We start from the raw sequence: 60,948 nt of genomic DNA, 5'->3' as shown, positions 1-60,948 counted from the left end.
CTGCTTCATCAGTCCAGCTATTGCTACTTCTGTATGCTTCACGAAGTTCCGGTGCTGGGTTTTTTAGCTCCATCAGGTCATTAATGTTCTTCTCTAAACTGGTTATTCTAGTTAGCAGTTCCTGTAACCTTTTATCAAGGTTCTTAGCTTCTTTGCACTGGGTTAGAACATGAGTTCCCCTCTAGCTCAGAGGAGTTTGCTAATATCCACCTTCTGAAGCCTACTTCTGTTAACTCAGCAAACTCCTTCTCCATCCAGTTTTGTGCCCTTGCTGGAAAGGAGTTGCAATTATTTTGAGGAGAAGAGGCATTCTGGTTTTTGGAATTTTTTTTTTTTTTTGTATTTTTATGCTAGTTTTTCCTCATATTCCTAGATTTATCTACTTTTGATCTTTGAGGCTGACCATTGGATGGGGTTGTAGGGTGGGGGACTTTTATGTTGATGTTGATGTTATTACTTTCTGTTTCTTAGTTTTTCTTCTAACAGTCAGACCCCTCTTCTGTAGGTCTCCTGCAGTTTGCTGGAGGTCCACTCCAGACCCTGTTTGCCTGGGTATCACCAGTAGAGGCTGTGGAACAGCAAAGATTGCTGTCTGCTCCTTCCTCTGGAAGACTTGTGCTGTGGGGGGTGGGGAGAGGGCCTGATGCCAGCTGGAGCTCTCCTGTATGAGGTGTCTGTCAATGCTTGCTGGAAGTTCTCTCCCAGTCAGGAGGCATGGGGTTCAGGGACCCACTTGAGGAGACAATCTGTCCCTTAGCAGAGCTCAAGCACTCTGCTGGGAGAATCCTCCTTGTCAGGATCCACTGTTCTCTTCAAAGCCGGCAGACAGGAAGGCTTAAATCTGCTGAAGCTTTGCCCACAGCTGCTCCTTCCCCCAGGTGCTCTGTCCCAGGGAGATGGGAGTTTTATCTATAAGTTCCTGACTGGTGCTGCTGTCTTTCTTTCAGAGATGCCCTGCCCAATGGGGAGGAATTTAGAGAGGTAGTCTGGCCACAGACGCTTTGCCATGCTGTGGTGAATTCTGCCCAGTATGAATTTCCTGGCCTCCTTAGCACTGTGAGGGGAAAATCGCTTACTTAGGTCTCAGTAATGACCCCTCCCCCTACCAAGCTTGACTATCCCAGGTTGACTTCAGATTGCTGTCCTGGCAGTGAGAATTTCAAGCTAGTGGTTCCTAGTGTGCTGGGCTCCATGGGAGTGGGACCTACTAAGAGACACCACTTGGCTCCCTGGCTTCAGCCCCCTTTCCAGGGCAGTGAATGGTTCTGTCTCACTTGGGTTCCAGGCACCAGTGGGGTACAAAACAAACAAACAAAACAACAACAACAACAAATCCCCTGTAGCTAGCTTGGTGTCTGCTCAAACAGCTGCCCAGTTTGGTGCTTGCAACCCAGGGCCCTGGTGGTGTTGGCAGAGAAGGGAATATCCTGCTCTGCGGATTACAAAAACCATGGCGAAAGCATAATATCTGGGCTGGATAATACAGTCCCTCACGGCTTCCCTCGGCTGTGGGAGGAAGATCCCTGGCAATGCAGAAACACCCTGCCTTCTGCATTGGTCCCACTGAGTGCTGCAGACAGGAGCTGTTCCTATTCAACCATCTTGCCAGATCTCCATCTTCTGGAAGTTTTACTGTTTCCAGTCTTATGTTGCCATCTTTCTTCCATTTTGAGTTGATTTTTGTGTATGATAAAAAATAAGGGTTCCATTTTTTTCTTTTGCTTGTGGACGTCCAGTTTTCTCAGCACCAGTTTTGGAAGAAACTCATCTTTCTTCATTGAGTATATTTGAGACTCTTGTTGAAGATCAATTAGCTGTTTGAGACTCTTGTTGAAGATCAGTTAGCTGTATATATTCATGGATTTATTTCTAGGTTTTCTAGTTTGTTATGTAAATCTGTATCTATTCATGTGGCATAACATATGTGTTAATTTTTGTATGTTAAACTATCTTTCATTCTAGGAATAAACTTGCTATGTCTTTTAGGAAAGAAGTGATGCTAAGTCTGAATACACAGTAAAAGCCAAGCAGCACTACTGGTATTGCAATCTCAAAAGAATGAGTGAGACTTTTTACATAATTTTATTCTTGAAAATTTCATTGGCAAAAGTAAAAACAAAAACTTCTGCTCAAAATGAAGCCAAAATATTCTGAGTATTTGCAAAACAATGTTGATACTATGAGTGGAGTTCTTAATGTTGTTGTGTTCAAATACAATGTGTGAAACATAATGAAGCTCAGTGACTTTTGTGTGTAACTTTTGGATTAGAATAACAAATTTCATTATAAGTCCATAAGGTTTTATATTATTGTTATTTTTCATAGTTTAAAAATCATTGACAGAGAATAATTCCAACTAAAGTACATATTAAATCCCTGGAAAATAAATTTTGACTTAACGGAATAAGTTGTGAAAAGATGTTTTGTCACAAGAAAAAGGAAATCCTCCATTTAAAACCCTCCATGCCGGAATAAAGGAGGAGTCCCATCTTTCGGTCATTCCACTTCAGGCTTTTGATATAACTAATCCCATTTCTTCTTCTTTCCTGTTTTGGCAAGCTTTCGGAAGCAAAACAGGCAACATTTTGTGATGATAAATATCACAGTTGCCACGCAGGCCAGAAGGAATGCTATCACATCCAAAGAGTGGTACTGGATCCAGGTGAGGTCGTGGGCTGCGACCCGAAGGTGCTTGGCTCCTTTGTGGCGCATAACAAACTCAATCCAGAAGACTGCTCGATCCAGGGGCTTCATTGGTTGATCATGATGAATTCTTGATAATTTCATGGCATTCTCTTTATAGCTGAAGGAGGAACATAAAGATATCAACATTAAAAGTAAATTTATTGCTTAAGCATATCAAATCTATGGATGGTCTTTGAAAAGTGTCACACAAATAATTCAAAGTAAGTGTCATTGAATTGACATAAAATTTGAATGTTTTCATATATGTCGTTACAGAAAGTTTGGTTTTTAAATTGGAGTTTTATAATTGACAAATACCTTTAAAAATGAAAAATGAAATTTTAGGTGGGAAAGTTAACGTCTTTCTAGGACAGAAAATATTGTGAGCCACACTCTAAGTGCTATAAGTAAGATAGTGAACATAGAATCTAGGAACGATCATTTTGGTATTTTCAATTTTTTAAAAAATTTTTTTGAGACAGGATTTTACTCTATTACACAGGCTGAGTGCAGTCACATGATCATGGCTCAGTGTCGCCTTTCCCTTTTGGTCTCAAGTAATTCTCCACCTCAGCCTCATGAGAAGCTGGGACTACAGCTGCGCACCACCATCCCTGGCTATTTTTTTTATTTTTTACTTTTTTAGATATGAGGTCTTGCTGTAGTACCCCTACTGGTCTGGAACTCCTGTGGTCAAGTCATTCTCCTGCCTCTACCTCCCAAAGTGTTGGCCCTACAGACATGAACCACTGTGCTCAGTCCATTTTGATATATTTAAAGAGGAATTGTGTCACAACTGGTGAAATGTCTCCTAACTAGTTTCTCAGCTTCTACTGTAATCTTCTGTCTTCTACCGTATTTTCTTTCTACTAGCCAGAGTATTTTCTAAATTAATATCCAATTATGACACTCACCTGTTAAGAATTCCATCTAGTTTCTTGTTACATTAAGAATAAAATCCAAATCTGACTTTGGTCTATAGAACTTACAAAGGCACCTACTTGTTCTAACACTTACCCCTATACACTGTCTTCTAGAGACAATGGCCTTCTGTTCTTTAAACTCCTGAAGGTGTTCTCATGTTAGCCCCTTTACACTTTTTGTCCCATGTTTCTCTCATTGAGCATTCTTTCTTGCAACTACTTGAGGTTTGCTTCTATTTCTTTTTGAGGTTTCTCTTTAAATGATACCTCTTAGAGAGGCTTTTCCTGGTCACACTATAGGCACCCATAGGATTTCTTCAGTGCTTCATGCTTATTTTGCTATTTGATTTCTGGAACTTTAAAATATGCTATATATCTTCCACAATAAAACTTTGAGTAGGAAATACATAGGATAAATGTATATACACTATGTGACTATCTCAAAATTTTAAGATTATCTTAAACATTATCCCAAAGTGAAGACACCAATTTATCACAAACTGCATAGAAGAACTCTCTTCTCCTGGGCCATTTTAGTCACTACCTTTATCCTCAAATTAAGTATCAACCTGAATTCTAATATCATAGATTAATATTGATTGTTTATATAATTGAATTAAATAATACATATTCATTTCTGTCTTTGTTTAGCAGTTGTTTAATTGCACTGGTAAAAAGTATTCAGTTGATTGACAAAGACCACAGATGATCTCTTCATTTTATGATTAATGGATATTTGTGTGGTTAACATTTTTGATCCTACTAATAATTATGGTATTAAGATATATGTATATTTTACTAGGTGTACATATTTATTCATTTTTGTTGGATGTATACTTGGAAGAATAGTTGATGAGAGAATGGTACATTTATAAGTAGAATTTTTTGTTGACTGAATTTAAAAAATATATTTTTTTATTTTAAAGAATTAGAGATTGTTTTTAGTTTTCAGTTTTTGGATTTATAATTTATTTCTAGTATGACTAGAACATATAATTTTTATGAATTGGAATCTAATACAACTTACTTAGCATTTATTTATGGCCCAGCATATGCTCAATTCAGGTAACCGTCTGCTTCATATAATCTTTTTTTTTTTTTTTTTTTTTTTTTTTGAGGCAGAGTCTCTCTCTGTCACCCAGGCTTGAGTGCAATGGAGCAATCTTGGCTGACTGCAATTTTCGTCTCCTGGGTTCAAGTGATTCTCATGCCTCAACCTCCTAAGTACCTGGGACTACAGGTGCTCATCCCCCACACCTGGCTAAGTTTTGTATTATTAGTGGACACAGGATTTCACCCTGTTGGCCAGACTGGTCTCGAACTCCTGACCTCACATGATCCTCCCACCTTGGTCTCCCAAAGTGTTGGGATTACAGGTGTGAGCCACTACACCCGATCTCCATATACTCTTTTAAAAATATTTATTTTCAGTACGCACACACACAACCAGAGAGATACATGGATACATATATACACATATATGTGCAATATATAAACACACACACACACATATAAAACATAGGTTACATTTAATTGTATACTTCAAATGTTTTATTTCCTTAAATAAAAGATTTCAAAGATCGTTATTTTGTCTTTTTTTTTGGTCTGTTTAAATTTAATGTGAGTACTGGTAGGTTCACTTTTTTGGTTTTTTTTGAGATGGAGTCTCGCTCTGTCACCAGGCTGGAGTGCAGTGGCACTATCTCGGCTCACTGCAACCTCTGTCTCCTGGGTTCAAGTGATTCTCCTGTCTCAGTCTCCCGAGCATCTGGGACTACAGGTGCACATCACCATGTCCAGCTAATTTTTGTATTTTCAGTAGAGATGGAGTTTCACTATGTTGGCCAGGAGTATGGTCTCGATCTCTTGACCTCGTGATCTGCCCTCCTCGGCCTCCCAAAGTGCTGGGATTACAGGCGTGAGCCACTGTACTCGGTCAGTTTGCATTTTTTTTAAACAGTTTTATTTTATTTTAAGTTCCAGGATACATGTGCCGAATGTGCGGGTTTCTTACATAGGTATACACCTGCCATGGTAGTTTGCAGCACTTATCAACCTGTCATCTAGATTTTAAACCCCTCATGCACTAGCTATTTGTACTGATACTCTCACTCCTCTTCCATGCCCCAAATGGCCCCAGTGTGTGTTGTTCTCCTCTCCGAGTCCATGTATTCTCATTGTTCAACTCCCTCTTATGAGTGAGAACATGTGGTGTTTGGTTTTCTGTTCTGTGTTAGTTTGCTGAGGATAATGGTTTTGAGTTGCATCCATGTCCCTGCAACAGACATGATCTCATTCCTTTTTATGGCACATAGTATTCCATAGTGTAAATGTATCACATTTAATTTTTTAAAACGTTTTTATTATACTTTAAGTTCTAGAGTGTATGTGCAAAATGTGCAGGTTTGTTACATATGTATCCATGTGCCATGTTGGTGTGCTGCACCCATTAACTCATCATTTACATTAGGTATATCTCCTAATGCTCTCCCTATTCCCTCCCCGCCACCCCACAAAAGGCCCCAGTGTGTGATATTTCCCTTCCTGTATCCAAGTGATCTCATTGTTCAGTTCTCACCTATGAGTGAGAACATACAGTGTTTGGTTTTCTGTTCTTGCAATAGTTTGCTGAGAATGATGGTTTCCAGCTGCATCCATGTCCCTACAAAGGACATGAACTCATCCTTTTTTATGGCTGCATAGGATTCCATGGTGCATATGTGCCACATTTTCTTAATCCAGTCTGTCGTTGATGGACATTTGGGTTGGTTCCAAGTCTCTGCTATTGTGAATAGTGCCACAATAAACATACACGTGCTTGTGTTTTTAAAGCAGCATGATTTATAACCCTTTGGATATATACCCAGTAATGGGACTGCTGGGTCAAATGGTATTTCTAGTTCTAGATCCTTGAGGAATTGCCACATTGTCTTTCACAATGGTTGAACTAATTTACAATCCCACCAACAGTGTAAAAGTGTTCCTATTTCTCCACATCCTCTCCAGTACCTGTTGTTTCCTGACTTTTTAATGATCGTTATTCTAACTGGTGTGAGATGGTATCTCATTGTGATTTTGATTTGCATTTCTCTGATGGTGAGTGATGATGAGCATTTTTTCATGTGTCTGTTGGCTGCATAAATGTCTTATTTTGAGAAGTGTCTGTTCATATCCTTCAACTACTTTTTGATGGGGTTGTTTTTTTCTTGTAAATTTGTTTGAGATCTTTGTAGTTTCTGGACATTAGCCCTTTGTCAGATGAGTAGATTGCAAACATTTTCTCCCATTCTGTAGGTTGTGTGTTCACTCTGATGATAGTTTCTTTTGCTGTGCAGAAGCTCTTTAGTTTAATTAGATCCCATTTGTCAATTTTGGCTTTTGTTGCCATTGCTTTTGGTGTTTTAGACATGAAGTCCTTGCCTGTGCCTATGTCCTGAAAGGGTTTGCCTAGCTTTTCTTCTAGGGTTTTTATGACTTTAGGTCTAACATTTAAGTCTCTAATCCATCTTGAATTGATTTTCATATAAGGTGTAAGGAAGGGATCCAGTTTCAGCTTTCTACATATGACTAGCCAGTTTTCCCAGCACCATTTATAAAATAAGGAATCCTTTCCCCATTGCTTGTTTTTGTTAGGTTTGTCAAACATCAGATGGTTGTAGATGTGTGGTATTATTTCTGAGGGCTCTGTTCTGTTCCATTGATCTATATTTCTGTTTTGGTACCAGTACGATGCTGTTTTGGTTACTGTAGCCTTGTAGTATAGTTTGAAGTCATGTAGTGTGAGACCTCCAGCTTTGCTCCTTTGGCTTAGGATTGTCTTGGCAATGTGGGCTCCTTTTTGTTTCCATATGAACTTTAAAACAGTTTTTTCTAATTCTGTGAAGAAAGTCATTGGTAGCTTAATGGGGATGGCATTGAATCTATGAATTACCTTGAGCAGTATGGCCATTTTCACAATATTGATTCTTCCTATCCATGAGCATGGAATGTCCTTCCATTTGTTTGTGTCCTCCTTTATTTCACTGAGCAGTGGATAATAGTTCTCGTTGAAGAGGTCAGTCACATTCCTTGTAACTTGGATTCCTAGGTATTTTGTTTTGTTTTTGAAGAAATTGATGTATCACATTTTCTTTTTCTGGTTTATCATTGATGAGCATTTGGGTTGGTTCTATATCTTTGATATTGTAAATAGTGCTGCAATAGATATACATGTGCATGTGTCTTTATAGTGGAATGATTTATATTCCTTTGGATATATACCAAGTAATGGGATTGCTAGGTCAAATGGTGTTTCTGGTTGAAGATCTTTGAACAATTACCACACTGTTTTCTATGATGATTGAACTAACTTACATTTCCACCAACCATGTAAAAGCTTTCGTATTTCTCCCCAGCTTCTCCAGCATCTATTGTTTTTTGACTTTTTAATAATTGCTATTCTGACTGGCATGAGATTGTATATCATAGTGGTTTTGATTTGTGTTTCTCTAATGATCAGTGATATTGAGCTTTTTTCATAAGTGTGTTGGCTGCATAAATGTCTTTTTTACGAGAAGTGTCTGCTTAGGTCTTTTGTGCACTTTTTGATGGTGTTGTTTGATTTTTTTCTTGTACATTTGTTTAAGTTTCTTGTAGATTCTGGATATTAGACCTTTGTCAGAGGGATAGATTGCAAAAATGTTCCCCCATTCAGTAGTTCACCTGTTCCCTTTGACGATAGTTTATTTTGCTGTGTAGAAGCTCTTTAGTTTAATGTGATCTCATTTGTCAATTTTGGCTTTTGTTCCAATTGTTTTTGGGTTTTTATCATGAAATTTTTGCCCATACCTATGTCCTGAATGATATTGCCTAGGTTTTCTTCTAGGGTTTTTATGGTTTTGGGTTTTACATTTAAGTCTTTAATCCATCTTGAGTCAATTTTTGCATAATGTGTAAGGCAGGGGTCTAGTTTCTGTTTTCTGCATATGGCTAGCTGGTTTCCCTAGCACCATTTATTAAATAGGGAATCATTTCCCCATTTCTTGTTTTGTCAAGTTTGTCAAGGATCAGATGGTTGTAGATGTGTGGCATTATTTCTGAGGGTTCTGTTCTATTCCATTGGCCAATATCTCTGTTTTTGTTCCAGTACTATGCTGGTTTGGTTACTGTAAGGTGTAAGGAAGGGATCCAGTTGCAGTTTTCTTCATATGGCTAGCCAGTTTTCCCAACACCATTTATTAAATAGGGAATCCTTTCCCTAATTACTTGTTTTTGTCAGGTTTGTTAAAGATCAGATGGTTGTAGATGTGTAGTGCTATTTCTGCGGCCTCTGCTCTGTTCCATTGGTCTATATATCTGTTTGGTACCAGTACCATACTGTTTTGGTTATGTTCTTGTAGTATAGTTTGAAGTCAGGTAGCACGATGCCTCCAGTTTTGTTCTTTTTGCTTAGAATTGTTTTGGATATACTGGCTCTTTTTTGGATCCACAACAAATTTAAAGTAGTTTTTTTTTTTTTTTTTTCTAATTCTGTGAGAAATGTCAATGGTAATTTGATGGGAATAGCTTTGAATGTATAAATTACCTTGGGCAGCATGACCATTTTTACAATATTGATTGTTTTTAACCATGAGGATGGAAAGTTTTTCCATTTGTTTGTGTCCTCTCTTAATTCCTTCAACAGTGGTTTCTATTTTTCCTTGAAGAGGTCCTTCACGTCCTTTGTTAGGCATATTCCCAGGTATTTTATTCTCTTTGTTGCAATTGTGAATGGGAATTTATTCATGAGTTGGCTCTCTGCTTGTGTATTATTGGTGCACAGGAATTCCTGTGATTTTTGCATATTGATTTTTGCATCCTGAGGGTTTGCTGAAGTTGCTTATCAGCTTAAGGAATTTTGGAACTGAGATGAAGGGGTTTTCTAAATATAGAATTATGTCATCTGCAAACAGAGGCAATTTAACTTCCTCTATTCCTATTTGAATACCCTTTATTTCTTTCTCTTGCCCGATTGCCCTAGTTCACATTTAAATCCACCATCTTATTCTACATATATATGTATATTATTTTCTAACTTAAAAAATATATATACTTTAAGTTATAGGGTACATGTGCACAACGGGCAGGTTTGTTACATATGTATTCATGTGCCATGTTGCTGTGCTGCACCCGTTAACTCGTCATTTACATTAGGTATATCTCCCAATGCTATCCCTCGCCCCTCCCCCACCCACAATAAGCCTCAGTGTGTGATGTTCCCCTTCCTGTGTCCAAGTGTTCTCACTGTTCAATTTCCACCTATGAATGAGAACATATGATGTTTGGTTTTCTGTCCTTAACCTGTTTTATGTTTCTTTGCTTTTTAACTGTTTTTGAAGTATTTTAAATCATTTCTCGTCTTACTAATTTTTTGGTAAAGTGTTTTTAATGTATTTCCTTAGCTGGTACCACCTTACATCATCATAATATTTGTGGGACTAGTAGACTCTGAACTGATGGTAGCTGGTCTAGGCATAGCATTTTCCAAATTATATCCTTCGGATAATGGATAAATTAAGTATTATATATTTATTTTATCAATATTAAAACCTTTGTGTTTCAAAAGGCACCTTCTAAAAAGTAAAAAAATCTATCTGTCCATAGTGGAAGAAAATATTTGAAAATCATATATTTGATAAGGGATTGTATCTATAAAATATAAATAATTCTTACGAATCCGTAATAAGATAAATAGAAAAATGATGAAATGTTCACAAGATTAAAATAGAAATTTATCTAAGGAATATGTGTGAATGGCCAGTAACACATGAAAAGATGGTTAACATCTTCAGCCATAAGGAAATGCAAGTGAATACCATAATGAGAGACCACTTTACACACCCTAGAATGGCTGTAATAGAAAGACAGGTGATAACAAGTGTGGGGAGAGTGTGAAGAAATTAGAGCCCTCATATCCAGCTGGTGGTAATGAAAAATGATGCAAATACTTTGAAAAACAGTTTAGCAGTTCTTCATGAACAACAATTTCCCATACGCCTCAGCAATTCCACTCCTAGTGTCTCCTCAAAAGAAGTAAAAATATATTTTTACACAGAAAATATGTATAACAATGTTTGTAAGTGCCAAAATTGGAAAGACCTAAAATGTCCATGACTTGACAAATGGGTAATTTTGGTATAAACATATCAAAGAATATTATATAGAAATAAAAATGAATGAGTTCTGATATATCCAACAACATAAATAAAACTAAAAATGATTATGCTAAGTGAAATAAGTCATTTACAAAGCACCATAAATTGTATGATTTCATTTATATAAAATATGTGAAGAGAATAATCTATTGAGAAACAAAGTAAGTTGGTAGTTTTCTAGGACTAGAGGTTTATTGGGAGCAACTTCATGCATTATGAGATCATTTATGAGTTCATAAAAATGTTCTTTAGGGTTGTGGCTTTGTAACTATGTAAACACACTAAATATATTTAGATTTTAAATTTTAGTGAATGTTATGCTATGCACATTATAATTCACTATCAAATTTCTTAAAAGAATGATAATAATAAAAAGAAATTTTTGAGAAAGAATATATTCATACTTTCAGAAATTTTAGGTATTGAATTGAAATATTTTATCATATTTCTCTAGTTACATTATTTCTTTTTATTGTGTATTCTATCATTAAAACTATTTAAAATAATTATCTACATATCTTTAATTTTTTAAAATTTTATAATTCATTGCAGTCATTGGTGACCCATTAAATCTATGGGGTTGAAATGTAACTTTGAAATAACTGTCTGGTGGAAAATAAGAGCAGATTTTACATTGGTTAAATCACTTCAATCCCTTCAAAATTAGTCTCTTAAAAAAAGGTTAAAACTCATATTCACTGTTGACAAAATAATTTATAAATACCACCTGGTCACAAAACTGTAATACTCACATAGGCTCATTAATGACTGACTTCAATGCATTGAGCAAATCTCTACTTGACATGGTCCTGATATCCACACTGAGGGCTGCTCCCTTGACTTTCATGTGAACAATGTTATCATGTTGATCTGCAAACAAGGGAATGCCCACCATAGGGATCCCATGGTAGATCGCCTCATAGATGCCATTGGTTCCACCATGAGTTATAAAAGCTTTGGTTTTGGGATGACCTAAAAGTGGATGAATTTTAACAAAAATATTAATTGTAAGGCACAGGAATTCAATAAGAAATGCACAATATAAGGAACTTTAAGCAACAGTGTTCCCTAGGTAACATTCTACCCACAAAACTGCATTGAAATTGTTTTCAAATTTTGGAGGAAGAAGCACCTATTTCTGCTGGAAAGGTAAGTGAATGCTACATGAAAAGGTCATGGTGTGTGTATCTTCACAGTGGAAATATAAATTTAAAAGATTGCCAGGTGAACAAAATGAAAAAGCATATTCTTAACTAAAAAATTTAAATGTACAAAAGAGAAAAGTATAAGTTTGGGCATAAAAGAACATGGTCTCTTAAGTGTTATAAAAATGTAGTCACATTTATGTATTTAAAAATATTTAAATACTTAAAATATTTAAAATATTTAATTTTTTTTTAAAGGCAGCAGGGTAGGAGGCAGTAGGCTGGAGGTAGTGCTGAGGAAGGACCGGTTACACATCATCACGAAATGTGTTATCACTTTATGATAAAGATTGGTGATTTATTCCCATAGAAAATAGAGACACTGGTAATAGAATAGTGTCTGTTATTTTTCAGTGCCTGTTGAAATAACCCTGCAGTAGGGGAAAGAACAGATGTAAAGCTGTAGAAATAGGAGACAGACAGAAAATCCAGGATGTTATTTAAACCTGTAAGAGGTAATTACACCTGAATAAAGAGATTTTTATTCTGACCGTAAAGAATGTGACTGTATGTAATAAAATGCCAACTACTATAGTGTATTCTTTTTATACTAAGACTGGAAAATAAATATAAAGTAGTTAAATTTGATTTTTTTTTTTAGTTTTCTGATAATAAATGTTAAATCTGTTTGTTTTATGTTGAACTATTATCACTCTAATTGACTGTTACTAATATATTCAGTATTTGTTCTCCAGAGTCTTACCAAGAAGGTCATTCTGGGGTAACCACTTGTACAGTCGAGTATTGGAGCCTAAAGTATTTGGCTTCTTGCCATTAAATTTCCATAGAACCTGTTGGGATAAGGAGAATACCTTGTTAAATGAATAGAACTCTAAAAATATAACATGTGTCAAAATTCTGAAAAGATTAATAATCAGTTAATCCATATAAAAGATGAAAAAATAAGAATTGATGTCAAGTAATGAGAACTATTAAAATTCTGAGGTAAGTTGAATAACCACATTTAATGTCTTTACTTTTATAATCAAATTGGTATATAAAGAAATAATGGCGTTTCCAACATAATAGCTAGACACATGAGATTGTGAAAGGAAAATAAAATAAATCTTGGCGTTCCCAAATCTATGCTAAAGGATAAAGTCAAGCTGCTCAGGGCAAACCTACCTCCCATTCTATTTAAAGTCACCGCTCAGCTCACTGAGATAAATGCATATCTAATTGCCTCATTGAAGAGGCTAATCAGAAACTCAGAGGAAGTCAACCATTTGTCTCTTATCTACCTATGACCTGGAAACCCCTTCCTTGCTTCAAGTTGCTCCGCCTTTGCTTCTAGTTGTCCCCCATTTCTGGACCAAACAACTGTTCATCTTATATGTTGATTGATGTCTTATATATCCCTAAAATGCATAAAACCAAACTGTCACTGCACCACCTTGGTTGGACACATGTCATCAGGACCTCATAAGGCTGTGTCATGGGTGCACATTTTCAACCTTGGCAAAATAAACTTTCTAAATTAACTGAGACCTGTCTCAGATATTCAGGGTTCACATTTTGGTAACCATGAAGAGATTATGAGTGGAGGTTCCCTGACCTTTGACAAGTGTCCTATCAGTGCTTGGTACTAGCCTGAGCTAACTTTATGGCTCAAAAAAATAAGACAATTGACTGAGGTCTGGAAGCAATCCCTCCAGAGAATCCCTGATACCTCAAAATTCAATCAAGTTCTAAAATTTATTTTGCTGCACAACTCCTTTTTTTTTTTTTTTTTTTTGGAGTTTTACTTGCTTCCCACAAGAAAGGAAAGATTTCCTGTTTCCATGACAATGGAAGGCAGGTAATTCTATGGAGTTTGAGCTGGCTCCCAGGAGGGAGGATCAGTTTGAGGTTTCTTTCCTGCTTCTAGGATGGCAGAGGGCAGTTTTAGCCTGAAACCCATCCTTAGGTAAATAGCTGAATTGGGGTTTGTCTGGGTTAATGTTTAACAACAAGCCGGTCTTAATTTCTCCTTAACATTACAGTGCTTAGTGATCACATTTTTGAGAGTTTTTTTTTTTTTTTTTGTACATTCCAGTATTTCTCCCATCAGATTTGATGAACTTTACCGACTTGATCAAATCTGAGTGAGAATTCCAAATTGTGGGTAACAAAGCCTGTCTAATTTGGCTAAAATTCTATGCAGATGCAAAAGAGAAAACAAAACAAAACAAAACTTAAAAACCATGTGTTTGGTTTCTGTGTTTGCTTCCTGTCTTAAAAAAAAAAAAAAAAAAATGTTCTTTTGTTTACTTTTGTTCCACCCTATACTTCCTTTCGCCTTTTGCCATTTGCAGTACCAAAAATCTAGAGAAGGCTTCTAATGACTTGAACTCTTTTAAAGAATTCAGAACAAAAGCACCCCTCACCCCTTTGGGGGTGTTCTGTTTTCTTTGTGGAGTTTCAAGAGTTGTAGGCAGATTTTTGCTGAGGTCCAAAGCTCTGTTTTCCTATGTTGAATGACCTGATCTCTTTGGCTTTGAGATTACCACAGATTACCTGGTACTGTGAGAGGATTTTGCCTTGGCATGTGTAATGGTAGATGAGAGGTACAAAGTAGGGAGTGGTTGAGTACAGTTTACAGGAAGTGGTATTGACCGTTGTTATTTTTTTCCTCCTAGGAAGTTGTTGTTTAAGAATCCTAATTCTAGTTAGGAGATGAATTGTAAAGGGTCTCCTCTATTGTTTTTATTCCCAAAATTAATCTCAATTTGGCTTGTCTGTGTGGATTTGCGTGAGAAACTGAACTGTGGTTTACATAGGTAAATGAGAGACTGAGTTTTCTCAGCTCCAAAGAGAAAGGGCATTTGCTCCTCCCAGTCATATGTCACCCCTAAGTGAAGGAGGGCCTTGTGGGAGTGTCTGGGGGTTGACCCCCTGTGACATGGAGTGACCCTGCAGAGAAATCCCCAACAAAAATTAACTTTTTTTAAAAAAAAAGGCTAATCCAGGAAACACATATTAGGGTGGATCACCCCACATTTTGAGCCCTTTCAGAGGTCATAGACCTCTGGAGAGAGAAAATGAGACATGTAAGAGGGTGGAAACAACTCAGTGGTGACACACTGTGGAGTACTGCCCACCAGCAGCACACATTGATTCACTACATGTAAACCCTGGGCCACAGCTCAGTTCCTCCTTTTAAGAAAAAAAGTGGGAAACAATCTAAGAATGAGGAGAAAACAAGAAGAATGACCCTCTGATATCTCTTGGTAGGTTTTATGACACCTGTACTTGGCAGAGTTTATGAAAAATCAAGGTAATATGGTCTTTGTGCACATATACATTAAGAACCCTAAAGTTGTCCTGCAAACTATAGAGTTCCTAAATTCTCTCTTTTTAAAAAATTTTCTTTTCTTCTTGCTTTAAATTTGCTTTTATTTTTCTATTAAGATAAAAACCACTGTTTGGATTCAACAGGCTTTTGTCTGCAAGCTGGTGAATTTTTTTTTATCTCATGGCTAAAGTTCTGAAGTAAAAGCCATAAAATATTTTGTGTATGTGTGTGTATATGTGTTTGCATATATTTAAAAGGCCATTATAATTTCTATAATTTTATGTTTAATTGGCAATTAAATCCATTTTACTTTCCTTCTAGCACACCAATTTTTTTCTCTCTGTACCTTATGATGTAAATTTTGTTTTTTGATTTTCACTTGAAGGGTTTCTTTTAATATTCAAATGTAAGACTATTTAGCTTACAACTGCCTATGGTGATCAAGTATTCATACAGATTACCTATTGAAACAGGTTATCAAGAATTTGAAAGTTTAATATGGCAAAAAGTAGTTTTCATATATCTATAAGATGTACTTCTGTTGGCATACTTAATACATCTACATATTTATGTGTTTTGTACACAATGTTTTACTACTGAAAATATATAAAAGAGCTCTAATTGGCTTAAGAAAATAAAAGTGCTTGAATTAAATACTTTGCCAGAAAAAAAGACTACTCAAATGCTCTTTCAGGTTTGTGTAACTTAAGTAAAATCTTTTATAAATAAGATAACTTTACAATTATTGCCAAAGTATAATACTAGAAATATATTAAGAACTGCCAGCATACATTTTTGTTTGTATTTATTAATCAAGCAATTTCATACCTATTCTTGCCAAATACTTTAAGTTGCCAAAATTTGACATAAGAGTTACAAAACTGTAACCAATCCCAAAGCAGAATGATCTTTGTCTAATTTTTAATAAATGAGACATTAATAATTGGTTTAATGAAAATAGCTACATATTGAATTAAGTTAGATTATCATAACTTCTAATCTTGCAGCCTTAAGCAATCTAGTCCACAGGCAGTAAGGTTTGTTTTGGGAAAAGACTGTTATCATTTTTTATTTCAAAGTTAAACTATAAACTAAGTTCCTCCCTAAGTTAGTTTGGCCTACACCCAGAAATGAACATGGACAGCTGGGAGGTCAAAAGCAAGATGGATTTAGTTAGGTCAGATATTTTTCATTGTCTCAGTTATAATTTTGCAATGGCAATTCCATAAATTTAAATGATAACTATCACAGTTTTCATAAATAATCTAGGTAAATGACTAAATAAAGTAATTAGGTAAATGTGATGGGAAAAATACTTGCAGACAAACTCATAATTTAGAATCTAAAGTTATATTAAATTAAATAATAGATATTTCATTGTTTGGGTAATTTCCAAAAAAAAAAAAAATGGTAGGAAAACATTCTTTCTAAAAAATAGTGTGTATTTTTTTAAAAAGGTGAAGAAGTGTTGTCTAAATCAAAGCTTATTTAAAAGTTATGTATAAAACAAGGTAAAAAAGGAAGCAGGAAATAAGAGACATGTAAAGAAAATTATAAAAATAAAAAGCTGGCCGGGCGCGGTGGCTCAAGCCTGTAATCCCAGCACTTTGGGAGGCCGAGACGGGCGGATCACGAGGTCAGGAGATCGAGACCATACTGGCTAACACGGTGAAACCCCGTCTCTACTAAAAATACAAAAACTAGCCGGGTGAGGTGGCGGGCGCCTGTAGTCCCAGCTACTCGGGAGGCTGAGGCAGGAGAATGGCGTAAACCCGGGAGGCGGAGCTTGCAGTGAGCTGAGATCCGGCCACTGCACTCCAGCCCGGGCGACAGAGCGAGACTCCGCCTCAAAAAAAAATAAAAAATAAAAAAAAATAAAAAGCTTTTTGTCTTTGTAAAATGCTTGAAGAGAAATAATTTTATATGAGCAAGAATCTTGTATGGTAAATTTAGTTCTAGAATAAAATTACCAGTTGTGTAAGAAAGAAGGATGTTCAGAACAAACCAGAAAGTCCAAGCATATCATGAATGATCTGTGTAAGTCACAATAAGAAGATTTAAATAACTTTTATATGATCAAGTTGTCTATAATTAATGGTCTTTCTACAGATTGGGCTTGATATAAATAAAAGCACTATGACTAAATAATTGGTTAGAATAATAAAATTTTCTTAAGAGATTGATTTACTCTTAAAATATTATAAGAGATTTTATTTTTTTTAAGCCAAAGTTTAACTTTTATTGCATCTCACTGTTTTTGGTTTTCTCTCCCCTTTTGAAGGATGTGAAATAGTAACACTCTCCTTCAACTCATTTTCAACTGATATAAGCCTTTTTCCTCAAGTTCTGTTTGTTGTGGCATAATGCTAACAGTGTTTTCTAAAAGCTATTCAACTCCTCAAGGTCCAGGGTCTATCACAGAAGAGGTGGGTGTATGAGATTGCAATAACTGATACTGAGTGATAAAATAAGTTCAGTTTATCTATAAATTAATCATTAGCATCAAAGGCACACTAATGCATGACCAACATATGGGCCCCTGTGTCAGATTAACAAGGTTTTCTTGAAGAATAAACTGACTTCTTAATAAAGATTATAAAGGTTATGAAAAGCTCAGGAAAGTTATATCTTATGGTCAATATTATAATTTTATAGATTGTTCATAAAATTTTGAAAAACAAACTTATTTGACTTTATGCTGTTTCATTAGGGCTTATGTTTGGAAAATTGAGTCTCCTCTCTCAAAAGATGAAGATTTTTGCCTTTTTTTGAAATCCTTGAGTTACCACTTTCGTCAAATTAACGATTTATTTTACCTGTGATATCAAGTGTTTTAAACTTTTGATATTTGACAAATTTTCCAAAATCAAATTATAAATTATGTTTTTTTTCTGACCTAAGTAATCCTTTAAGTTATTAGTTTCCCTAAAGTCCAAAAATGACATACTTTGGCTTATTTGGTATAAAAATCATACAGGAAACATTATCAAATATGAAATGATGTTTGGTCTTTTTGAGCTATATTTATATAAATATGTTGTTGGTATGTCTTCCAAAATTATGGGAAACTTCTATAATTCTGATATGACTTAGTGTGTACATTATCAGTAATAATTATATTTGTTATGCTAAATTATTGTGTGCCACAGAGATAACAAATTTCCTTGTCCATTGTGTCTTTGACTGAGGCTGCCCTAAAACTTTTGTCATCCACAGACAATTGTTGTCTCACTTTGGTCCTCTTTAGAAGGTGGCTTTATAATCAGCTATAAATTTCTAACAGGTGCTCTTGAATAAAAGTTTTTATAATTTTGGAGGTGTGACATTAGAATAGAAGAAAAACTTTCAGGATTCATGGAGAACTAAAATATTCATGAATATCAAGCAGAACAGGAATTAACTACATGGACTGAACTAATAGAAAATTAAGTAATCTTTCTGACTTTGCTTAAAACATTGCTGATCTTTTTTTTTTTTTTTTTTTTAGAGTCAGCAAGGAATCTTTTTTGAGCTATTAACAGCTTTTAGCAATTTAATATACTCCTATGAACAAAATTTAGAACATATTTGTTTCCCTCTACTGATTTCTTCAGAATTTGGAAACTATTTGTGAGTATTTTTTACTTTTGTCAATACAGTTATTTGCATAAGTGCAATAATTATCTATTTTCATCTATAACAAAACACACTTGGAGAAACTGGTTATTTTACCAAGGCTTTAACTGGAATGGTGTGCTTTCCTTTAGGGAATCAAACTTGACTTATGCAGCCAACAAAAGCCTCTTGGGAAAACTGGCCTCATATCTTCATCTATAAGGATTCCTTACCTGTGGTAAGCAAAGAATGTAACTTTCTGACAGGTCCAGGAGCTCCAACTTTATTTTGGAATCCCAAGAGTACAGGAATTCACCCAACCCATAGGTATTTGATGGTACAAATCTATGGCTTGCCTCAGCTTTAAAAAAGTCCTATCTGGGATTCTTTCTATAAGACAAAGTTCCATCAAAGCCATGTTAAAAGCCTATGTAAATAAAAAATTATTCTTCCTCCTCTGTATACAAATAATCAGGCCAAGTATAATAAAGCAAATCAGTTCTACCATGGTTTGTCTTTAGTCTTTAGTCAAATTGGGAAACTGAAGAAAGAAAAATTATGTTTCAAAAATTACAGTACACCTGTTGTTAGATTCTAGTCTTGCCTAATGTTTTTTTTCAATTTTTAATACAGAATTGTCTACAGTTTGGACTGAATTCTGATTTTTCATGGCTACAAGTCTTCAAAATAGTGTCTTCAGATTTTTTCCTCCCCCTCTCACCATCTTTCCTAATTTGGAGTCACTGTAAACTAAGCCATGCTTTCATAAAGTCCTACAAATTAAGCTAGACAACTTAAACTTCAGAAGAAAATAACAGCAACCAATTTACATACATAATCCACTTTCATACCTGCCTACTGATTTATGGGCTTCAGAGTAATGTGGCCTATATTAATTTTACAGAATTGTTCTTCTGTTTGTTTTTGTTTTTCTCCCTTCCTTCCTTTATTTTGTCTTCATAGGACAGGAGACTTCACAACCTACTAAAGATGAACTTTCCTAATAACTCAGAACCTGCTTGTCTAGGAGTAAATCATCCTTGCCATTAGACATCAGATGAAAACCTGACTTCAGAGACTTATTTTCTTCTAAAATGCTTTCTCTAAAAGATTTTTTTTTTAAAAAAGGGGGGGAAATATAAAAGGAAAATAAGCCTTGGGGCCCCAAAGTCACTAAGCTAATCACTGCCTCCTATTCTACCCAAAGTCATCCCTCTGCTCACTAAGATAAATGCGTATCTGATTGCCTCCTTTGGAAAAGTTAATCAGAAACTCAAAGGAATGTCTCCTCCCTGCTTTAAGTTGGCAAAATAAACTTTCTAAATTTACTGAGACCTGTCTCAGATATTTGGGGTTCACAAGATTATCAATGAAGTATTCAAATATTTAAGAATTTTTAGGCAGTCTTAATTCTAGTAAAAAAAAAGTAGCAAATTAGTAATAACCTATACCTTTATTTTACATCCTTTATACTAGCTGTAATCTTCCAAATTTAATATAAATTTATTAATTTTTGAATGATATTGGAAGAATCTACTTATATCCACTTTTCTACTACTCATAAGTTATTTTATGAATTTGATATCATTGATTACAAAAGACTAAATCTTTAAACTGAGCCTATGGTAACAATGTAGGAAAAAGGAGCCCATTGACAATTTGTGATTAACAATACAGATGCTGAAAATGTATAAAATTATATTTTGCTACATTTTGCTTAACTGATCATTCACACTTAGATGATGTCCTACATAACATCGATGGCACTGCTATATTGTCAGCTATAGCCAATCATTACCATGTCTAGTACCAAACTAAGGTACTGATTTTAGAATTCCCAAGTAGTCTTTACATACTGGAGTAGAATTTACAAATGTTGATCTTGTATTTGATATTTATTTATTGTATTTGATATGAGAGTGTTAAAGTAACTGTGTTTTCAGCAAAAACTTTCATTGGTCATTCAGAGAGGGCTATGTGAGATAAGAAACTAAAGCGCAAACTGAAAATACACAAAGATTGTAGGTATATCCTGTAGATTAGAAAATAAATTCCTATCCTGTTTATTTATATTTCCTGCTCCTTCTTCAATCTGGAGAAGGCACTAATCTGATTCTTAGAGCATAGTCTTTGTTGGGCCCATTTAATAATGCACACAGTCTCTCCTAAAAGCAGGATTCTATCTCCATTCTTTTCATTACATTTTTCTGCTTAAGACATTAGCAGCACCCAAGCCAACAGATCGGACAAGTTTTTCTTTTTCTCTAAATCTACTTGGCTAGGTGGGTACCTCCAGAGTAGTAATTTGTCTGACTAGGACATTCTTTCACTGAGTGGCACCCTGAACAGAACACTAAATAGACCTATTCCAATGCATGGGAAGTAAAAGCAGCCAGATTGCTTGGTAAGCTGAAGATGTATGATGCATTTCAAACTTTTTTCAATACCTGCTTATTGTTATTGTGATAGTAGAGTAGCTTATTAAAATGTAACTGCTTTTTGATAATATCTACAGTGTATACAGTACTTTCTAAAATCCTGTAAACCAGAGGGAGCAAATAACAGGGCAGAATTTAGTGATTTCTATGTACATGCCTACAATACCATGATAATACCAAACTTCACTAGCACCTCTTAAATGTATTTCCTTCTGATCACAATATTCATGCCAACATTATCAACCAAAATCCTTCTCTTTATGATTTTAAGATCTTCCATATATGTTTTTGTTTTGAACAGATGTCTGAGATAATTAGAACTATCATAGCAGTTAAATTTTCAGGCAGAACATTTCTGTAATAGACTCTTGAAGAGTTAACAGATTCATTTAGGAGCCACCCACAATTAAGGCACTTTATCTAACCTTTTGTGGGATCTGGGCAAGGGCTGATGCAATCATGTTGGCACTTTCTTCTGAGATGTTACTGATCATCGACCCCAGAGAAAACACCACAATACCATTTTCTCCAGAGCTCTGGACAAACTCTTCCATTTCCTGTGAAGAAAGAATTTGTTCTATCAGAAAAGAGCAACAGCACAGAAAACACTATTGACAGGATTGTTACAAACATCTAAGAAGAGAAAGTCAGAAGCTATTGGAGTAATTTTTTTAAACTGACCCAATCATCCAGTTTCTTTGAAAGATGTCTAATATAACATATATGGAATCTTTTATGCAAATTTGTGTAAATATGTTTGCATATGCATGTATGTATGTGTGTGTAGGGAAGAAATGAAACAAAGCTATGACACTGCGGTAGGAGGAGATAATGCTAGAAAATATTACACCCAGACTCTTTCTTTATAATATTACAATTACTAACATAGGTTATTGGAAGGTGGCTTTACTTGGTTTTAATTCTATTTCTTTTTTTGGAGTTCTACTAAATCTCGTGTGTTTATTTGGGACAGTTTTATTTTATTTTTTTCTGTTCAGTTCTTTTAGTTAGGAGTCATCGGAGCCATTGCATGACTATGAGCAATGAGGAAAAGTTAGTTACAATAAGAATGATTTTATATCTACGTTTCTTTAGCTTCTTTAGCTCTCTAATCCTTAATATTTCACTTAAAGTTAGAGTTTCCTAGACTTACCCTACTACCGCTCACTACCCCCGACCCCTCCCCCCAACAAAAAAACCTTAGAAGCTGAAGTATAAGAATCACTGACATTCAGCAGTCTGGTATTGTGGTTTGGAATTTCTGGGAAATAGTTCTGAGAATTCCATTTATAAGACAGTATTATATACTATATAGTTACATAATTGAGTGATCTTATTTCTCAGGTCATTGTTTAGGTATGACTCGGACATCTTTGTCCTGATATCACACTGTGAAATTGATGTGCTGATTGGTAACTGAATGTGAGGGACCCTCATCATCACTTTGCTGTGTCTCACAGGGAGCAGTTGCATCACAGTGGGAGAGGTCACCAGGCCTTTCTCCAGTGGAGACCTGCTCACCCTGTAGAGTAGCTCCCTCACACTATATGAAGCTCCTGGTGAATAAGTGTTTGCTTAGAAATGATTGAGAATTATTCTGACTTATGTTTCCGGATGTGTTCCTGTTTTTAAACTTAAATCCATTCTAATTCCACATCGCTCAATGTATTCTCTCTCACGCGCGCGCGCGCACACACACACACACACACACACACAGAGAGAGAGAGAGAGAGAGAGAGAGAGAGAGAGAGAGAGAGAGAGAGAAATGTAGACCCATACATTTCCTGGATATCATATCAAAATTGTATACCCATCTTTTTGTTGCTGTTATCCCTTTTGTTCTAAATTCTTTTTTTCTCAGTAAAATAATGACCAACCCCTTCTATCATAACAAATATACTTTCTGGTCCTAATCATTGGGGTAAATTTCTTTATAAAACTGTTTACAAATAAAAAAATTCTAAAGTATGTCAGTGCACACCAAATATTGGTATTTTTGAAAAATGTAATTTAACTTTATGACATCTTTTTTTTTTTTTTTTTTTTTTAGATGAAGTCTTGCTCTGTCATCCAAGCTGGAGTGCAATGATGCAATCTTGGCTTACTGTAACCTCTGCCTTCTGGGTTCAAGCAATTATCCTGCTTCATCCTCCTGAGTAGCTGGGATTAAAGACATCTACCACCACAACTGGCTAATTTTTCTGTCTTTAGTAGAGACCTGTTTCACCATCTTGGCCAGGCTGGTTTTGAACTCCTGACCTTGTGATTCACCCACCTTGGCCTCCCAAAGTGCTGGGATTATAGGCATAAACCACTGCACCTGGCCTGACATCAGTTTTAATTGGAGAGTCAGTGTATAGCTATTAGAGAGAATTCACTAGGCATCCAGGAACTCAGTGTAATTGCAGTTGCCTGTAGCCACATTTAATGTAACTTGAGTTCAATGTTTTATCTCATTCACTGCAAAAGCCTTCTTCATCCACCCAGTATTGAAGTAATAAAATATTTGTTTATAGACAGATCAGCACTGATCTCATTCTGTGATGTCTTTAGGAAAGTAATGTTAAGAGAAGATCAATGTAAGTAGTCTTGTAAAAGTGTGAAAATTTAGAAAAAGAAAATAATTTTACCCATATCTCTGTCTAGAGATATCACCAACTTAAAATGAGTACCATTTCATTATAGTTGTAATTCTATTTATATAACCCAATGTACATACATGATGCTTATTTCAAAAATTTTAATCTCATTGTATATGCCTTTTCATCTTACAAAAAGTTGTGATCTTGTTCTACTCATCATTTTGTTCCTTAGATTCCAACTATACCTGTACTATGGTTGACAGAGTAATTAAACATTTTTTTGAAAAAAGGATTGTAATGGCATGGCATGCACATTGTATAAGTTTTTAACCATTTCTTAATGTAAGATATTTGAATTATTTCCAGAGATTTTTAGGTGAATATTTGCTGCTAATATTGAATCTTACCATCATGATTTATTCTCTGTATAGTTTCATGCATAAAGGAAATGCCTATATGCATTTTTAACCAACCCTTTTTTCAAAATCTCCCTAGTAATCCTCGTCAGTCTTTAATGATAATAACATTCACATACTTGTGATAGTGTAGAAATATATAATTTTCTAATGGCCAGTCCTTTTTTTTGACCTCCCGTATTCCCCCTCACTCTGAGTTAAACACTCTGAATGAAAAATATCCTGCCATTCCTTCTGAAAATGTCAAGCAAACAAATCAAACAGGAATACATTACCTTAGGCAGGGGTTTGGCTGGTTTACAGTGAAGTCCTCCAACAAAATCAACATTTGGTAAGAATGGGCGAGGAAATTCAAAATCCCAATAGGTTCGAATGAGCCACATTTCAGCTTTCCGCATTGTCTCAAATAATGTAGTGGGTCTTCCTAATGGAAAAAACAAAACAAAACAAAAGGTAGCTAACACAAGAATTGTTATTTGAATATGCAGGTATTTTCCTGAAAGGACTTGGAATGACACACCAAAAGATATATAAAATGTCTGTGCATTGATAAAATATATATACATACATTTATATATAGTCATAATTTAATTTTTATGTATTGCATATGTTGCTCATATGTATATATAAGGAAGGCAAAGTATTCAGAGATCTGTAAAAAGAAATTGCATCTTTAACGTAACATCAGTATATTCACAATCATAAATAATTATTAAAATAAGTAATTAATATGGTTTGGCTGTCCCCACGCAAATCTCCTCTCATCTTGAATTATAATCCCCAAAATTCCCATGTGTCCATGGAGGGACCAAGTGGCAGCTGATGGTATCATGGGGTGAATTCCTTCATCTTGTTTTCATGATATTGAATGAGTTCTCATGAGATCTGATAGTTTTATAAGTGTCTGGCATTTCCCCTGCTTGCACCTCTCTCTCTTGCCGCTAAGTGAGAAGATCCAAGCTTGCTTCCCCTTAGCCTTTCACCATGATTCTCAGTTTCCTGAGGCATCCCAGCCATGTGGAACCATGAATCTATTAAACTTCTTTTCTTTATAAATTACCCAGTCTCAGGTATTTCTTTATAGCACTGTGAGAGTGGACTAATGTAGCCACTATGAACTTAAATACACATTTATCTTCTCTCTGAAGGTGCAATAGTAACAAATATACATTTAGACAACTCTTTCAGTTCCACAATTAATTCATCTTACCCATGAAAACAGCTTTCCAGGAAGTACTCTAGTCTCTACAATTTATTAAGCTAGTTCCTTGATCCTTGGTTCTCCAAGTAAACCATGAGATTTTTTAGAGTAACACTGAAATCTTCATACTACTACATCTTGGTTCATCTTAAGGTCTTACTATAATTAGATTTTTAAAATAAATATATTTACAAATGAGAACTAAAAATTTTTCAGAATTTATTGACACAGAGATATGTGCTCTTCCTTAACTTGGCCCATATTTTATTTGATGGAGAGATGCAGTTTAATAAAATACAGATTAAAAGTTAGATGTTCACTTTCAACAAGATTTCAGTTTTTGAAAGAAATAATTGTCAAGCTGTTAGTGAAGGAATGTATAAACATTAGAAATCTCAAGTTTTAGGCTTCTGCTTCTGGAGTAGAGTCACTATATTTCTCAACTGTGAAGGAATTCTTGTTATATGAAAAAATTTTAATTTCTAAGTGAGAAAACTGAGGTACTCAAAGAGAAACAAATTCCTCAATCCTGCATTACTAATTTTTCTAGAAATATGTGTAAATACCAAATTTATATGTCTGCCTTCATGAAGATGTTTTTTGAGGTATCTATTGATTTTTTTTAAAGATGAAAAAATGTATAGCAAAATGATATGTGATGAAATCATAAGTGCTTTACATTGAAGGTTTATGATTCTTTGGGTGTCCTGTAGTAGTGATGGTCCCAGGGTTCTAATTGATTCTATAAGGTCAACATTCTATAATATTTTTGAGATTGATAGATCATCTTACATTTGCAATTTGTAATTTTCCTTAAAAACACTATCTTCTGACATAGTATTTGTATAAGCTCACTTTCAAAGGCACAGAAAAGTTAGGACTTAATAAGCACTAATTGGACACATGACTTACCTAGAACTTCACTGTAAAACTGGTCCCACTTCTTTATATCATGTATTTGAAACCAAAAGTCAAAATAAAGCTTATGTATCATATTCTTTATCCTCTCTGTGAAAGTCATTTGATCACTTAATTCTGACATAACAACAGGTACATAGGAGGGAGGGAACAGAAATCCTCCACCATTCTTCTCAAATGTGTAGCCAACACTGAAGCGGAGGCTGTACAGAAAGGGTATGTTAAACAGCTCAGCCAGTAGCTCCCCACAAGGATTAAGGGCATCTGCCAGAATGACATCAAACTTTGACTCTTGTAGTTTTGTCATAAGTTTCTTGTTCAAAACTGCATCTTTACAGAGCTTTTCACTATAGTAATAATATTCCCAACACAATTCTTGTACTTTTGAAAAATATGACAAAAGTGTACTGTTTGGAACACTATATATCCAAATATTGAGCAGTTTCATAAGAGAATCTTCCATATCATTTTTAGTTAAAGATGTAGGATAAACTGCAAATGTAATAGCAGATGATTTACTGTCATTGACAAAAGTAGAAGCCGAGGATGTCAACACAGTCACTTCATGACCTCTTCGAGCAAGCTCTTCCAGGATTGTCTTCATATTTATCCAATGGCTGTATTCTGTGGGCCACACCAGTACCTTTCCACAACTCCCAGAGCTAAAATAACAACTGAGCTGTAACAGCAGAAAGACTGAAGTCCATTTCAGAGACATCCTGGTCTCATGCAATCCTTCTTTTCCAGTTGCTGTTTCTTTCTGTCATTTCTCATACTTAAATCTGAGGATAAACCAATCAAGTTAAAATACAACTGCTAAAGTTAAAAATAAACACATAATATTAACAGTCTGAATAGGTGCATGCCAAGGAGACAAACAAAAGATAGATGACCTCATATTTATTTTAGTGTGTTAGGTGTTCTTTTGTGTTTACAAGTACTCTAGTCAAACAATCACTTTTATGACCTAGCATATGTAATATGTAAGTAATCTCTCTTATGTAATTATTTTATAATGCTGTTAAGAACAGTGGCAAATGAGAGGCTCCTGCAACTTCAGTGCCCTGGACACAGAGAGATGAAGTAATTATACAACACAAAGAGCATTTTTAATATTATGGTGCAAGGAATGCCTTCTAAAACTTTGTTGACATATAATTCATATACCATATGATTCACCAATTAGTGTGTAGAGTTCAATGTTTCCTAGTATATTCACAGAATTTTACATCCACTACAACAATCAGTATTACCTCCAAAAAATTATATACAATAGCCTTTAACCCCCTACTCTGAAATTTTGCATCCATCCTACCCTAGGCAACCACTAATCTAATTTCTATCTCTATAGATTAGCATTTTCTCTACCTTTCAAAAAATAAATGAGGATTTTCCAGCGATCATGGCAGATGGGATGAAATTTCAGCTCTAGACAGAGCAGCATGTGGAGGCTTGCACTGTGAATTTTAGCTGCAGATCAACTGCAAGAACAGACCAGCAACTCTGAGAGGACCCACAGACCCTCTGCAGTAAGTGTACTGCTCCTGCAGGACCTGGGAGATATACCAAATACTGTGAGTGCCCCAACAATGGAAGTGGCAAAGGGATAGCCCCCTCTCCCGAATACGCATCCCCACTGGAGAAGCTGAAGGTCTGTTTGTGGGAGAAGTTCCTGACTTTACCTGGAGCTGAGTCAAGTTAGAGAACCAAGCTAAGCAAAATACAGGGGTAGAGGAAGTAGCAGAAAGCCACTGGGAGCTCTCTGGATACCCAAGTGGCTCATTCCTCCCTGGCGCCACAGGAATCCATCATGAGGGTGACTAGCGGAGCAGGGGGTTCAAAGATTCTCCTGAGGGCCTGAAAGCCTGAAAGGATGAGTAACTCCTCCCTTCTCAGGCCCAGACCCAAGACACAAGACCACTTGCATCAGCAGCATGTGTCAGCAAGATAGAAGCAGGAAGAGAGCCGGCCAGAAGACACGTACCCTGGCTGGAAGACATGTACCCCTGAAGATCAAGAAAGAGGCTGTCCAGGTACTACATAGCAGTCACATCAGAGTGGGACACTTACTGTTTACAGAGGACTGTAAAACCCCTGTCCCATCCTCACTTGGGACTGATGCCACTTTAGCCCTGAGCCCACCTGCACCCAGGCACTCATTAAAGCTGCATATTGCTCCACACAGCCTCATGTTGTCTGTTGGCGCACTCTGGGGGTTCAAACCGATTCAAGAACCTTACATCTGGTGGGAAAACCCGGGAGGGGCTCAGGTCTGTGTTGCTCGCAGACCTACCCATTCTCCCCAGAGAGCAGGCCACAGCAACCAGACAAAGGAAGCTCCTCAGCCTCCAGTTGCCTCTCTGTGCATGCACATTGGTCACTGATCTCGCCTACTGGTACGTTTCCCTAGGAGCCCAGTTAACAGGGGAAAATCTGCATGGCCTCTCTTGGTTTCTCTGGTCCAAAAATGCAGCATTTATCCAACAAGCTTCCAGCATGTGCCAGGCACTCACTGATCATCTGGTCTTAAGGGGATGTCACTAAGCCATTTGATCCCTTTCCAGGAACCAAAAAGGCAGCGGCGATGATAGCTCCTTTTATCGTCTCCTTCCAGCTGTCCAGGACGGTCTCCTTTTTCCCTGTTCTCCTGAGCCTACTCTTTGATTATGGAAAACTCCTGGTCCTCCATTCCAAAAAACAGCCTTCCAGGCTGCCTCATAAAAAATCTGCAAACCTTAGACCTCAGGCAAGACATCCGCCCTAAGTGCCTTATCTTTTTTATACAATAAAGCCTGGTCAGACTATGAATTAGATTAGATAACAAATCCAAATGGCCCACGAATAGATCATTCTACTTTACAATTTTAACTGACTTAAGCAGTTATTGCCAGCCACTGGAAAAACGGAGGAGAAATTCCTTGTGTCCAGTACTTTTTGTGCTCAGATCACGAACTGACCTCTGCAATTCTTGCTTACCTGTTCAAATCCTTCTCTATTCTCATCTGCCTCATCACCTTTCTCCTCCTGACCCTACCTCTTTCCCTCATTGGATCCAGCTGACTGCTGTCCACCCCTCCCAGCCCCTACCCCTCCATCTCAACCATCTTCATTAACTCCCCAAGCTTCCTCATTGTCTTCTCAGCCATCATCTTCCCAGCCGGCATCACCTCTAAAATTAACCACTTCTTTTCCTACACCGTCCTCTCCTCAGGACAACTCTAGCATTGCTTGTACTCGTTCTCCTTCCTCACTGCCCTTTCCTGAAGCCTGTAAACCCATCAAGTCACCTTACATCCCTATCTGTCCTCCACTACCTATCAACTCAACCCCCCTTTCCCCTTCAAACCCTCAGCAGGAACCCCTTCTGGCTTCTTCCTTCTCTCCTGCCCACACCAGCGTAGGCACCATCTTTGGCCCATGCACCACCCGTACTTCAGCGCTGGTGCTAGAATGCCCCCTTCAGGAAGTAGCAGGAATTGAAGGCATTGTTAGAATTCATGTTCCCTTCTTCCTCACTGATCTCTCTCAAATTAACAAAAGACTCAGTTCATTTTCAGAAGACCCTACCTCTTATATTAGGGAGTTTCAGTACCTTATACAGTCTTATGAACTAACCTGGTATGACCTCTACTTATTCTCTCTTCCACCCTCACCCCAGAAGACCGGGTCCATATTTGGACCCTAGCTCAGGTGCATGCTAATACAATTCATCACCAAGCTCCTGCCCAGCCTACTGGCACAGGGGCAGTCCCGAACCAGGGATCCCAACAGGATTGTCAAGACAGGTCCTCTGGACACTGCCATCAAAACCACATGATTGTGTGTCTCCTTGCAGGACTCAAAAAGGGTTCCCATAAAGTGGTAGACTATGGAAAAATTTTCAGAAATCACTGAAGGTGCTGACAAAAACCCAACCCTTTTTCTCTCCTGTTTAACTGAAGCCATGAGAAAATATAACAACCTAGACCCAGCCAGCCCAGAAGGAACCACTATTTTAAACCTTCGCTTCCTCAACCAATCTACCCCTGACATTTGGCGCAAGCTTCAGAAGCTTGACTACGGCTCTCAAACCCCACAATGAAACCTTCTTAATTTAGCCTTCAAAGTCTTTAATAGTTGTGATGAGGAAAGTAAAAGAAAAAAAAAAAAAAAAAAAAAAAAAAGGACAGTTTCAAATGCTTGCCTCTACCATCAGGGGCCCTGTAGGCCCACGGGGCTGCAGCTCCACACAGAGTCCTCCTAGCAATCCACCTCCACCTAGTGCGGCAATGAAGGCCACTGGTCCAGGCAATGCCCATACCCAGGTAAGCCCACCAGTCCGTGCCCCCTCTGCAGAGGACCCCACTGGAAGTCAGACTGTGTGGGGTCCCAGCAAGGACCACCCCCTTGCCTGCCCCAGCCGGCCAAAACCTCCTTCTCGGATCTCATCGTCCTTGCTGCTGAAGACAGATGGTGACCTGGAACAGACGCCCCGGCAACTACCATTGCTTCATCTGAGCCAAGGGTAACCCTGATGGTGTCAGGTAGGCCAGTATGTTTTTTGAAAATTAATATCGGGGCAACTTACTCTGTTTTACCTAAATTTTCAGGACCCAGCCAGTCCTCCCAAGTCTCTGTTGTGGGAATCAATGGACAAGTCTCCAAACTCCAAGACCCCCTCCACTTTTCTGCTCCTTGCACAGCTTTTTCTTCAGTCACTCTTTCTTAGTCTTGCCCTCATGCCCAACTATGCTCCTAGGCAGAGACATCTTTTCAAAACTCCACACTGCTCTCCAGTTCCACATTCCCCATAGTACCCAACACATCAACCCAGCCCCCTCAAGTCTTCTGACTTTTTTCTACTCCTCTGACTTCCCACTCTAAAACATTCAACTTTTCCTTATCCCCCATCTGTAGTTAACCCCACTTTTTGAGATACTTCTACACCCTCAGTCACAGAACACCACACTCCCATCCACAGCACCCTTAAGAAGCCCACTCAGTTCCTATCACAGAAGCAGTATCCCATCCCCCAAGCAGCTCTCACAGGCCTAAAGCATATCATTTCTCTCCTCCTCACCAGTCACCTATGCAGCCCAACAAACTCTCCTTTTAACACACCAGTTCTACCTATTAAAAAGCCAGATGGAACTTATCACTTAGTCCAGGACCTCAGTCTCATTAACCAAACTCTACTCCCAGTAAGCCCAGTGGTTCCTAACCCATATACTTTACTTTCCACAATTCCCTCCAATACCACTCATTTTTCTGTTCTAAACCTAAAGGATGCCTTTTCGCAATTCCTTTACACCCTGATTCCCAGAACTTCTTTGCCTTTACGTGGGAAAGCCCTGACAGCCACCTTTCATGTCAGCGCACCTGGTGTGTACTATCTCAAGGTTTTAGAGACAGCCCCCACCTTTTTGGACAAGCCCTTGCTAGTGACTTCGGTACTTTATCCCTAAAATCGTCCTCTCTCCTTTAATATGTTAATAATCTGCTCCTGTGTAGCCCCTCTCAAAGAAACTGCAACACCCATACATACTATCTCTCTTTTCATCTTCTTGGCAGAACGGAGGTATCAGGACTCCCCTAAGAAAGCACAAATATGCACCCCCCCAGTCACCTATCTAGGCCTAGCTCTTACCCCCTGAATCCAAGGTCACACAAGAGACCACATATCCCTCCTCCAGTCCCTCCCACCTCCACAAACTAATCAAGAAATTATCTCTTTTAAAATATTTTAGGCTCTGGGTTTCCTCCTTTGATCTACTTGCCAAACCGTTATACCAAGCTGCTAAAAGCCCTCTCCATGAGCCTTTAAAACCTGCACAGCCTATTATCCAACCTTTCCATCTACTCCAAAAGGCTCTTATCTCAGCCCCCATCCTCACTCTCCCAGATCTCACTAAACCTTTCTCCCTCTATACTGATGAATGGCATGGAGTTGCACTAGGTGTTCTAACCTAGTCTCAGGGACCCACCCCCCAAGGTTGTTGCCTACCTCCCTAAACAGCTTGAAGCCACAGTTATTGGATGGCCTGCCTGCCTCTGAGCATTGGTGGTAGCTGCTGTCCACTCTGTTAAAAGCCTAAAACTATCTCTTCATGCCAACCTAACAGTTTGTTCAACCCATAACATCAAAGACATGTTAGCTCACTGCAGTGTACTAAGTCTTTTCTTTGCCCCACAGCTCCTCCAACTGCATGTTCTATTCATAGAAACTTCCCACATCACCATGCTAACCAGCTCCCATCTAAACCCAGCCATGCTCTTACCTGAAGTTACAACCACCCAAAACTCTTATTCACACTCTTCTGTGTGAATACTCTTCAAACCTTTCTTATCCCTTTTCCAAACCTAACAGACAAATCCCTTCCAGATGCCTCCTTCACTTAGTTTGTAGATGGCAGCTCCTTCCTACATCAAGGACACCGACATGCTGGCTATGCTATAGTGGCACCGCCCCCCTCAACACTATTGAAGCCAATCTGCTCCTCCTAGGCACCATCTCCCAAAAAGCTGAACTCATTGCCCGCACTTGAGCTCTCACTCTAACATCCGGAAAACAGATCAATATATTCAAATTCTCGTTATACATTCCACGTAATGCACTCACGATCATCCATCTGGAAATAACGAGGTTTCCTAACTGTAAACAACACTCCTGTCATAAGTGGCTCTCTCATCAACAAGCTCCTTCAAGCTGCCAGGCTCCCCCAGAAAGTTGCCATCATTCCTCGCAGGGGCCATCAAACCCCAGACAATCCTAAATTGGATGGAAATGCCCTAGCAGATCAGGTAGACAAACAAGTAGCCTTACAACCTTGCAAAGGCCGGTTGCTATCCCTGTCCTTGTTCTCTCCTCTTTACTCCTCAGAAGAAAAAGAAGACTTCTGAGCCCAAAACCTTCAAAAGCAAGGACCTTGTTATGTCAAGGAAGGGTGCTTCGTTCTTCCTCACTCTCAAAGCCTTCCTCAGCTCCAAAGCCTCCACAATACTTTCCATGTTGGTTACCAACCTCTCTTGCAACTTCTCCACCCTATTCTCACTTGTCCTCACCATTCCAGCCACGTTCAAGAAATTATCCAGTCCTGCTCTATCTACCACTCAGTGTAACCCCAGGGCTCCCTCCAGCCTCTGCCTTTTCCTACCCACCAAGCCCAGGGCCAGATATCTGGGGAAGATTGGCAAGTAGACTTCACTCATACACCACATGATAAATGGCTCCGCTATCTTCTAGTCCTTTGTCGTACTTTCTCCGGGTAGGTAGAAGCATTCCCAACAACTTCAGAAGGTGCAAGTATCATCACATAAACTCATCATGTATACAATTTCCCGTTTCAGACTCCCAACATCCATCCAGTCCGATAACGGTCCTGCCTTCATCAGTCAAATTACCCAAGGCATTTTTATATCCTTAAGAATAAAGTAAGTTCTCCACACACCCTACAGACCTCAATCTTCAGGCAAGGTTGAAAAAATTAACTCTGTCTTTAAAGCCCAACTCACCAAGCTGGCTCTAGAAACTTGCCAGTCCTGGACAAAAAAAAAAAAAAAAATCTCCCTTTTGCCCTCCCTCATGAGACTTTGCACAACAGCAAAAGCACCCTCTTTTTATAGTGTCTTTGAAATCATGTATGATCAAACATTCGTCTTGGGGCCTCTACCCTTATCAGACTCTGAGCCACGCAGGAGTTACCTCCCCTCCTTAATTAAGTCATGGTCTTTCATTTATGAAGCAGCAAATGATGTCATGCCTCTCCCTGTTGACATCTCCTTGTCCTCTCAACCTAACTGTCTTGCAGGCACAGACATGTAACCAGACAATCCAGACGGTGCTCCTGCTACAACAACATGCTGGATACCAACCAGTTTCTCAAGAATACCCCTAAAATTAAGGTTTTCTTTTTCCAAGGTGCCCATGCCAATCCCTATGTCATGCCTGAAGTAGTTATGGAGAAAGTCACCCCTTTTTCCTTTATTCTATAACCAAATAGACAGGAATGAAAGATTCTCCTTGGGGCCTGAAAGCTTGAAGGGATGAGTAACTCCTCCTCTCAGGTGCAGTCCCAAGATGCAAGGCCACTTGTGTCAGCAGCATGCATCAGCAAGATAGCAGAAGCAGGAAGAGAGCCAACTGGAAGACACCTACCCTGGCTGGAAGACACGTACCCCTGAAGATCAAGAAAGAGGTCGTCTGGGGGGGGCGGAGCAAGATGGCCGAATAGGAGCAGCTCCAGTCTCCAACTCCCAGCGCGAGCGACACAGAAGACCGGTGATTTCTGCGTTTTCAACTGAGGTACTGGGGTCATCTCGCTAGGGAGTGCCGGACAATCGGTGCTGGTCAGCTGCTGCAGCCTGACCAGCGTGAGCTGAAGCAGGGCGAGGCATCGCCTCACCTGTAAGCGCAAGGGGGAAAGGAATCCCTTTTTCCTAGCCAGGGGAACTGAGACACACAACACCTGGAAAATCGGGTAACTCCCACCCCAATACTGCTTTAAGGAAACAGGCACACCAGGAGAATATATCCCACACCTGGCCGGGAGGGTCCCACGCCCACAGAGCCTCCCTCACTGCTAACACAGCCGTCTGCAGCGATCTATCCGCAAGGCAGCAGCGAGGCTGGGGGAGGGGCGCCCGCCATTGCTGAGGCTTAAGTAGGTAAACAAAGCCGCTGGGAAGCTCGAACTGGGTGGAGCTCACAGCAGCTCAAGGAAGCCTGCCTGTCTCTGTAGACTCTACCTCTGCGGACAGCGCACAGCTGCAGTCCATTAGGGGAAAGAGCGGGGGCGGTGCAGACGCGAACGACTCTGTCTGACAGCTTTGGGGAGAGCCGTGGATCTCCTAACGCGGAGGTTGAGATCCGAGAACGGACAGACTGCCTGCTCAGGTGGGTCCCTGACCCCTGAGTAGCCTAGCTGGGAGACATCCCCCACTAGGGGCAGTCTGACACCCCACACCTCACAGGGTGGCGTCACCCCTGAGAGGAAACTCCCAAAGAAAGAATCAGACAGGTACACTCGCTGTTCAGCAATATTCTATCTTCGGCAACCTCTGCTGCTGATACCCAGGCAAACAGGGTCTGGAGTGGACCTCAAGCAAACTCCAACAGACCAACAGACACTCCTTCTGACTGTCAGACGGAAAACTATCGAACAGGAAGGACACCTATACCAAAACCCCATCCGTACGTCACCATCATCAAAGTCCAGAGACAGATAAAACCACAAAGATGGGGAAGAAGCAGGGCAGAAAAGCTGGAAATTCAAAAAATAAGAGCGCATCTCACCCTGCAAAGGAGCGCAGCCCATCGCCAGCAACGGATCAAAGTGGTCAGAGAATGACTTTGACGAGATGAGAGAAGAAGGCTTCAGTCCATCAAACCTCTCAGAGCTAAAGGAGGAATTACGTACCCAGCGCAAAGAAACTAAAAATCTTGAAAAAAAAGTGGAAGAATTGACAGCTAGATTAATTAATGCAGAGAAGATCATAAACGAAATGACAGAGATGAAAACCATGACACGAGAAATACGTGACAAATGCACAAGCTTCAGTAACCGACTGGATCAACTGGAAGAAAGAGTATCAGCGATTGAGGATCAAATGAATGAAATGAAGCAAGAAGAGAAACCAAAAGAAAAAAGAAGAAAAAGAAATGAACAAAGGCTGCAAGAAGTATGGGATTATGTAAAAAGACCAAATCTACGTCTGATTGGAGTGCCTGAAAGTGAGGGGGAAAATGGAACCAAGTTGGAAAACACTCTTCAGGATATCATCCAGGAGAACTTCCCCAACCTAGTAGGGCAGGCCAACATTCAAATTCAGGAAATACAGAGAACGCCACAAAGATACTCCTCCAGAAGAGCAACTCCAAGACACATAATTGCCAGATTCACCAAAGTGGAAATGAAGAAAAAATCTTAAGGGCAGCCAGAGAGAAAGGTCGGGTTACCCACAAAGGGAAGCCCATCAGAATAACAGCAGACCTCTCGGCAGAAACTCTACAAGCCAGAAGAGAGTGGGGGCCAATATTCAACGTTCTTAAAGAAAAGAATTTTCAACCCAGAATTTCATATCCAGCCAAACTAAGCTTCATCAGTGAAGGAGAAATAAAATCCTTTACAGATAAGCAAATGCTTAGAGATTTTGTCACCACCAGGCCTGCTTTACAAGAGACCCTGAAGGAAGCCCTAAACATGGAAAGGAACAAGCGGTACCAGCCATTGCAAAAACATGCCAAAATGTAAAGACCATCGAGGCTAGGAAGAAACTGCATCAACTAACGAGCAAAATAACCAGTTAATATCATAATGACAGGATCAAGTTCACACATAACAATATTAACCTTAAATGTCAATGGACTAAATGCTCCAATTAAAAGACACAGACTGGCAAACTGGATAAAGAGTCAAACCATCAGTCTGCTGTATTCAGGAGACCCATCTCACATGCAGAGACATACATAGGCTCAAAATAAAGGGATGGAGGAAGATCTACCAAGCAAATGGGAACAAAAAAAAGCAGGGGTTGCAATCCTAGTCTCTGATAAAACAGACTTTAAACCATCAAAGATCAAAAGAGACAAAGAAGGCCATTACATCATGGTAAAGGGATCAATTCAACAGGAAGAGCTAACTCTCCTAAATATATATGCACCCAATACAGGAGCACCCAGATTCATAAAGCAAGTCCTTAGAGACCTACAAAGAGACTTAGACTCCCATACAATAATAATGGGAGACTTCAACACTCCACTGTCAACATTAGACAGATCAACGAGACAGAAAGTTAACAAGGATATCCAGGAATTGAACTCATCTCTGCACCAAGCGGACCTAATAGACATCTATAGAACTCTCCACCCCAAATCAACAGAATATACATTCTTCTCAGCACCACATCGCACTTATTCCAAAATGACCACATAATTGGAAGTAAAGCACTCCTCAGCAAATGTACAAGAACAGAAATTATAACAAACTGTCTCTCAGACCACAGTGCAATCAAACTAGAACTCAGGACTAAGAAACTCAATCAAAACCGCTCAACTACATGGAAACTGAACAACCTGCTCCTGAAGATACTGGGTACATAACGAAATGAAAGCAGAAATAAAGATGTTCTTTGAAACCAATGAGAACAAAGATACAACATACCAGAATCTCTGGGACACATTTAAAGCAGTGTGTAGAGGGAAATTTATAGCACTAAATGCCCACAAGAGAAAGCAGGAGAGATCTAAAATTGACACTCTAACATCACAATTAAAAGAACTAGAGAGGCAAGAGCAAACACATTCAAAAGCTAGCAGAAGGCAAGAAATAACTAAGATCAGAGCAGAACTGAAGGAGATAGAGACACAAAAAACCCTCCAAAAATCAATGAATCCAGGAGTTGGTTTTTTGAAAAGATCAACAAAATTGACAGACCGCTAGCTAGACTAATAAAGAAGAAAAGAGAGAGGAATCAAATAGACGCAATAAAAAATGATAAAGGGGATATCACCACCGACCCCACAGAAATACAAACAACCATCAGAGAATACTATAATGCCTCTACGCAAATCAACTAGAAAATCTAGAAGAATGGATAATTTCCTGGACACTTACACTCTCCCAAGACTAAACCAGGAAGAAGTTGAATCCCTGAATAGACCAATAGCAGGCTCTGAAATTGAGGCAACAATAATAGCCTACCACCAAAAAAAGTCCAGGACCAGATGGATTCACAGCTGAATTCTACCAGAGGTACAAGGAGGAGCTGGTACCATTCCTTCTGAAACTATTTCAATCAATAGAAAAAGAGGGAATCCTCCCTAACTCTTTTTATGAGGCCAACATCATCCTGATACCAAAGCCTGGCAGAGACACAACAAAAAAGAGAATTTTAGACCAATATCCCTGATGAACATCGATGCAAAAATCCTCAATAAAATACTGGCAAACCGGATTCAGCAGCACATCAAAAAGCTTATCCACCATGATCAAGTGGGCTTCATCCCTGGGATGCAAGGCTGGTTCAACATTCGCAAATCAATAAACGTAATCCAGCATATAAACAGAACCAAAGACAAGAACCACATGATTATCTCAATAGATGCAGAAAAGGCTTTTGACAAAATTCAACAGCCCTTATGCTAAAAACGCTCAATAAATTTGGTATTGATGGAATGTACCTCAAAATAATAAGAGCTATTTATGACAAACCCACAGCTATATCATACTGAATGGGCAAAAACTGGAAAAATTCCCTTTGAAAACTGGCACAAGACAGGGATGCCCTCTCTCACCACTCCTATTCAACATAGTGTTGGAAGTTCTGGCTAGGGCAATCAGGCAAGAGAAAGAAATCAAGGGTATCCAGTTAGGAAAAGAAGAAGTCAAATTGTCCCTGTTTGCAGATGACATGATTGTATATTTAGAAAACCCATTGTCTCAGCCCAAAATCTGCTTAAGCTGATAAGCAACTTCAGCAAAGTCTCAGGATACAAAATTAATGTGCAAAAATCACAAGCATTCTTATACACCAGTAACAGACAAGCAGAGAGCCAAATCAGGAATCAACTTCCATTCACAATTGCTTCAAAGAGAATCAAATACCTAGGAATCCAGCTTACAAGGGATGTCAGGACCTCTTCAAGGAGAACTACAAACCGCTGCTCAGTGAAATCAAAGAGGACACAAACAAATGGAAGAACATACCATGCTCATGGATAGGAAGAATCAATATCGTGAAAATGGCCATACTGCCCAAGGTGATTTATAGATTCAATGCCATCCCCATCAAGCTACCAATGACTTTCTTCACAGAATTGGAAAAAACGGCTTTAAAGTTCATATGGAACCAAAAAAGAGCCCGCATTGCCAAGACAATCCTAAGTCAAAAGGACAAAGCTGGAGGCGTCACGCTACCTGACTTCAAACTATACTACAAGGCTACAGTAACCAAAACAGCATGGTACTGGTACCACAACAGAGATATAGACCAATGGAACAGAACAGAGTCCTCAGAAATAATACCACACATCTACAGCCATCTGATCTTTGACAAACCTGAGAGAAACAAGAAATGGGGAAAGGATTCCCTATTTAATAAATGGTGCTGGGAAAATTGGCTAGCCATAAGTAGAAAGCTGAAACTGGATCCTTTCCTTACCCCTTATACGAAATTAATTCAAGATGGATTAGAGACTTAAATGTTAGACCTAATACCATAAAAACCCTAGAAGAAAATCTAGGTAGTACCATTCAGGACATAGGCATGGGCAAGGACTTCATGTCTAAAACACCAAAAGCAACGGCAGCAAAAGCAAAAATTGACACATGGGATCTAATTAAACTAAAGAGCTTTTGCACAGCTAAAGAAACTACCATCAGAGTGAACAGGCAACCTACAGAATGGGAAAAATTTTTGCAACCTACTCATCTGACAAAGGGCTAATATCCAGAATCTACAAAGAACTCAAACAAATATACAAGAAAAAACAAACAACCCCATCAAAAAGTGGGGAAAGGATATGAACAGACATTTCTCAAAAGAAGACATCCATACAGCCAACAGACACATGAAAAAATGCTCATCATCACTGGCCATCAGAGAAATGCAAATCAAAACCACAATGAGATACCATCTCACACCAGTTAGAATGGCAATCATTAAGAAGTCAGGAAACAACAGGTGTTGGAGAGGATGTGGAGAAATAGGAACACTTTTACACTGTTGGTGGGATTGTAAACTAGTTCAACCATTATGGAAAACAGTATGGCGATTCCTCAAGGATCTAGAACTAGATGTACCATATGACCCAGCCATCCCACTACTGGGTATATACCCAAAGGATTTAAATTACTCTACTACAAAGACACATGCACACGTATGTTTATTGCAGCACTATTCACAATAGCAAAGACTTGGAATCAACCCAAATGTCCATCTGTGACAGACTGGATTAAGAAAATGTGGCACATATACACCATGGAATACTATGCAGCCATCAAAAAGGATGAGTTTGCGTCCTTTGTAGGGACATGGATGCAGCTGGAAACCATCATTCTTAGCAAACTATCACAAGAAGAGAAAACCAAACACCGCATGTTCTCACTCATAGGTGGGAACTGAACAATGAGATCACTTGGACTCGGGAAGGGGAACATCACACACTGGGGCCTATCATGGGGAGGGGGGAGGAGGGAGGGATTGCATTGGGGAGTATACATGATATAAACGTCATGCACATGTACCCTAGAACTTAAAGTATAATAAAAAAAAAAAAAAAAAAAAAAAAAAAAAAAAAAAAAGAAAGAGGTCGTCTGGATACTAGATAGCAGTCACATCAGACTGGGAACTTACTGTTTACAGAGGACTATAAAACCCCTGTCCCATCCTCACTTGGGACTGATGCCATTTTAGGCCTTAATCTGCCTGCCCCCAGGTGCTCATTAAAACAGCATGCTGCTCCACACTGTCTCGTGTTTTCTGTTGGTGCCCTCTCGGAGTTTGAACTGTTACAAGAACATTACGGGGTAAAAGTCCACAGTGAAAGGGACTTGTCTGCTGAACTTTGTAACAATTTGAACATGTGAGAAGCCTCCTGGCCAGAACTTGGAGGAGGGCATGAATCCAGCTTGCAGACTTCACAGGCGGGGGAAGAACTAAAGCCCTTTTCTTTGCAGCTGGGAGGTAGAAAACCTCAGGCAAATATTCAAGGCCAATTTGCCTTCCTCCTGGAAACAGACTCCGTACTGTTGCAGGGGCCACGGTGGAAGTGAGAGTGGCCTTTCAGTGTGCATGAGAGCTGGGTGAGGCCTGTGACTGCTGGCTTTCCCCCACTTCCCTGACAACCTCATAACTCAGTAGAGGCAGCCATAATCCACCTAGGTACACAACTCCAGTGACCTGAGAATCTCACCCCCATCTCCCACAGCAGGCAAAGCAAGGCCTGCCCAAGGAGGGCCTGAGCTCAAACATGCCTAGACCCGCCCCCACCTGAAGGTCCTTCCCTAACCCCCTCCCACCCCCCCATAGTAGAAGACAGAGGACCTATAATCTTGGGAGTTCTAGGGCCCCGCTCACCACCAGTCCCTCTCCACACTACTACAGCTGATGCTTTCTGGAAAGCACCACCTCCTGGCAGGAGGCCAACCAGCACAAAATAGAGCATTAAGCCACCAAAGCTAAGGACCCCCACAGAGTCCTTTATACCCTCCACCTGAACAGACACTGGTATCCACAGCTGAGAGATCCATAGATATTTCATATCACAGGACTCCGCAGACAACCCCTAGTACCAGCCTGGAGCTGGGTAGACTTGCTGGATGGCTAGACCCAGAAGAGAGATAACAATCACTGTAGTTTGGCTCACAGGAAGTCACATCCACAAAAAAAGGGGAGAGTACTACAACAAGGGAACACCCCGTGGGACAAAAAATGTCCGAACAGCAGTCTTCAGCCCCAGACCTTCCCTCAGACAGAGCCTACACAAATGAGAAGGAACCAGAACACCAACTCTGGGAATATGACAAAAGAAAGCTTGTTAACACTCCCCTGAAAATCATGCTAGTTCACCAGTAATTTATCTAAATCAAGAAGTCCCTGATTTACCTGAAAAAGAATTCAGGGGGTTAGTTATTAATCTAATCAGGGAGGGACCAGAGAAAGGCAAAGCCCAATGTAAGGAAATCCAAAACATAATACAATAAGTGAAGAGAGAAATAGTCAATGAAATAACTGAAAGACAAAAAAATAAAAAATTCAGGAAACTTTGAATACACTTTTAGAAATGCAAAATGCTCGGGAAAATCTCAGCAATAGAATTGAACAAAGAGAAGAAAGAAATTCAGAATTCAAAGACAAGGTCTTCAAATTAACTTGATCCAATAAAGAAAAAAATAAATAAAATAAAATATGAACAAAGACTCCAAGAAGTCTGGGACTACATTAAATGACCAAATCTAAGAAGAATCGGTATTCCTGAGGAAGAAGACAATTCAAAAACCTTGGAAATATATTTGGGGGAATAATTGAGGAAAAATTCCCCAGTCTTCCTAGAGACCCATACAAGAAGCACAAAGAACACCTGGGAAATTCATCGTGAAAAGATCCACACCTAGGCACATTGTCATCAGGCTATTCAAAGTTAAGGTGAAGGAAAGACCGGGCGTGGTGGCTCACGCCTGTAATCCTAGCACTTTGGGAGGCTGAGATGGGTGGATCACGAGTTCAGGAGATCGAGGCCACCCTGGCGAACACGGTGAAACCCCGTCTCTACTAAAAATACAAAAATTAGCCGGGCACGGTGGTGGACGCCTGTAGTCCTGGCTACTTGGGAGGCTGAGGCAGGAGAATGGCGTGAACCCAGGAGGCGGAGCTTGCAGTGAATGGAGATTGTGCCATTGCACTCCAGCCTAGGCAACAGAGCAAGACTCCCTCTCAAAAAAAAAAAAAAAAAAAAAGATGAAGGAAAGAAGCCAGGCACAGTGGCTCATGCATGTAATCCCAACACTTTGGGAGGCTGAGGTGGGCAGACCACCTGAAGTCGGGAGTTCAAGACCAGCCTGACCAACATAGTGAAACCCCGTCTCTACTAAAAATACAAAAATTAGCCAGGCATGGTGGTACGCACCTGTAAGCCCAGCTACTCAGGAGGCTGAGGTGGGAGAATAGCTTGAACCCAAGAAGTAGAGGTTGTGGTGAGCCGAGATTATGCTGTTGCACTGTAACCTGGGCAAAAAGAGTGAAACTCTATCTCAAAAAAAAAAAAAAAAAAGAAGGAAAGAATCTTAAGAGCTGTGAGAGAGAAGCAGCAGGTAACCTATAAAGGAAATCTATTTGATTAACAGCAGATTTCTCAGCAGAAACCCTATAAATTAGAAAGGATTAGGGCCCTATCTTCAGCCTCTTCAAACAAAACAATTATCAGCCAACAATTTTGTATCCAGTGAAACTAAACATCACATCATACATGAAGGAAAGATAGCCATTTTCAGACAAAGAAATGCTGAGAGAATTCGCTAGTACCAAGCCACCACTACAAGAACTGTTAAAGGAAATCTAAATCTTGAAACAAATTCTGCAAACACATCAAAACAACATATCTTTGAAGTATAAATCACACAGGACCCAAAAGATCATTCAAGGCTGCTATGAACACCTTTATGCACATAAACTAGAAAATGTAGAAGCGATGGATAAATTCCTGGAAAAATACAACCTTCCTAACTTAAATCAGGAAGAATTAGATACCCTGAACATACCAATAAGAATCAGCAAGATTGAAATGGTAATTTAAAAATTTCCAACAAAAAAAAGTCCAGGACCACACAGATTCACAGCAGAATTCTACCAGACATTCAAAGAAGAATTGACACCAATCCTTTTGACACTACTCCACAAGATAGAGAAAAGAGGAACCCTCCCTAATTCATTCTATGAAACCAACATCTCCCTAATACCAAATCCAAAAAAGGACACAATCAAAAAAGAAAACTACAGACCTATACCCTTAATGAACATAAATGCTAAAATTCTTAACAAGATACTAGCTAACTGAATCCAACAATGTATCAAAAAGATAATCCACCATGACAACGTTAGTTTTATACCAGGGATGCAGGGATGGTTTAATACACACAAGTCAGTAAATGTGGTACATCACATAAACAGAATTAAAAGCAAAAATCACATGATCATCTCGATAGATGCAGAAAAAGCATTTGACAAAATCTAGCATTGCTTTATGATTAAAATTCTCAGCAAAATCAGCATACAAGGGAATACCTTAATGTAATAAAAGCCATCTATGGCAAACTCTCAGCCAACGCAATACTAAATGGGGAAAAGTTGAAAGCATTCCCTCTGAGAATGGGAACAAGACAAGGTTGCCCACTCTCACCACTCCTCTTCAACATAGTACTAGAAGTCCTAGCCAGAGCAATCAGAAAAGAGAAAGAAATAAAGGGCATCCAAATCAGTAAAGAAGAAGTCAAACTGTCCCTGTTTGCTAATAATATGATTGTTTACCTTGAAAATCCTAAGAACTCCTCCAGAAAGCACATAGAACTGATAAAGGAATACCACAAAGTTTCCGGTGCAAGATTAATGTACGCAAATCAGTAGCTCTTCTATACACCAAAAGTGACCAAGCAGAGTATCAAATCAAGAACTCAACCCATTTTACAATAGCTGCAAACAAATAAAGTAAAATAAAATACTTAGGAATATACCTAACAAAGGAGTCAAAACACCTTCACAAGGAAAACTACAAATCACTGCTGAAAGAAATGATAGATGACACAAACAGATGGAAAAACATCCCATGCTCATGGATGGGTAGAATAAATATTGTGAAAATGACCATACTGCCAAAAGCAATCTACAAATTCAGTACAATCCCCATCAAAATACCATGATCATTCTTCACAGAGTTAGAAAAAACAATTTAAAATTCATATGGAACCAAAAAAGAGCCCACATAGCCAAAGCAAGACTAAGCAAAAAGAACAAATCTGGAGCCATCACGCTACCTGATTTCAAACTATACTCTAGGACCATAGTCACCAAAACAGAGTGGTACTCATATAAAAATAGGCACATAGATGAATGGAATAGAATAGAGAACCCAGAAATAAACCCAAATACTTACAGCCAACTGATCTTTGATGAAGTAAACAGAAACATATAGTGGGGAAAGGACACCCTTTTCAACAAATGGTGCTGGGATAATTGGCTAGCCACATGTAGGAGAATGAAACTGAATCCTTGTCTCTTACCTTATACAAAAATCAACTCAAAACAGATTAAAGACTGAAACCTAAGACGTGAAACTGGAACTCTAGAAGATAACGTTGGAAAAACCCTTCTAGACGTTGGCTTAGGCAAGGATTTCATGACCAAAAACCCAAAAGCAAATGCAATAAAACCAAAGATAAATAGGTAGGACCTAATTAAACTAACTTGTGCACAGCAAAAGGAGCAGTCAGCATAGTAAACAGACAACCCACAGAGTGGGAGAAAATCTTCTTAATCTATACCTATGGCAAAGTACTAATGTCCAGAATCTACAACGAACTCAAACAAATCAGTAAGAAAAAAAAAAAAAAGATTCCAGTAAAAAGTGGGATAAGGACATGAATAGACAATTCTCAAAATAAGTATACAAATGGCCAATAAACTTATGAAAAAAGTGCTTGACAACACTAATGATCAGGGACATGCAAATCAAAACCACAATGCAATACCACCTTACTCCTTCAAGAATGGCCATAATAATAATAATAAAAAAAATCAAAATACAGTAGATGTTGGCATGGATGCAGTGATCAGGGAACACTTCTACACTGGTGAGAATGTAAACTAGCACAGCCACGGTGGAAAACAGTGTGATGATTCCTTAAAGAACTAAAAGTTGAACTACCATTTGATCTGCCAATCCCACTGCTGGGTATTTACCGAGAGGAAAAGAAGTCATTATTCAAAAAAGATACTTGCACATGCCTGTTTATAGCAGCACAATTCACAACTGGAAAATTATAGAACTAACCCAAATGTCCATCAGTCAACGAATGGATAAACAAACTGTGGTATATCCATAAGATGGAATATTACTCAGTCATAAAATTTAAAGAATTAGTAACATTTGCAATGACCTGGATGAGATTGGAGACTATTATTCTAAGCGAAGTAACTCAGGAATGGGAAACCAAACATCGTATGTTCTCACTGATAATGTGGGAGCTAAGCTATGAGGACACAAAGGCATAAGAATGTTACAATGGACTTTGGAGACTTGGGCAGAAGAGTGGGAGGGGGCAAGGGATAAAAGACAACACATGTGGTACAGTGTATACTGCTTGGGTGATGGGTGCACCAGGATTTCACAAATCACCACTAAAGAATTTATGTAGCCAAATACCACCTGTACCCCAATAACCTATGGAAAAATAAAACACTTTAAAAAATGAAATCGCATAATATATGGTCTTTTGTGAGTGGCTTGTTGTGTTTAGCATAATGTATTAAAGGTTCACCTATGGAATAGTGTATATAAGGACTTCATTTCTTTCTACTGTCAAATAGTACTCCAAAGTGCATATATACTCATTTTATTTGTTCATTTATCAGTTGATAGACATTTATTTTTTTCCATTTGTGATGATTACAAATAATGCTGATTTACATTCATGTACAAGCTTTCTGTGGACATATTTTTATTTCTCTTGGGTGTGTATCTAGAAGTGGAATTGCTGGATTATATAGTAAATGTATGTGTAACCTTTTGAGGAATTGCTAACTGGTTTTCGCAATGGCTGAACTATTTTCCATTCTCACCACCAATGCACGATGGTTTTAATGTCTCCATAACCTTGTCAATACTTGTTATCATATGTTTTTTGATTACAGCCAGTGTGAGTGAAGTGAAATCTCATTGTGATTTATATTTCCTTCATATCTAACAATTTTGAGCATTTTTATGTGCTAATTAGCCATTTTATATCTTCTTAGAAAAATTTCCATTTTGATGCTTTGCTCATTTTGATTAAAGTATTTGTCTACTTTTTATGGACTTACATATTTAATATATTTTTCCTATAAGTTCCTTATCATATATATGCTATCCAAGTATATTATCTCATTTTTGGTGTGTCCTTTTACTTTCTTAATAATATCCATTGAAACACAAAAATATTAATTTTGATGAAATCCTATGAATCAGCTTGAATTGGGTCACTTTTATTTTTAGTGTCATATCGACCAAACTATACCCAAATGCAAAACCATGGACATAAGCCCCCATGTTTCATTATTAGAGTTTTACAGTTCTATTGCTTACATTCAGCTTTAACTTATTTTGAGTTAGTTTTTGTAAGTGGTTTGAGGTAGGGGGCCCAACTCTATTATTTCGTATGTGGATAATCAGTTTTCCCAATTATGTTTGTTGAATAATCTATTCTTTGACTCTTTAAATTGGGCACTTTGGTCAATAACTATAGATGCATGAGTATATTCCTAGATTCTAAAATCTTTTACACTGATTTATATGCCTATCTTAAGTCTGTATCACACTCTCTTGATTATTCTATATTGGTATTTGTCTTTAAAAGCAGAAAGTAAAAGTCTTTCAACTTTGTTTTTTATTTTAAATTGTTTCAGCTATTTCTTTTCTTCTTCTTCTTCTTCTTTTTTTTTTTTTTTTAAGGCAGAGGTCTCACTACATTTCTCAGGCTGAATTAGAAGTTCTGGGCTCAAGGAATCCACCAATTGCAGCCACCTTAGTAGCTGGGGTTACAGGTGCATGACATCGCATCTAAATTGTTTCAGTTATTAATGTCTCCTATGTACCTACATACATTTTAGAATTGGCTAGTCAATTTATGAAAGAAGTTATCTGGAATTTTAATACGAATTGAATTGAATCTGCATAACAATTCGGGGAGTAGAGTACGGGCATTGTCACAATATTAAGTGTTTCAATACATGAATATGAGATGTCCTTTCATTTATTTAGATATCATTTAATTTATTTCCACAATGTTTTGTAGATTTCACAGGGCAAGTTTTACTCTCCTTTTTGTTAAATTTATTCATGGCCAGGTGCGGTGACTCATGCCTGTAATCCCAGCACTTTAGGAGGCCAAGGTAGGCAGATCACAAGGTCACAGGTTGTTCAAGATCAACCTGACCTATATGGTGAAACCCTGTCTTTACTAAAAATACAAAAATTAGCCAGGTGTGGTGGCGCATGCCTGTAACCCAAGCTACTCAGGAGCCTGAGGCAGAAGAATCTCTTGAACACAGGAGGCGGAGGTTGCAGTGAGCCAAGATTGTGCCACTGCATTCCAGCCTGGGCTACAGAGTGAGACTCCATCTCAGAAAAAAAGAAAAAAAGAAAAATTCATGAGTTATATTTCCATGCTATTTTAATTGTGATTGTTTTAATCATGATTTTAGCCTAAATTTTTATTGCAATTATGGAGAAATAGTTTTTTGTTTATTGATCCTATATCCTAAAATCTTGCATTACTGGTTTATTGCTATAATGTTTTTCTAGTGGATTTGTAAATCATTACTATTATAACATTATGACAAAAGCCAATAAAGATAGCTTAACTTATTTATTTCTAGTATTGGAATCTTTTATTCTTTCATTTTTTTTAAACCTATTTGTCTTGTCTAGAACCTCTAATGCAATGTTGAATGGAAGTGAGAAGAGCCAATTTAGTCTTTCTCCCTTAAGTGCGGTATCAGTGTGTGTTTTATTTATAGATACTATTTGCCAGTTTACGGATGTTTCTGAAACGTATAGCCTTCATTACATGATATTTTCTGCCTTTATTGAGATGATTATGCAGTTATTGTCCTTATTTTAATAATATTATATATTCATCAATTTTTTCAGATGTTAAAATTACTTTGCACTTCTGGAATAAAATTCCCTTCTGTATGTCCAAAGCTTTTTTTGTACATTTCAGGATTCTGTTTGCTAGTGTGAAAGAAAAATAAAGAATCAAGATCCTAAAGTCACTATGCCAAAGGGAAAAAAGTTTAGCTTGGGTACTGAGTCACACAAAACTGACAGAAGCATTCTAACCAGAGTGATTCCTTCTGGAATAAAAGTCAGACAAGGTGAAATCTGCCAGGTTGCATTCCCAGGGGACTGAGCATTCTTGGTCACAAGATACTCATGGTTTAGGGAATGAATTAATGATGATAATTAACTAAATAAAGACCCAGAACTTATGAAAATGTCCCAATAGTTTGAAAACAAAAATTTCTTAAGAATTAGTTTTGCTTTAAAGATTATAGCACACTTGTAAAATCTTGCTGAAATCAATAGTACATAGGAAAATAACAATATTAATAGCCAGTCACAAGTTGATCGCAAACCTTTGTAATAAAGTACACTATTCTTAACAACCTATATAAGCAAGCATTAAGTTTAAGATGGGGTATTTCTCCTCTTGCTTTCCGAAGATGCCCTATTCTATAACAGAGTAGTCTCTAATAAACTGTTAATTGTACTCTGTAACTCACCTTGCATTATTTCCCACATGAGATCCACAAACCCACGTAACATCTGGGACAAGACCCTTTTCCCAGTAATATTTTCCTCTGGTGATTCTGCTGGGACCTAAATGAGGTGAAATTCCAACCCAAAGGAAATAGATGATGCAACATCAATTGGCTGATTTGGGTAAGATGTGGAATATATTTTTACACTTGTAATGGATAGAGACACTGTTCAAAATTGGGTTAGAGGCCCAATTTAGGACAGTTAGAGGCCCTTCTGACAGACAAGAGGTTTAGAGACCTTTCTGAAAGCTAAAGGGGTTAGAAACGCTTCACAAGAAATGGGTTCAATGCTACGAAATGTTAACCACTACTCCCTTTCAATTAACCCTCCCTATGCACTCTGTCATTCACTAAAGGCTGCCTGCTGCCTGCCAATTTTCTGACTGCTGACTATACTTTACTGCTTCTTTGCAGAGACCTTGCTTGATGTTCCTGAAATTTTTAACTTTCACTTTCCTCATTTGTCTTTGGATTAGTGGCCCTTTACTCGTGTACTTTGGCATGTTGCTAAAAGACATTAGAGATGAATGGCTCTGCAAGATTTACTTTCCCTATATCTAGCCCATCTGAATGAATTACTTACTGTCTCGTCTCTCAGAAGATTAATTGAAATTTGGTACTTACAAGTTTTGGTCCAATGAGCATGATGTAGCCCAGTAGCCATTATGCCAATCTCCCATGGGTGAACAGCTCCCAGATGGAAAACTGGAGATTTCTTTTTGGCAATACTTTTTCATCCCCTCACGAATCAACTCACCTTTATTTCTTGATTGTGAACAGCATGATCATGTAAGTTTTACCCTACTTGCCATTACTATCCTGAACCTGGACGTTCTTCTCTGGATCCATATCATTTCCCTTACTTAGTGTGCCATTTCTTTAGTCAGGCTCTCTACTGTAGTTTCTCTAGTTCAAGTGGCTCAGCTCATTTATATTATTTGACTAACAAGAATCTCAGAATTAAATCAACTACTGAATCATTTTCCCTTGTTCATTTAGCTCTGAAATCTCTTTTATCCCTTTTAGTGAAACTTGCCCTGTGGCAGCACTACCTTGTTCACAAGGATCTCTACCTTCACCTGCTCTGCTCTGGTGTAATACAGCCTTGATCCCAAAGAGTTCTCCACTAGAATGTCTATTAGAGCGTTGGAACAAATTTAAATTTGGTGATCTTAAGAAAAATAAATTGATATTTTTATGTGATACGTTTGGCCTCATTATGATTTAGAATATCAAGATAAATGGCTACCTAATGGAACTACAGTCTTTAATATTATGCTTCAACTTGATTTGTTTTGCAAGTGGGAGAAAATGAGGTGAAATACCATATGTTCAAGCATTTTTATTGCTTAGTCAGGATGAAACTTTGCAACAAGCGTGTGCATGTTTAATGAAAGGAAGGAAAGAAAAGGTATTAGATGTACTAGATGACCCTTTAATGCAAGTCTCCTGAGTCCAATGGGCACCTTTAGGTGGATCAGGACCTCCCTGTGTCAGTTCTAATGCTTCAGGTGCATCTGCCTCTGTCTCTTCTAGCTCTTCTAGTAGTCCTGTTTAGACACTTTCATTCCCTTCTCCTTATCTGTCTAGTCTAATTTTATACCTACCTCACTCTGAGAGGCCCATTCCTATTCTGTACCTGTAACTCCCTGAGGAGGCCAGCCTTGCTAGTCCTACCCACAGTGCAGCCTTTTATCAGTCTCCAAAGGAAAATCTCTGTTGGCTTAGAGAAGTGGCAAATGAGGAAGAGGGCACTATAAGGTCCCTTTCCCCATGTTTTGTTTGACCTTATGTAAAGATTATTTCTCTGAAGACCCAGGAAAATTTATAGATAAATTTGAGAAGCTAATGCTGACTTATAATTTGACCTGGTAGGATTTTCATATTCTGTTATCCACCTGTCGTACAGTGGAAGAAAAACAATGAACTTTGGGATTAGCTAGAATATATTCAGACAAGATGCTAATCTGCAATCCTAATGATATCTATAGGACAAGGGGTATTTCAGTGCCTGATTAAGATCTAGGATGGAACTATCAAAGAAATAGGACTTAGAGAGGAGAGATCATATGATTACTTGTTTATTAGAAGAGGTGAGAGATATGTGGAAAAGCCTGTTAATTATTATAAGGTGAAAGAAATTACTCAAGGTAAAGATGAGAATCCAGCTTTATTTCAGGGACATTTGGTTGAGGCAATTAGAAAATATACTAAAATTGATCCCATTTCAATGGAAGGACAAACCTTACTGGGGCTGTATTTTATAACCCAGTCTATCACTGATGTCTGTCAGAAACTACAAAAAGCAGCCTGGGTCTTCAGACACCTATGAATCAACTTTTCGATATGGCATTTATGGTTCTTAATAACAGATACATGGCAGAGGAAGTAAAAAACTTAAGAGAGTGTCCTAAAAGGCATAGATTTTAGCTGCAGCCTTAAGCTTACCACCCACATGGGATCATCCTTACATTTCTTAGCCATGGCAAAGGAAGCTAGAAGGCAGAAAGCCACAAGCTGGGGTTCTAAGCCACTGCATCTTGGGTATAAATTAATGTGCTCAAGTCATAAAATTGGCCATTGAAAGAGGGAATGCCCAGCACTCCAAAGTGAGCCTTTGGCCCCTGAACCAATGATGACTAAGTTCAAGAGTGACAGGGCTTGAGAGCTTCTATCACAACTCCCATTGGACAATTAGTCCTATCTCCAGAGGAGCCTCGGGTAATCATTGAGGTGACAGGTAACAATATTAATTTCCTTTTGGGCATGGGTGCTGCTTACTCTGTTTTGACTCATCTTGATGGGCCATTATCATCCTAAGACTCTGTGGTCATGGGGATAAACAGACAAGCTCATAGGCTCTATTTTACCTATCCTCCAAGCTGCTCTTCAGGGACTCTCATTTTTTCGTGTGCCTTTCTTATAATGCCTGAATTTCCTACTCCATTGTCAGGAAGAGATTTATGAACTCGGCTGCAAACTATTGCTTTCTTCAGAGATCACAAGGCAGATGATTGATGGCTTTTACTTGTCTCCATGATAAGGGAAGAAGAATTAATAGGGGACTCAGCAAGCTTTCCAATTCAAATAACTTCCCTAGTATATCTATAGTATGGGACACACAAGTTCCAGGCAGGATATTAAACACCCCTTCAGTTTGTATTCAGCTCTAACTTTGTGTCCCATACCCCTGGAAGAGACAATATCCCCTGAGACCAGAGGCACAAAAAGGAGTCCTGCTATTAATGACTAAGTTTCTGCAATTCAATATGCTGTGACCCTGTAAGTCTCCTTGTAATACTCCAATCTTGCCACTTAAAAAGCCAAATGGAGACTACAGATTTGTTCAAGAAGACCTCCAGGCCGTTAATGAGGCTATTGTTCTCATACATCCTATAGTGCCCTATCCCAACATGCTGTTAGCCCAGGTTCCTGGAAATGCTAATTGATTTACAGTCTTAGATCTCTTTTCTGTATTCCAATGAACCCCAATTTGTCTTTACTTTTGAATGAATTGACCCTGGTAGTCATTTAATTTCTCAATGAACATGGACAGTTTTTTCCAGGGGTTTAGAGACAGCCCTCACTTATTTGGAAATGCAGTGGCAAAAGCATGAAAAAATGTTACAGTTAGATAAAGGCACTATTATTCAATATGTAGAAGATTTGCATATTGCTAGCTCAACCAAAAAGGACTCAGACAATAACATCATTAAACTGTTAAATTTTCGTGGGAGTAATAGGTATAGAGTCTCATTTTATAAGACCCAGATTTCAACTGAAAAAGTTAAGTATTAGAGTGTCTTAACTCCTGGCACCCAGACAATAGCCCCAGAATAAAAAGAAGCTATTTTGGGTGTTCCAGAACCCCAAACTAGAAAACAACTACAGATTTTCCTAAGTGTGTCAGGATCTTCCATTTATAGATGTCTAGGTTTTGGCATTTGGCCAAGCCTTTATATGAAGCCCCATAGGAAGCATATTCAGATCCTTTTAAATGGAATATCAATTGTAAACCTGCTTTTAATGCACTCCAGGAAAAACTGAGTATAGCTCCAGCCCCAGGGATCTCCAGTCTTGATAAACCATTCTTCCTTTATGTGGCTGAAAAAACAGGAACAACTCTGGGTGTTCTTGTCCAGAAACTAGGACATATCCCTTAACTGGTGAAATATTTTCTAAGAAATTAGATCATGTGGCTTCAGGATAGTCTGTATGTCTCAGAGAGTTGCAGTGAATGCTCTTCTAGTAGGTGAGCTAATAAATTAACTTTGGAGCCACATCTAGAGGTTTTGAACCCACATCAAGTACAAGTACAAGGGGTCTCAGAGGTTAAATGAAATTAATGGAAGACATGGGGTGCTTATTATAGTATCAGGCTTTATGGGTATGTCTTCCTGATATAACTCTTAAAATATGTCAGACTTTAAACCTGACTACTTGTCTACCTGAATCCATAGGCCCCTTAGATCATTCTTATATACACATTTTAGATAATATCTTTTGAGCTACTAGATAATCCTGAAGTGGAATGGTTCAGGAATCTAGGAAGATGGGAGCAGATTTATGTATCAGGGAAGCTGGAAAGCTGGATATGCTATTGTTCTTCAGTATGAAGTAATTGAAGTCCAGGCCCAGTCAGCTTCTACCTCAACTCAAAAAGCAGAATTAATGGCTGTTACTAGAGCCCTGCAATTGGGAAAATGCTTAAGAATTAATATTTACACTGATTTTAAGTGTCATTTCTGTTGATTAATATTCATGCTGCTGTTTGGAAGGAATGGGGACTCCTAATTGCTAAGAGTTTCTGTATAAAATATCACTTGGAAATTTTAAAATTATTACATGCTATCCTACTACCTAATGAAGTTACTGTAATTTACTGAGGGGTCATGAAAAATGAGACTCTAATATAATAAAAATGAATTATTTTGTTGATGCTACAGCCAAGGCAGTTGCATTAAGGGAGCCAGTTAACCTTGTGGACATGTTGGTACCCACTGTCTCAGAAATGATAAAACTGGACTACCCTAAATAACATAAATGGGCTAAAACTCATTGGTTAACATTAAGTCTTTCCACATGACTAATTGATGAGAATGAGAAGCTATATATACCAAAGGCTGATCAATGAAAAATAAACATTTGCATTACTCTACTCATTTGGGAAAACAGCCTTATTTCAACTAATTTCTCATCTTTTTATAGAAAAAAATCTCCTTAAAACAGTAAAACAAATGACTCTGGCCTATGATTTATGTGCCTAACATAATCTAAATAATCAACCTTTATCTCCTCCTTTAGTAAAGCCTGTTCAGCATAGACGGACATACCCAAGTGAAGACTGACAAATAGATTATACTCAAATGCCTCCATGTAAAGGATTCAAATATTTATTAGTGTTGATACCTTTACTGGTTAGATGGAAACTTTTCCTACTTGGCCTGAAAAGGCAATTGAAGTTTCTAAACTTTTATTGAAGAAACTATCCCTAGGTTTGGGCTACCTAAAACTTACTGAGTGATAATGGCCCATATTTTAGAACAATAATAATCCAAAATATATCATCAGCTCTAAGAATTCAATATTACCTTCATTAAACCCCAATCTTCAGGAAAAGTAGAGAGGGTCAATCAGACTTTAAAGAAGATTCTTGCCAGATTATGACAGGAAATATCAGAAACCTGGAAGTTTCTGTTGCCTGTGGCTTTGTTATGAATTTGGGCTTTCCCTAAGGGAAACTTGCAGCTCAGCCCCTTTGAGATAATGTATGGAAGGTCTCTTTTAACTGCAGATTTCTTAGTAGACATAGATACTTTCAAATTACAGAACTATTTTAATAACTTAGGTCAAGTGCAAAAACTCTTCTTCAATATGAAAATTAGAAACATCCTTTCCCCACTAAGGGAGACAATCCTGTTACAATCCAGCCAGAAAATTGGATTCTATTAAAAACCTGAAAGAAAAAGTCTCCAATAGATAAATTTTCCCGCAAATGGAAAGGACCTTACCAAGTACTCATTAGTACCCCCAATGCAGCCAAACTTCAAGAAATAAGCAGCTGGGTTTATTTATCTCATCTTAAACCTGTGTCTTACGATGTTCTGCAGGCTGCCAGAACACAAGAGACTGATGCCTTTTATTCCTGTGAATCAACCAGTGATCTGTGGCTCCTCTTCAGAAGAAATAAAGATGAATAGCATAAAGATTTGGATTAACATCCCAATTCTGGGCATGTATTGGAATCTGCCAATAGACAGTCTTTTTGCCAAATGGGCACAAACTTTTGCCTCTTTAAATAATAAAATTAATTGTTGGCTATGTGGGGAACTGCCACTCTCCCCCATTTTAGGGCAGTCCTGCCACATCTTGCCAGCCAATGTGAGTTTACAGTGACATTATTATTATAATTGGGAACGTTACTATGGTTTGGGTAAACTACCATATGCTTTCCTTTCTACTATAAAAACACAAGGTCAAGCCCTCTCCCTTCCAAAAGTAAAACAAAGGAACATCTTTTCCCTTTGATTAAAAAACAGTTAAATTCCACCCCAATTTTAAGTTATGCTGTACATAATGGACTTGGGTGATCCAGGTACAGGTGTCACACATAGTGTCCTTGTGCTTTGAAAGAGGCAATAACAATGATAGCCAGATTGAAACAGGTAACATGAGATGATTACCACAAGAACAATGTAATCAGACTCTTCATATAGCTAGCCAAACATGGCAAAATGTGTCTACTAAGCAACAAGTGCTTATGTTTCCTCGTGGTTGGTTATGGGCATTAGGGTCACATGGCTGGCCATACATGCCTTTTAATTGTACTGGAAGATGTACATGGGGTCGTCCTTGTCTCTCAGGTTGTACCTTCACTAAACTAGAATCTCTCCCATCTAACTGGGAACCTGTGAGAGCTCACCATAAACAGCAAAATTTGGCCTCTTGGTGTTTTTTACCCATTGGCTATATTTTCCCCACACTCAGATACAATTGATATTGAGCTCCAAGTTGAAGCACTGGCTAACCACACAGCTGCAGCTATCAGTAATACACACCATGTCCTTACCCTATAAAGTGAAGAAACATCTTAACTCAGACAAATAACCTTACAATATCGTTTGGCTCTGGACATTTCAACAGCAGCTTAAGGGGAAACTTGTGCTACAACTAAAACAGAATGTTGTATATATTAAAATACATTCCAGATTATTCACATAATATTACCCAAGGCATGAAGGTCTTAGACACCCACATCTCTGCCATAGAAACTCATATCTAGGCAATTGTATGTATCATTTACATATATAATTATATATTATCATAATTATTTAGTGATATATATATAATTATTTAGATATATGTATTTAAAATTGTTACATCCTCTTGAATTAACCCTTTTATTATTATACAGCAAATTTCTTTGTCTCTTCTTATAGTTTTTGTCTTGAAATCTGTTGTCTGATCTAAGTGTAGCAACTCCTGCTCTTTATTGGTTTCTATTGACATGGAATACGTTTTTTCATTTCTGTATTTTCAGTTGATGTGTGACTTTAGAGGTGAAGTATGAAGTAAGATTTGGAAGCAATCTAGGCTTCCATCAACAGAAAAATGAAAAAAAGAAAATGCAGCATGTATACATAATTGAGTACTCTTCAGCCATAAAAAATGAGATCCAGTCATTTGTAACAACATGCGTGGACCTGGAAATCATTATGTTAAGTGGAATAAGCCAGGCACAGAAAGATAAATATCACACATTTTCACTTTTTGTGGAATCTGAAAATTCAAGCAACTGAACTAATGGACATAGTGAGTAGAAGAATGGTTACCAGAGACTGAGAAGGGTATGGAGGGATTGTAGGGGAGGTAGGGATGATTAGTGAGTGCATAAATAAAAAAGAATGAATAAGACCTACTATTTGATAGAGTAATAGGGTGACAACAGTCAATAATAACTTAATTGTATACCTTAAAATAACTTAAATAATGTAATGTAATTAGATGTTTTGTTATGCAAAGGATAAACACTTGATGGAATGACTACCCCATTCTCCATAGTGTGCTTGTTTCACATTGCATGCTTGTGTCAAAGTATCTCATGTACTCCATAAATATATATACTTGTCACATATCTGTCTGGATGGGGGGAGAGGACAAAGACGACTAAGATGGTGCATTTCCGGGTTCTTCATCACCACCTTACCCGCGCCCGGGAAAAATGCAGACCAACTGCGCAGGCACAACATGGTGTCAGATGGAGGAAACTGAAACTTACCTGGCTGTGCCTAGGGAATGCCCCCGACACACCCGTGTCCCGCCTATTGCCCTCCCACTCCCAAGCCCTGGACAGAAAAGCCACTCCAGACGCATGGTGTGAACTTCCTCGCCCTCTTCACATGCGGACCTAGGAACCTCCCCCGAGAACACAGGAGCGACTTCCTTGGCCTCCACTGCAGGAGACCGGTGAACCTTGCCCTTTCTTCCTTCAGATTGGCTAGCTAATAAAGCTTTTCTACTTCGCCTACTTGCCTCATCTCTGGTGCCTGATCTGGTGGTCCATAAAACAAATCAATATCCACCAAAATTTTTAAAAATTAAAAAATTTAGAAAATGAATATGAGATATATAAAGATAAAAAAGTAAATTATGGGAAGCTTAGAAAAAAAAAACAAATCTGAAAGCACCAGTAGAGAAGCTATTCATCATATACAGGGATTCACGATAAGATTTTCAGAAGGAAGTGTTGAATGAGGTTGTGGTAGAATCACCATCCCTTCACCTTTTAATTCTTTGATGGTGACACTAAATTCTGTGATCCCTCTAGAAAAATGGTATTGCTTCTGGTTTACTGTTTTTCTAGGTAGAAACAGTTTTACTTTGGCCTTTCCCACTAAAATAGCCCTACTCTGCCAGAGAGAGAACCAATGTGACAATTCTGCAACTGTTGAATATAATTATTTCAATTATGCATTTTCAAAGTAGGGAAATGCCATAGAATGAGTTGGGAAGCCCACTAGGCCCAATGCAAGATAAATCTGAGATACAATTCCATTAATCACCTGACTTCCATTAATACCTATGCTGATGGGTGAGCCACAGTAATATTCTGGGTCCCCTGGTGTCCTTTTAGGACCAATGTCCCATAGTCTTTAAATTTTCTGATTATTTCCTTTTGCCACATTACTTTTGTAAAAAGCTGTAGATCCCCTTGGGGGAAAGTTTGGAGAAAGATTAGCATGACAAATTTTGGGAAGTAAAACGGTGTCCTTCCTCAAGGACATCCAGCCTCCTCTTCATTAAAAGATTTTGGGTCTATAAACTGGCTCAAGATTTAGAGTAGATTGAGGCTTTGTGACTTAGTTTTCATATTTCAAGTTACATTTTGGTTGACTTTACCTAGACTTTTTCTACTTATACAGGCCACGTAAGTATTCAGTAGATTTCCTATATGTTTAACTACCAGGAACACCATGATCAACTAGCCAACACCATAGGTCTGAGATGAGTCAGAACATTTTGATTGCTGTCTGTTAAGGTAATAATACATATCTTGCCTTTTGTAGTTGAGTGCAGTCACTTGACCTCTACCATCATGGTTTCTAAGTGCTCCCATTAGCATTAGATTTCCCTATTGAATGGCAGCAGTTTCAACTCAATTTGGCCTATAATGAAGAGCAGTGATTACATTCTTCAAGGTTACTGAGGCTCCTTTTGGAAATTCATTTCCCAGAATGTTAGTGAAAGGTATGTCGGTGAGTAGTTCTCAAATGACAGATCCACTCCAACGTGCCCAACTCCCTAAGACTTTGAATCCTTTTCTCTACATTAAAGCAAAGCAGATTGAGCATTTTCATGTCACACACTATGGGCCATCTTTTGTTCCGTGTGTCAGCCAACCAACCAACCAACCAAACTGTTAGAATTATTTCTAACTTCCCAAGCTGCAGTATTACATGATAAATTTCTGCTTAGTGATGCCATATCAATAAATTCAGACTGATCCAACTTTACAAACCTTTCACCATTATCTCATGCACTTAATACCCATTACCACACACTTTCCCCAGACTTCTGTCCATATATATTAGAGAACCAAAGATGTTATTTTGGAGTGTAGCATGTCTACTCATGGGTCACATTTTGTGCCTCATCTGTAGGGGCTCAATGAGACAAATCTATTTACAGTTTGAGAAGCAAAGAAAATTAGTATTGTTTTGCAAGGTAACTAAGTGTATAGCTCTAATAAAAAAAAGGAAAATAACAAGTTTTGCGGGAGGATGTGGAGAAACTGGAAATTGGAAATCTCATCCACTGTTGCTGAGAACAGAAAAAGGTGCAACCCTTTGGAAGATAGTCTGGCACTTATCCAATGCTAAACATAGAATTACTAGGCAATCCAGAATCCACTCGTAAGGATATAAACCACATAATTAAAAAGAGGTGTGCAGACAAAAACTTGAGCACAAATGTTCATAGTAACAATGTTCATAATAACCTACTTGTGGAAACAACCCAAAATCTATCACATGATGAATAGATCAACAAAATGTGCCATATCTAAACAAAAGATTAGTTTTTTTTTACCATGAGAAAAAATAAAGTACATGTACATTCTACAAAGTGAATAAATGTTGAAAACATTGTTTGTAAGTGAAATACATTACACATAGTGGTCCACAGTGTACAATTCTACATATATTAAATGTGCAAAATAAGCAGATCCTTATAGGTAAAGCACATTAATGTTTAATGCAACTGTTAAAAGTCATGGAAAATGACTGTTTAATGGTTTCTTTCTGGGGCAATAAAAATGTTTTGGACCTAGGTAGTAGTAATAGTCACACAGCATTGTGAATGCATTTAACAACACTGAGTTGTACACTTTGAAATGATTAAAAAGGTAAATTTCATGTTAAGTGAATTTTACTTAAAAAACAAATACAACAAAACAATAAATTCCTGGCCTTATCTAACCCAAAGTTTCTAGTTTGTCAGCCTTTGGTTTATACCATACATGGAAAAAATATTAATATTATTTATTTATGTAATATTTTCAACTTGTATTTTAGATTCAGGAAGTGCATATGCAGATTTGGTACATGGGTATACTGTGATGCTAATCCCATCACCCAGATACAAATGATCCCATCACCCAAATAATGTACATAATTACCAACAGGTAGCTTTTCAGCCCTTCACCCCTCCTTTTCTTTCCTCTCTAGTAGTTCCCACTGTCTATGGTCCCCATCTTTGTCCATGTGTACTCAATGCTTAGCTCCTACTTATGCGAACAAATGATACATATATTTTTATTTCTGAGTTATTAATTCACTTAGGATAATGAGCTCCATCTGCATCCATGTTGCTGCAAACAAAATGATTTCACTATTTTTTACAATTGTGTAGTATTCTACAGTGTACTTTTATACCGTAGAATTTTCTTTATCCAGTCCACCATTGATGGACCCTGATTTCGTGTATTTGCTGC

At 38.1% G+C, this 60,948-nt stretch overlaps 1 protein-coding gene across 1 annotated transcript; it reads right to left on the bottom strand.

Moving 5' to 3' along the window:
• Nucleotides 1-2,066: 2,066 nt before the first annotated feature.
• On the bottom strand, nt 2,067-27,293 carry LOC117085538 (UDP-glucuronosyltransferase 2B20). Its single transcript, XM_033214533.1, has 6 exons — nt 26,403-27,293; nt 24,565-24,713; nt 21,717-21,848; nt 12,689-12,776; nt 11,533-11,752; nt 2,067-2,803 (listed from the first exon to the last, which is right to left on the bottom strand). Exons 1-6 carry the CDS (start codon nt 27,124-27,126, stop codon nt 2,524-2,526), a joined length of 1,593 nt encoding a protein of 530 aa, XP_033070424.1. The 5' UTR covers nt 27,127-27,293; the 3' UTR covers nt 2,067-2,523.
• Between the last annotated feature and the right edge of the window lie 33,655 nt (nt 27,294-60,948).

This window comes from Trachypithecus francoisi, unplaced genomic scaffold (genome assembly GCF_009764315.1).
Source record: "Trachypithecus francoisi isolate TF-2019V2 unplaced genomic scaffold, Tfra_2.0 Lachesis_group1, whole genome shotgun sequence".
Lineage (NCBI taxonomy): Eukaryota > Metazoa > Chordata > Mammalia > Primates > Cercopithecidae > Trachypithecus > Trachypithecus francoisi.
This window is presented reverse-complemented; position numbering and strand designations above follow the sequence as displayed.

Excerpts from the sequence above, each read along its gene's own strand:
- LOC117085538 (XM_033214533.1), bottom strand. The coding sequence starts at position 27,126 with ATGTCTCTGAAATGGACTTCAGTCTTTCTGCTGTTACAGCTCAGTTGT. Across the intron at positions 21,849-24,564 it reads CAGCCAAACCCCTGCCTAAG|GAAATGGAAGAGTTTGTCCA; the intron begins GTAATGTATTCC and ends CTTTCTTCACAG. Across the intron at positions 11,753-12,688 it reads ACCCCAGAATGACCTTCTTG|GTCATCCCAAAACCAAAGCT; the intron begins GTAAGACTCTGG and ends ATCCACTTTTAG.